Source organism: Suillus clintonianus, assembly GCF_016758775.1.
Source record: "Suillus clintonianus strain FC179 chromosome Unknown DEU56scaffold_32, whole genome shotgun sequence".
NCBI classification, from domain to species: Eukaryota; Fungi; Basidiomycota; class Agaricomycetes; order Boletales; family Suillaceae; genus Suillus; species Suillus clintonianus.
In genome coordinates, this window is record NW_024539256.1 from 4,758 (window position 1) to 71,134 (window position 66,377).

At 48.6% G+C, this 66,377-nt stretch overlaps 13 protein-coding genes across 13 annotated transcripts in view; 9 read left to right on the forward strand and 4 right to left on the reverse strand.

Moving 5' to 3' along the window:
- Positions 1 to 10,467: 10,467 nt before the first annotated feature.
- Positions 10,468 to 12,869, reverse strand: DEU56DRAFT_736223 (ferric reductase NAD binding domain-containing protein; the record flags this gene model as incomplete). Its single annotated transcript, XM_041348494.1, has 11 exons — positions 10,468 to 10,595; positions 10,653 to 10,970; positions 11,034 to 11,098; positions 11,149 to 11,197; positions 11,245 to 11,771; positions 11,822 to 11,863; positions 11,917 to 12,060; positions 12,112 to 12,197; positions 12,247 to 12,272; positions 12,323 to 12,442; positions 12,503 to 12,869. 11 exons carry the CDS (start codon positions 12,867 to 12,869, stop codon positions 10,468 to 10,470), a joined length of 1,872 nt encoding a protein of 623 aa, XP_041208777.1.
- A 1,607-nt stretch (positions 12,870 to 14,476) lies between these two features.
- On the forward strand, positions 14,477 to 16,215 carry DEU56DRAFT_944770 (uncharacterized protein; the record flags this gene model as incomplete). The annotated part of the gene is made up of 5 exons (XM_041358990.1): positions 14,477 to 14,581; positions 14,639 to 14,704; positions 14,756 to 15,004; positions 15,063 to 15,254; positions 15,307 to 16,215. 5 exons carry the CDS (start codon positions 14,477 to 14,479, stop codon positions 16,213 to 16,215), a joined length of 1,521 nt encoding a protein of 506 aa, XP_041208778.1.
- A 9,171-nt stretch (positions 16,216 to 25,386) lies between these two features.
- Positions 25,387 to 31,019, reverse strand: DEU56DRAFT_334388 (uncharacterized protein). Its single transcript, XM_041345722.1, has 12 exons — positions 30,521 to 31,019; positions 30,415 to 30,466; positions 30,327 to 30,367; positions 29,046 to 30,264; positions 27,834 to 28,999; positions 27,468 to 27,784; positions 27,179 to 27,412; positions 27,080 to 27,126; positions 26,943 to 27,028; positions 26,611 to 26,893; positions 26,367 to 26,557; positions 25,387 to 26,315 (listed from the first exon to the last, which is right to left on the reverse strand). The coding sequence occupies exons 1-12, from the start codon at positions 30,894 to 30,896 to the stop codon at positions 25,519 to 25,521; spliced, it is 4,809 nt and encodes a 1,602-aa protein (XP_041208779.1). The 5' UTR covers positions 30,897 to 31,019; the 3' UTR covers positions 25,387 to 25,518.
- Positions 31,020 to 33,649: 2,630 nt separating this feature from the next.
- Positions 33,650 to 35,287, forward strand: DEU56DRAFT_980465 (uncharacterized protein; the record flags this gene model as incomplete). Its single annotated transcript, XM_041359784.1, has 15 exons — positions 33,650 to 33,697; positions 33,752 to 33,761; positions 33,822 to 33,841; positions 33,900 to 33,932; positions 33,985 to 34,081; positions 34,134 to 34,156; positions 34,211 to 34,235; positions 34,307 to 34,324; positions 34,387 to 34,463; positions 34,517 to 34,577; positions 34,628 to 34,714; positions 34,773 to 34,883; positions 34,938 to 34,978; positions 35,043 to 35,068; positions 35,125 to 35,287. The coding sequence occupies 15 exons, from the start codon at positions 33,650 to 33,652 to the stop codon at positions 35,285 to 35,287; spliced, it is 840 nt and encodes a 279-aa protein (XP_041208780.1).
- A 500-nt stretch (positions 35,288 to 35,787) lies between these two features.
- DEU56DRAFT_736212 (uncharacterized protein) lies at positions 35,788 to 36,847 on the reverse strand (the record flags this gene model as incomplete). Its single annotated transcript, XM_041348493.1, has 3 exons — positions 35,788 to 36,075; positions 36,142 to 36,384; positions 36,587 to 36,847. The coding sequence occupies 3 exons, from the start codon at positions 36,845 to 36,847 to the stop codon at positions 35,788 to 35,790; spliced, it is 792 nt and encodes a 263-aa protein (XP_041208781.1).
- Positions 36,848 to 38,541: 1,694 nt separating this feature from the next.
- Positions 38,542 to 40,510, forward strand: DEU56DRAFT_334687 (uncharacterized protein). The gene is made up of 13 exons (XM_041345724.1): positions 38,542 to 38,782; positions 39,020 to 39,025; positions 39,078 to 39,174; positions 39,231 to 39,253; positions 39,307 to 39,331; positions 39,389 to 39,421; positions 39,483 to 39,559; positions 39,612 to 39,672; positions 39,718 to 39,804; positions 39,863 to 39,973; positions 40,028 to 40,068; positions 40,133 to 40,158; positions 40,218 to 40,510. Exons 1-13 carry the CDS (start codon positions 38,744 to 38,746, stop codon positions 40,393 to 40,395), a joined length of 804 nt encoding a protein of 267 aa, XP_041208782.1. The 5' UTR covers positions 38,542 to 38,743; the 3' UTR covers positions 40,396 to 40,510.
- A 475-nt stretch (positions 40,511 to 40,985) lies between these two features.
- Positions 40,986 to 43,115, forward strand: DEU56DRAFT_334634 (uncharacterized protein). The gene is made up of 15 exons (XM_041345723.1): positions 40,986 to 41,370; positions 41,425 to 41,434; positions 41,495 to 41,514; positions 41,573 to 41,605; positions 41,658 to 41,754; positions 41,811 to 41,833; positions 41,888 to 41,912; positions 41,970 to 42,002; positions 42,064 to 42,140; positions 42,194 to 42,254; positions 42,304 to 42,390; positions 42,449 to 42,559; positions 42,614 to 42,654; positions 42,719 to 42,744; positions 42,803 to 43,115. The coding sequence occupies exons 1-15, from the start codon at positions 41,323 to 41,325 to the stop codon at positions 42,978 to 42,980; spliced, it is 870 nt and encodes a 289-aa protein (XP_041208783.1). The 5' UTR covers positions 40,986 to 41,322; the 3' UTR covers positions 42,981 to 43,115.
- Positions 43,116 to 43,142: 27 nt separating this feature from the next.
- Positions 43,143 to 45,321, forward strand: DEU56DRAFT_980469 (uncharacterized protein). Its single transcript, XM_041359785.1, has 2 exons — positions 43,143 to 43,760; positions 43,812 to 45,321. Exons 1-2 carry the CDS (start codon positions 43,351 to 43,353, stop codon positions 45,190 to 45,192), a joined length of 1,791 nt encoding a protein of 596 aa, XP_041208784.1. The 5' UTR covers positions 43,143 to 43,350; the 3' UTR covers positions 45,193 to 45,321.
- Positions 45,322 to 47,774: 2,453 nt separating this feature from the next.
- On the forward strand, positions 47,775 to 51,078 carry DEU56DRAFT_334850 (fungal-specific transcription factor domain-containing protein). The gene is made up of 8 exons (XM_041345725.1): positions 47,775 to 47,953; positions 48,013 to 48,030; positions 48,086 to 48,196; positions 48,252 to 48,899; positions 48,954 to 49,023; positions 49,074 to 50,073; positions 50,127 to 50,330; positions 50,384 to 51,078. The coding sequence occupies exons 1-8, from the start codon at positions 47,880 to 47,882 to the stop codon at positions 50,890 to 50,892; spliced, it is 2,634 nt and encodes an 877-aa protein (XP_041208785.1). The 5' UTR covers positions 47,775 to 47,879; the 3' UTR covers positions 50,893 to 51,078.
- Positions 51,079 to 51,407: 329 nt separating this feature from the next.
- DEU56DRAFT_801802 (aspartic peptidase domain-containing protein) lies at positions 51,408 to 53,917 on the forward strand. Its single transcript, XM_041353163.1, has 10 exons — positions 51,408 to 51,430; positions 51,479 to 51,531; positions 51,588 to 51,882; positions 51,933 to 52,380; positions 52,438 to 52,551; positions 52,611 to 52,879; positions 53,086 to 53,234; positions 53,297 to 53,546; positions 53,631 to 53,805; positions 53,870 to 53,917. The coding sequence occupies exons 3-9, from the start codon at positions 51,623 to 51,625 to the stop codon at positions 53,641 to 53,643; spliced, it is 1,503 nt and encodes a 500-aa protein (XP_041208786.1). The 5' UTR covers positions 51,408 to 51,430; positions 51,479 to 51,531; positions 51,588 to 51,622; the 3' UTR covers positions 53,644 to 53,805; positions 53,870 to 53,917.
- A 1,256-nt stretch (positions 53,918 to 55,173) lies between these two features.
- DEU56DRAFT_801808 (mitochondrial carrier domain-containing protein) lies at positions 55,174 to 57,662 on the reverse strand. The gene is made up of 8 exons (XM_041353164.1): positions 57,112 to 57,662; positions 57,024 to 57,059; positions 56,954 to 56,964; positions 56,736 to 56,813; positions 55,957 to 56,048; positions 55,812 to 55,896; positions 55,678 to 55,758; positions 55,174 to 55,622 (listed from the first exon to the last, which is right to left on the reverse strand). Exons 1-8 carry the CDS (start codon positions 57,467 to 57,469, stop codon positions 55,458 to 55,460), a joined length of 906 nt encoding a protein of 301 aa, XP_041208787.1. The 5' UTR covers positions 57,470 to 57,662; the 3' UTR covers positions 55,174 to 55,457.
- A 2,444-nt stretch (positions 57,663 to 60,106) lies between these two features.
- Positions 60,107 to 61,022, forward strand: DEU56DRAFT_801816 (uncharacterized protein). Its single transcript, XM_041353165.1, has 3 exons — positions 60,107 to 60,185; positions 60,244 to 60,810; positions 60,858 to 61,022. The coding sequence occupies exon 2, from the start codon at positions 60,320 to 60,322 to the stop codon at positions 60,560 to 60,562; it is 243 nt and encodes an 80-aa protein (XP_041208788.1). The 5' UTR covers positions 60,107 to 60,185; positions 60,244 to 60,319; the 3' UTR covers positions 60,563 to 60,810; positions 60,858 to 61,022.
- Positions 61,023 to 65,598: 4,576 nt separating this feature from the next.
- The window catches only part of DEU56DRAFT_335169 (uncharacterized protein), a 1,143-nt gene continuing 364 nt past the window's right edge, over positions 65,599 to 66,377 (forward strand). The window contains exons 1-3 of the mRNA XM_041345726.1: positions 65,599 to 66,034; positions 66,092 to 66,137; positions 66,193 to 66,333. Coding sequence (XP_041208789.1) covers positions 65,756 to 66,034; positions 66,092 to 66,137; positions 66,193 to 66,333 — 466 coding nt within the window. The 5' untranslated portion in view covers positions 65,599 to 65,755. The remainder of the gene's footprint in view (positions 66,035 to 66,091; positions 66,138 to 66,192; positions 66,334 to 66,377) is intronic.

Genomic DNA, 66,377 nt, shown 5'->3' on the forward strand with positions numbered 1-66,377 from the left:
GGGGAATGGAGGCAAAATGAGGAATGTATTGGGATGCGCTGGCGGTTATCGTTATCAGGGATTTACTAGGTTTACCATGGTCCGTAGTCATATATCAATTCGCACTCTCGGGCAAGTCTTCCTCTCTTCGTCGGTCATACACAACGACTTTATGCCAACTCGACACGCTCCTGTTTCTTGTTCGTCTTCAGCGGGGCGATTTCGACAAGGGTAATTCCGTACCTCACGAACTGATGTACGTCATACCCGTTATATCAGTCGCCCCAAAATATTATCAAAGGTGACGAGACTCGGACCAGGGAACTAAGGACGGGAACGGACTCAGTCTTGGATCGAAAGACTGATGATTAACTATGAATCATACCTAAGGACGGGAACGGACTTAGTAGGGTAGTAGTTAGTAAGGGTAGAGTAGAGTCGTTAATAAGAAAGCTCACCTCAGTCTTGGATCGAAAGACTGAGGGAGATTATTCGACGAGAGGAAGAATTAATACGTTGATTGAGACGGAGAATCAATAGGGAACGTGTATGATGCATGGTAGGAGGAGTGATTGTGTATGTAAGAAGGAAAGGATAAGCACGTGTAAGAGTCATATCTTGATACTCCCACTCAGACGCAAATCGCTAGAGGTGCGTGTGTACCTATTCAGCTGATTCTTCGTTTGAAGGGGAACGGAGGGCAAGTGAGTGACGGTGGTTGCGGAAAAGTTTTCGTGGCAAGGATTTCGTGAAGATGTCGGCAATCATATCATGTGTGGGCACATATGGGATGATGATGGTCCCATCGCTAACTAGATCTCGAATGAAATGATAACGAACGCGAATGTGCTTTGCCCGGTCGTGAAATTGGGGGTTTTTCGTTAGCGCGCGACTTCCGTTATTATCGCCGTATAGCGTGGTGGGGGTGATGAGCGAGAGGTCAAGACCAAAATCACATAGTAGCTGACTGAGATGAATCTGCTCGCGGGCAGCATTGGAGAGGGAGATGTATTCTGCTTCAGTGGACGAGGTCGCGACGACGGATTGTTTTTGGGAACGCCAACTGATGGGAGAGCCGAAAAGGTAGTAGACATAGCCCCCAATCGAACGGCTGTCGTCTTTGTCAGATGCGAAGTCAGAATCCGAGTACCCAACGAGTCCTTGGTTGGATAAACCAAAAGTCAGCGAGTGATGCGTGGTTCCACGGAGGTAACGAAGGAGATGGTGGAGTTGGTGATAGTGCTCTATGCCAGGGTTGCTTAAAAATTTTGACAGCGTCGATACTGCGTATGCGATGTCTGGACGACTAACGCGCATAGCAAAGTTAAGCTCCCCAACGACACGAGCATACGGCATGTGAGCGAATTGTTGCACTTCGGTTTGAGTGAGAGGTACAGACGTCTTCGTCAAGGAGATGCCTGGGACCATGGGGGTAGACACTGGTCGACAATCCGACATCTGAGTTTCGCTGAGGATTTGTTCGAGGAAGGAGGATTGGTTAACGGTCAGAAGCTTCTTGGAGCGATCACGCGTGATATGCATCCCTAAAAAATGACGCGCTTCGCCAAGATCCTTCATCTCAAAACGTTTGCCCATCTCCAACTTAAAACCGTTAAGGAAATCACGACAATTTGACGCGAGCAACATGTCGTCGACATAAACAAGTAGCCAAATGGTCTTGTCATCCTTGCGCAGGACGTACAGACTATAGTCCGCTTCACTGCGAACGAAATCGAAGCCTCCTTTTCGTAAGAAATCGTCGAGCGTCTTGTTCCATTGACGACCAGCTTGCTTGAGTCCGTAAATGGCTTTGAGAAGTTTCCAGACCCAGTCTGGGTGTTCAGAATCTTCGAAACCTGGTGGTTGACGCATGTAGATTTCTTCGTCAAGGTCGCCGTTGAGGAAAGCGGTCTTGACGTCCATTTGATCAAGTTCAAGGTCGAACTTAGCAACCAAAGAGAGTAGCGCTCGTACCGTATCGTACTTTGCGACAGGGGCGAAGGTGTCGGTATAGTCTAGACCTTCGATCTGCGTGAAACCCTGTGCAACAAGACGGGCCTTATGACGGGCAATCTGACCATTCTCGTCATATTTGTGCGAGTATACCCACCGTGAGCCTACTGCTTTTCTCCCTGATGGGAGTGGTGTTAAGACACCCACTCCTTTTTCTCCCAACGAGGCTAACTCTTCGTTCATCGCACTTTCCCAATGACCTGAATCCGTTGACGATCGAGCTGCAGATATCGTTTTGGGGGGAAGCTTCCGACCGTCAATTTTATTGTCGTCCGTCAAGGATACGTGTCTTGCAGAGTGTTCGATGATGACATTGGAGGTCGCAGTGGTAACACAATCTTGTTCTTCATCAACTTCCTCCTCGACAGTGACGGGGACGTAGGTCCAACGCCGCTGTACTGGAATATGTTTGGTCGGAATGGCGACAGACTTTGGAACCGCTGGTCGTGCGTCGATGCGTTGACGTGTCGAACGTCGTGGCTCAGGAGGTGGTGCCGTTTCTATGGGAAGTTCAGTAGTGACGGGAACTGGCAGAACATTGTCGTTTGACTGCGGGAATGGCTGTGGGGGTTCGAGGGTAAGAGGAGTGGATAACGGAAGTGCTCCCACTGAAACGGTACTGGGTCCTGACAATGTGATCTCAGAGCCGTCTTCTCGAGGTCGTGTGATTTTGAAGCCGCTTTCTAGAGGTCCAGTTCGTGTGATTTTGAAGCCGTCTTCTGATATTGACAATGGTTGAGGCAATGCGCGAGTGGACTGCTGCATTAGTGTGCGCTGATTATATAGTTCGACAAGGGGGGAAACGACTGAGTTGGGTGTGCCGTAGAAGATGGTTTCATCAAAATGGACATTCCGGGAGCGTACCGTTTGTCGTGTCGCCGGGTCCCACAAAAGGTATCCAGCATCTTTGACGTGCCCTAGTAAGAAGCACCGTCTAGAGACAAATTCATATTTGCTGCGATTATCGTCTGGGATGTGAGCATAGGCGAGGCAGCCAAATGGACGTAAGTGCGAGACATTCGGTAGTTCACCATAGAAGAGTTCAAACGGTGTCCTATTGTCAGTGGCTGACGACGGAAGGAAGTTCTTGATGTAAGCTGAGTTGAGGATTGCATGACCCCAGAACGAACGAGGGTAACCGCTCTGGTGGTGAGCACTCAATGCTCGAGTAGCAACCGTCTGGTGTCCGCGCTCTGCAACGCCGTTTTGTTCTGCTGTGTATGGCATTGTAAGCTCATGTTCAATGCCCTTACTGCGCAGAAGCTCGATGGTAGCATGAGAGACATATTCACTGCCATTGTCGCTGCGGAGACGTTTGACCTGCTGACCTGACTGGTTCTCAATCCAAGCGATATATCGCATAAGATGAGAATGTACCTCGCTCTTGTGCTTAAGGAGGTAAATGGTCGAAAAGCGTGAAAAATCGTCTGTGAAGGCGACAAAATACGTTTCGCCAGATTGAGTTGCGGTGTTGACAGGTCCCCAAACATCAGTGTGAATGAGCTCGGCGATGTGCGTCGCACGGTGTCGAGCATGAGGCGGGAACGGTAAGCGTTTCTGCTTGCCCATTAGGCACGACGGGCAGTCAATATGGTCACCAGATCTTGCGGACTTGTCTGAGGAATCAAGAGACAATCCCACTACAGCCTTCTCTGCTTTTCGCAAGGTGGAATTCGCAGCATGGCCCATGCGCGCATGCCATACAGCCAGTGGTAAAGGCATAGCCGAGGTGGACCTGCTGGCAAAGGCCACATGGGTGTGCTTGGCCCGTAGATAGTATAAACCGGCAGAACACTCCACACGTGCGATCACGGTTTTATCAGCACGATGCATTTGTCCCCCTTCAGCATCCGTTTGAAAGAAAATGCCTTCCGACGCTAAAGCAGACACAGATATCAGTGTGCACCGTAGGTCAGGTACATGGAGGAAGGGGAGTTCGATGAACTCATGTTTCCCACTGTTGTCGAGCGCTAGCGTGATGAATCCCCATCCTGGGGCAAGAACGGTATCATTATTGGCAAGCTTCACGATTAGGGGAGGGTTATAGGTTCTGTAACGAGTGAAGAGGGAGTGTTTGGATTCCATATGTGCGGTGGCGGCTGAGTCTACATGGAACGGGAATGAAACAATGTTCGTATTAGAGTAACTGGCAGAATGCGCAGGGAGACGAAGGAAGAATGGGATGTTGTTAGGTTGTCCTGCCGTGAGGGTCGATATGTCAGTGCCCTGTGAGGGTGAGGAAGGGATGCATGCTGACGTATTGGGTGCGTCCGATTTTCCTAGGCGAGCACGACAGTTGTGCCAGATGTGGCCCGTGCGTTTGCAAGACCCACATGTTGAACGCCACGACAATTCCCATTTATCCCCCTTGGAGGCGTCAAAATCCTTCGGCTTGGCACGTTCGGTAGGTTTACCTGCTGCTTTCGTCACCCTAGCGGCCATGGCTGTGTGATGCGCATGCGGGTTTGCGGAGCCAAAACTTGCATAGTATTGTTCCGAGTTTCTGATCTGGCTGATTACTCCTTCCAGCGTTAGCTTCCCGGCATTGGCGTCAGCGCTATGGAGTATGAGCTGGGAAAGTGGCGCATAGAAATCGGGAAGGGCACGCAGTAGCGCTTGGACAATGGTATATTCGTTGCACTTCCATTCGATGGATTCGATGACCTTGAATTGGGCTTTGATGTCCGTGATCTCCTTAATGGTCTTGGTAAGGGAGTCGCTATCAGATGCTTTGGGGAGGTCAAAAATGCGACCCATAAGGCCCGTGAAGCGGATGCCGACAGACGCCTGGTATTTATCTTCCAGCGCCTTCCAGATGGCGGCCGGATCAGTGACACCCGTGAAGTGGATGAGGTCACTTGAGTGCACCGCCATACCAAGTAGTCCCTTGGTTATACTTTGTCGTTCCCGAAAGGAGATGACATCCGTGCTCGCGTCGTGCGTCGCAAGACGTTTGTTGAAATCATTGTCCGTCTCAGCAGAGCTCTTGGTCGGGCGCTGAGGACCCTTCTCGTCACCAGAAAGGAGACGCCAAAGATTGAAGAGCGAGAGCCAAAGGTCCATGGATGTTACCCACGAGGTGTAGTTGGAGCCATTGGCGTCCAGAGGAGCATGAGGAAAAGATGTTGGAATTCGAATGTTGGATGACGATATGGTGGACATTGCTGATGTAGAATGACGTGTCGGCGATGGCGACAGTAGAATGGGAAGAGTAAGTGGATTTGGTAACGAGCGAGCTGGTATGACGGGCGTCAATGGCGGCGATGGCGGCAAGGGGATGGATAAAATCCGCGGGTCAAGCGGGGATAGAGGGCGACCTTGTTCCAGTTCGGGAGAAGTCGGAGGAGCTCAGATAAGGTGAGTGGAAGCGAGAAACGAATGTAAACCTAGTCTGAGTCAGGGCTCATAACCTATCAAAGGTGACGAGACTCGGACCAGGGAACTAAGGACGGGAACGGACTCAGTCTTGGATCGAAAGACTAATGATTAACTATGAATCATACCTAAGGACGGGAACGGACTTAGTAGGGTAGTAGTTAGTAAGGGTAGAGTAGAGTCGTTAATAAGAAAGCTCACCTCAGTCTTGGATCGAAAGACTGAGGGAGATTATTCGACGAGAGGAAGAATTAATACGTTGATTGAGACGGAGAATCAATAGGGAACGTGTATGATGCATGGTAGGAGGAGTGATTGTGTATGTAAGAAGGAAAGGATAAGTACGTGTAAGAGTCATATCTTGATAGAATCTCACATCACGCTTTCCATCATCACCCCCTTTCTTCGTAAACGCCCGCCATATATCATTAACACCTTCATATCTTGTGCACTGCGAACCTGCTCGAAAGAAGTTAGAACATACATCTGGCACTACCACGCACCACAGTCAATTCTGTTATGGATATTTCTTCTGCTCGACGTGTCTTTCATTGTGCTTCGCCATGGGATCCAAAAGGTCCAGAATAATTGCTGGGCGCTACAGTCGTCGCACTTCTGATGCCAATTGGACGCCACATGTACCACATATGGTGAATGCACCAGAGCGGTGACTAAAGCATGTTACCGGTGTTCGCTGATTTACCCACTTGCCCACATGATAATGAATCGACGATCCATACCTGCTAAAAAAATTCAAAGGTCCACACCAACTGCGCTGATGCCAGATTTTGTCTTGGCAGTTTCCCAACGTCCAGATCCCTCATCGGCGAACACATTGGATGCCAACGCGCCTTCGGGGTATGTATAGAAATTGTCGACATCTCTTGAAGGTTCTTTACGCCATCATAGGTAGGGGTCTTGTTGCTTCGTCTCAGGTATACTGATTCATGCCGGCAAACATCTGCCTGATGAGTGGGTCAACATGTTCAAAGTCTTTGGCTTGGCATCGAAAAAATAGATACTTACTAAGGGCGATCTCAGAGCCAAATATTATGAACGCAAAATGTTATCCAAATAGCTGGGAAAGATAATCCATGTGAAATGCAGTAGAGCATCGGCAATGTAAGATGTGGACGGGTGAGAACGAGAGCAAGGTTGAATACAGTGTTCTCACTTATGATACATTGAAAGCCAAAACGATTTCATAGCACCCGCGGCCCGTCCCCATGGCAGTGAGGAGTCTGCCTGGTATTCTTGCTCGGATTCTTCTAGTTGATGCCAAAATTCGACAGGATCGTGATCATGACGTGGCTGACTGATCAAGCGGTTGTACACCAGGTACGCGGCGTGGAAGGACAGCACCACGCGCGAACATTGAAACCACTGGCGTCACTGGAATGGGTCCGATCATACAAGGGGTCGACAGATATCGCACAAACAGGCTGGTGCAGCTCGTATTAATCTGCTTTGATGGGAAAGTATGACATAGTGATCTATTTTAGGAACGGGAGTCTTAAGGCAATGTGAGGTTGGTGATACGGAAGGTTGCTTGGCTGTTTATTTCTCCTCATAGATATCGGTATAGCGAGAGTAGTACAGGTGAGGGCACAGATGCTGAGTACGAAGGATTGGGTGAGACACTATCCTCTGTGTCGTGGAGGTTGGGTAACCCAGCTTGGTGGTACCCTTGCCACTGATGTCAGAATCTGTGGGGGGTATTGCAGCCGTTTATTTAAAAATGCTGCAGAGCTAATTCTGCTGCTTGGAGAGCACGAGGTCCGTGGAAATCGGTGCAGTCTCAAGGTCAGCTACATATCTCGTGAATAAGTCATCATCCGAGCTGTGACTGGCAGAAATATGGCGAGGTGGGTATGTCTAAAAACCAGTACAGATAGATTAGTCAAGGAACGTGCCAAGGCACATGTATGAATAGATCTTACAATGTACCAGTTTCATAAACCCAGGCCAAATAAATGTGGTATCCACATACACTGACAGAGACCGACTTGGATCTTCGCACTTAGCGTTTTCCTATCCGATGCTGAGCATTCAAGTCAGCACTGAAACTTCGACAAAAAGCTCGACCACTTGTACCTCGGATAGCCTCCAAAAACATCATATCATAATGACCACAGACTCGGATGCAGGATTATGGATGGCCATTGGCCAGTCAGTGTTGGCGCCACCACGAACATTAGATGTTTCTGCCGGCTTGTGAGGAATTGGCAATGTCACGGTGACATGCGAATTGACTGTGAACACGAGGGGCGAGCTTGACAAGATAAAAAGTCGTTTCTGCAGTGATTGCCGAGTTGACGTGACTTGAACAACCTGTCTAGTATCTTTGAAAAATGCAACTACTCACTCATAATTCATACTCGCATCTTCCGCGTCGTCCTCTCACAGTACGGTACATAGTTGTTGCTGCATCAAACACCAAGTACTGCCAGTGCTGACTTTGCTGAGACATCGATGGTCATCAAGCGGTCACGGTAGCGTGGGAAGGATTCGTTGACCTCCGAGTCATCCTTCTCGGTGACATCGTGCTGCGCGCCAGTCAGTTCTGCAACCACATATTTTTAAGCCTTTTCCACTCTGCTCATATTTCATTCCACGTTGTAAAGTTTCATGCCTCGCCAGGACATCAAGAAGGCGACCTTCACTATTCCATTTGAGGGACCCTGGGCGTCATCTCCTGCTGTTGGGTAGCTGCTCGTGATGTCTTGAATCTTGATGGGGCTGCAACCGATTTGATTCTCATTGCTACCAAAGTACGCATCTTTTCGAACCCACGATGTGACGATCTGTGCTTTCAGCATGTTGAGATCTAGCGAGCAGAATCGGACGATCCATTGGACTCACTTTCGAAGAAAAGAACATCAATCACGGCCTATCCAAGTGATATCTCAAGGATGAAGCTCCACCCGCGTCTGTTGTCTCTACGACATGAAGGACGACAATTTTCAATGAGGACATTCGCCATTCTATTTTCAAAGGACCAACATGGCGTTGATAATCGCAGGGCCGTCGTCTCCTCCTGTTGGTTCGTGACGTAGCAGTTTGATTGCAGCTGATTTAGTTCTCATTGAGGTCAAGGGTCGCCTTTTTTCGAACCCATGATGTGTGCTTTAAGTAGTTGAGATCTAGTGAACAGAATCGGACGACTCAGAGCGAAACTCGAGAGTCATAGACTTGCTCCAGGATCACATAGAGAGGGTCTCAAGAGCGAAGTAAATTTGTCTCATCGCACCACGCCGCTACATTTTTGCTGGTTGGTTGGTGCTTTCCATGTGGCTGTGTCGAATGGCTCGATCACTGGGAAGCACTGACTCGTCACGTTGGCGTGGGACGACATCTTTGAATCACCATCGTCGACGTGGGTCTTATTTTCCATGTCATTTTCTCGCACCAATACCAATCTTCCGCAATCTCACTCAGATTACTGTTCTAAAGTATAAAGAACTCGTGCTTGCACCAGGCGTTATATGCTCCAAGGTGTGGACAAGATTGTTCGCACCTCCACGACTGGAGAACATGACGATTTCTAATCACGTATTTGAAACGCTACGAATAAGGAATTGGGCTTGAAGTGAACAGATGCGAGCAGTTCTGCTACTGGGATTGATCTACTTGAGACGCTTCTCAATTTGGAGGCGAGGGTGAGGAAGAGTTGCAGGACGTCTTAAAAATTATAATGTGCCAGCTTGTGGGCAGTGACTCGGACGTCCTCTTTGAGCCTCTCAAAGAACCATTGGACAAGGTAGGCTGTTGTCTCACTATAGAAAACGCACTGAATTTCCCTTCGCCATGTCTGCAGTCCCCGGACTATTTCAATATCGTCTGATGATAAGAAACACTACGATGCCAAGATGATCTGGTTACATTGGCGCTGAAGAAGACAGGACGAGAGCCAAAATTGTCGACCTCATACTCGGCGTGGCACTGATATCTCCGGGACAATCGCAGCGTCAAAAACAGGGTCTTTGATGTGCTAAAGATGTCAGATAACTGTGTTACCAGTTTAATGCATGTCAGCGACAGGAACGAGTAACATTGGTAAACGCAACTATCTGAGTTCCGAGCTACGTCAACATCGCTGATCTAGTTCCTGTCGTAGAATTCGTCATGCGCCCATAAACTGGAATCGGGCACCAGCTTTGTGTGCCCGTTGGCGCCTAGCTTGCTGTATCTGACATATCAAAAATGGCAGTGCTCGTAGACCTACTTGGCTCCTTGTCGGAGCAGGCGAGGAGTCTAATATATTCATGCGAAACAAGGTTCATGCCCCGGGCTACATCTCGTCGATCTCCATTGGATATATTTGCCCTCTTACTATGGCTTAGCAAGGGAATCGTGCTGTCAGAACTCATCCATAGCGCACGCCGCACATGGAGTCCTCCAATATCAATGTACGTGCGTGCGAAAAATACGGCGACCTCGCATGGGAGTCAAACTTTATATTTATGAAGTTGGGCGCTTCAACAATTGGACTTCGTTGAACTCTTTCGGGGGATTACTAACATCCTTGTGATTAGTGGTTGCAAGTACAAAACGGCTCCGAGGAACGTCTGGACTCTTGAGGCGATCAACACTTCTAGCACTTAATCTCTTCCTGCATAAACGATTTATCCATTGCAAGATGTCTGATTGGTCGCCGATCATTGCACGCATTGGTCAACATCAACCCCCTATCCCTCGCATCAGGCTGAGCTCTTTGTCCCTGTACTTCTCAACTTCTTCTTGCCCATGTTCCGTTCTCTCGGAATCAGACAGGGCGTCTGATTCCCCGAACGTGTGGTGATTAAGGTCTCCGGAACTTCCCAGGTGAGGGTTCCCCATTAGTGTCGGTCATTGCGCTCAAAATTTATTGCTGATCGGATCAGGGATGTGATGCCAAGGCAGAAGTTTAATCTATTATTGCTGTATTCGAATACCGCCCATATGTGCCTATTTCCACTTATTCAGCTAGGTTAGGGCATCCGATGTTTAAAATGATGCAATACGAGAGTCCTTAACAGCTACGGTGACAAATCGTGAGGGGATGTAAAGAAGACAGAGGTCATGCATAACGTGAATAAGACGTATCAGGAGAAGAGACTATCAGGCATATCCGAACGATTCGACGTGCAGGGTCACGCTTGGTCCCCCGCTGAGAATACTGGAAGGCCCAGAGACTGGGAAACGAAGGGCATGACGGACCGCGCGTGCTATGCCCTGCGATCCGCAAACTAATGTCATATCCGATAAGTTACACATTCTCGGAAACCGGCGGAATTAATACTTACCGCTCACCGACATACTCCCCGAGGCCACGCTGACCTCTTCTTTGAGCAGTGCATCAAGATCTGATCTTCCACTTTCCATCTTGACGCCGCGCAAGGAAAATAACGACGACGACGTGAAAGAGCCTTCCCTTGTCACAACTTGTTCGGGAGTGTCTTTCTTCTCTGTTGGATTTGAAAGGCTGGAATCCTCTTCCATGGGGAGGGCATTCTCTACCATTGATGGAGAACCAGTATTAAAGATGCGGATAGATACCGTCAGGGAAGGTGGTGCGAGCTGAACAGCCTTGATAAGGGCTTCTTCGATCCATCGAACATACCCTATAAAATATGACGTTAGTAAAGTCGTGAAAAAAGCTGCGGATGAGTCACGAATCCACGCACCAGCTCCGCGTATTGACCAAATGAACACCACTCGTTTGCAATTGCTTTTCCCTTTGCGTACGCGTCTATGGAAACAATAAGACATCAATTATAACAATCAAATTAATAGACGCACTCGATAACGCTCAGGAAGACCGGAAGAGTGTACGATATACCAGACCCTCCTGACTTCGATAAGTACTGTGTCATTACGAGATGACACACAGCTCACCTGCCACCAACACAGACGTGTCGTAAGAACCAAGGTCAGGTGACGGGCCATAAGGACCATCTACAAAAACCTTAACCTTGCCTTTCCTTGCGGCTACCTCCTTTAGCTTTTTCGTAAACCCTCCGTGCACGTTGACCAAAAACACTAGCTCCTTCCAGAATGGAGCGCTTGATCCCAGATCCTGTGTTTCATGGTTTTCATCACTTCCTGATTGATCCTCCGTTGTCACGGTTGACAGAAGACTGGAATCAAAACTCGCAATGGTAAAAGGGTGCGCTTCGAATGGCAGTGTCGAAACTGAGGGCATGATTAGATATGCCGTTTGTCCTGCGGACCAATGAAAATGAGGGGGTCGGCGTAGGCGTAATCGAACGACATCTTCAGAAAGCAATTCTGTTACTGCATCCATTGTGCCAGATCCTGACTTGAAGCCAAAGTAAGAGTGATTGAACACAACCAGCCGAACCACCCGGATGAAGCGATCCAGAGCCCAGAATACGAACGAGGGCCATATCCAGTACGACCCGCTGATTGCCGCTAATCAGAAACGAAGCTGTCTGTATTAATATGCACTTACAAAGCACCCTTGGTGTGGTAATATCCTCCCACTAGGAATATCCTGGGTTCTGTCGGTCAATAAAAATTACAAGAGTGTAGAAGTCCAACACCCACAGAGCGCCAAGGAAGTGAGTGTAGAAGAAGATCTCGTAGACTTCAGTGCGAATGGGACGCAGTGACACTATGATCAGAATAGAGAAAGCAACCATGGCAGTGATACCGACGCGGAGCCAGTCCTCGTTCAAAGTCTCCCGGAAGCTTTCGATGAACTGTATTAGAATGTCGCAACTATGAATTGAAGGTACTTACGAGGGAAAGCATACCACTTCACCCGCTGCATGGACCCAAAGTAGCATGAAGCATGTCCTAGCCATCATTCGATGGATATAGTTGAGCTTTCTGCCCATGAGTAAGTGCTACATGGGGAGTAATTGAGGGCCTTACACTATCATAACTGATGCCTGTGACCACTAATGCGAAAAACTCAGTGACACATCGGATTCGTAGCTTTTCCACCTACGAGACACGAGGTTGTTTTTTGTGCCAAGAGCCGTGATAATGGGAAATTGACTGGATGCCAGCATGCCCACGCGGTTGCTCCAGTAGACGATATCAAGCTTCTGACCCTCGACGGAGGTGGCTGCGTGATTTAGTGGTCAATGCAGTGTAAGTAGGACTACACATAATCATGTGGACTTACTATTAATGAAGCAGTAGATCAACATAAGGACGATGTATGCCACAGTCACAAAAACTTCTGCCATGTTGAGGGTATAGGATTGTCCTATTTCCAGGGTCCATCGGAAGGCAACAACACGATAGAAATTTATGATCGCCAGCGGGATCCGACGGAGAGAAACTTTGTATTGAATGGCATTGGTGGTAGCCGTTTCTTCATCGGACTCGTGGTGTCGGCGCCTGGCGAATTTGGAGTGAATGAGTGACCCCCACTGGAAGCAGCCAACTACAAAGAGAAATGCGGCGATAGTGTACCACACTTGTTCAGGGTAGGTGTCATTTTCGTGAACAAGCGCAGTTATGTCAGCATCAGAGAAATCGGAGGACATCCTAAGTTGCAAGGAAGGGATGAGCTGGCAGAAGAGGGGAGAAGGGAAGACTATATATGAGGAACATAGTGGAAGGAGTTTGAAAGCCGAAAAATAATCTTACCTCAGGCGTTTGGAGTTCATGTGGCAATTTTCAGTGTTACTAAATCACCGGGACATCCGAGTTCGCCTTCTCGAGAACACTGTAACGATCTGATCGCCAAGACTGGCATTGATCTCGCTTCAGCCTATCCGAAAAGGGTTTGCGGATCCGAAGCATTTCAGCAGAATGAATGAGTAAGATGTGACCATTAAAAATCTTATCTACAGTGTGCGCACGAATTCTCGAAGGCACTGCATGCAATAAAGGAAGCTCGCTGCACTGCGGCTGCCGTATAGCTTGACGCCCAGCGCTCAGCGTTTACTCACTTAGCGCGAGGCCTGCCATGCTGTTAAACGTATTAATACAATTGTAGAACACCGTGAAGAGTTATGCATACTTGTTTGGGACCACGGACACATGCGTGCTACTGGTGTCACGGTCAATGCTGAAGTGAGTGTTGTGGATCATGGAGTTGCAACATGAAATTGACCGTCATCAAGTACTATACCTTCGCGCCCATCACATAATATGCCCGGATCTGTTCAACCAAACACAAAAATATGCACACACAAAGGATTTACACACACAGAGTCGCATACAGTTGCCGAGATGTTGTCAGGATGCTTTGGGATTAGCGTGACTTCCCCGTTTTGGTAACACCGCGACGACAAAATGCTCGAGGAACTTTAGTTGGCTAAATCCTTCACCCTTTTCACTAGTTCTTTTGAGGGAAAAAAAGTCACGTAGCTGGTGGGTGAACCCTTTATGATAGGCTTTGCCAGGAGATCAAGAAGGCTTAGAACGATTGTTAGGCGCTAATGGCTTCAAACTTCCTGTATTGATAGGATCATTTGAATGTTTGCATATCGGGCATGCGTCTCAAGCCCACTGGTGCCCGACTGCATATCGACATGTTCACGTTCTGCTTCTCCTGATGGACTCTGATGACTCAACGATGCCATTTGTTGTAAATGAGATTTTAACATATTTCAAATATCTGACTCATAGAAAAGTGTTGCCGTAGTGGGTGACTTCCCGCAGTGTTCAGAACACTGTTCTAGTTCTAAACGTAGTTCTAAACCGCTCCTGCCGACGTGCCGCTGTCAAACGTCAGTGTTTTGCAAGTCCGCACGTCAAACTGACCCAGTTCTAGATTGATATGTAGAAGGGGGGGTAAGACCCCCTTTCTAGATTCAAATCGTGTTCTAAACGTGTTCTAAATCACATTCAAACTCCGTGGCGGTGTCGCAAACGTCTGGTACGATGGACACTTGCTTAGATCTTTGCACGAACATTAACGACGCGCAACCAATCTCACATTTCCAGGGCAAAATGCATGTCTGCTGCCATCTCAGCTGTCCAAAAGACAAATTTTCACTCGTGTAAGTTCCTGTTGCATATATGAGTAGGAAATTTTCGTTGATGATCCATATAATCCAGGGCACATCTTGTCGTCTCGATAACCATAAAGACAGACACATATCTGACCTTCTCGTGTGGTATTTCAGGTAACCGTTCCCGCGCTATGCGTGTCTATCACCCACCACCTCAACCTGCCCCTACAGACAATATTTTCACGTATCAGGCTGGTGAACCTCCGAACATGGGTCCGAACCATCCAAATAACCAGGTATATTCGGTTCTGTTCATTTTAATCAATGTCCTTATTGGTGTTTTCACTTCACAGCTTCCTGGCTTTAGTGCTGCCTTTGGCGGGCTTGATTCTCGCATGATACCCCAGGGTCCTGGCCAGGTATGTCTCCGAGTCCCGAATTCACATTTTGCAAACTGACGTGTCCTATAGAATCAATATACATATCCACCACCTCTCCCTCCTCCATCATACCCAACTCCTGCGAGGCAGCACATTGACCCTTCGTTAATGGACTACGACAACGAGGATGACGAGGATGAATTCCCACCTGTGTCCACCCTGCTTGAGCATGCTGCCAAGCCAGCGAAAAAGATCGCAGGGAGCCGTCGCACGAGCACTGTTATTACTACTGCCAAAGCTAAAGGCAAGGCACGTGCCATCGACAATACTGGACCGCTGGTAAATCGAAAGCGAAAAAACCCTGTCCGCACCTCCCACTGCCTCCGACTCATCTAAGAAACGTGGCCGTCAACAGGGAGCACCAAATTATAACGAAGATGACATTGATGCTCTACTCGATGCGTGCGAATCGTGTTTGCCTGTGGGTGCGAAGAGTTGGAATATTGTTGAAGCCACCTTTGCACGGTGGGCGAATGACAATGACCGTCCAGCTCGCTCGTCCAAGTCTCTCGAACTCAAATTCAAGCAAGTAAGTCTTCTTTCACACATTGTTGGCCATTGACCTAATGAATTATTTGAAGTTTGTTCGAACAACGAAGCCAACAGGGGATGCAGAATGTCCTCCTTACATTGACCGAGCACATTACATCGACACTTTGATTAACGAGAAAGCTGGGACTCGTGATCTTGATGACGAAGAACTTGCTGATGAAGTTGTTGAAATCTCGGATGACGACGACGACGACGACCCAACAGTGTCAGCCCTTTCGAAGACCAAGCCAACTCAAATCAAGCACGAGGCCCAAGAGCCTCGTCTTGGGCCTGCTGCTCGCCGTGCGACATCCCCTGTTATTTCCCGTCCCCCTCGCACATCACGAAGTGCAGGGGTTGACCTTCTGGCAACTATATCTGCTTCTCTCGACCCTCGCCTTCAGGCCGTCCGAGACGAAGATCGCTCAGCACGCGCCATTCAATCTACACAGGTCATGTCGCTGACCACTCAGCTCCGTGATGCACACGCCACCGTCAATAAACTTCATGGCCAGCTTGCACAAGTCGAACGTGAACGTGCTAATGCTGAACGTCGTGCAGACCGTCTCGAGATGCAGCTTGAAATGGCCAAGTTCATGCAGGACTCTCGTAGTGGGCACCAGCAGCAAGAACGTGTTCGTCGTGAGACAATCTATAGAGATGGAGGCCGCTCGACAATCTGGGTCACACCTGACGAGGCTGGAGATGACTTTGGCCTTGATGACCATGATGTGGTCTCACGACGTGACATTGTTGAGGACCAGCGTGTGGGTCGTTACACTCGTGCCATTGTTCCCCGAGTCCCGATGACCCCTCGTACATCTGCTACACCTCGTGCTTCAGCTACCCCTGCCAGTGGCCCATCCTCTGCACGTCTCGATGTCTCATTCACACCAACATCAATTACCATATCTCCCAGTCATGGTAGGGAATCCAAAGGTCCCAATGAGATAGATTAGTTACGAAATTTCGAAGTACATGTGCAAAATAAATCCCCACTTAGTTCTACTTGTCACATATGATGGAATCGTGCGACCCTATCATTTCGACGTTGTTCGGAGAACAACATGCTTTCAAAATGTGCCCATACTTCCTCCTGCTCATTTTGAACCCAGATAGGCATGTATACCGAATGAATTTGGCTTATGCCGACTTTCTGAGCACGAAGATTGTTCAGACGGACACATGCCTCGAGCAAGTCTTGTCGTTGCTCAGAATGATTGATATCGAGAGGGATTCGAAGTCGTCCAAATGAACCTTGAAGTGTGCGCATGCCCCATTCGGCCGTCTGACGAAATGACAGGAGTTGTCGATCGAAGGCTAGCAGGTTCCCCCTTTCAATTTCATTTGATGGGAGGCGCTGCCCTGCCTTGATGGGGGCTTTAATCCGACCGGCAATCTGATCAGTTCCACGAGGGAAGGCAGTATCTGCCACAAGGTAATATCCAGCTGGTGTCTCCTTGCGAAGTTTTTCGTAAATTGGCTGTGCAACACGTGAGTCATGCCAGCTCCCTGGGGCATTGAGTCGACATTGAATAATACTGCCTGCATTAACTAATGAGTAGGAACGAACTGATAACAACGAGGACTTGGACTGACCATCAGCTGCGAATGCAATGACAGAGCTTACAAAGTGATCATGCAGCCAACCATTATAGGTGGCATTCTCGATCTCTTGGTCACTCGAAGTCTGCACTGGTAAATTAAGTCCGTCGAGTGTTCCGAAAGCGCCGGTCAATAACGGGTGACGTGCAGTAACAAGATAATTCAGCTCTTGGAATTTGTCACCCGCAGGCCACTGGATGATGCCTTCGGGAATGTGTTTGAGTGTGCGAAGGAGTATCTGTGAGTGCAAAATTCAGATAGCGTGAGACTGTGCTTGGGATTAACGCGAAAATTTGCATCAGGCTGACTTCTCGCATGGTGGAATTAAGCCAGTGAAGGACAAGGCCCAAGGCCCCTGCAGAATCAAGTGAACGACGATGGGCTCGAGGAACAGCAGTAGTGGGGATGTCATCACGGGGAATGGGTGTGGTGTTCCAAATGGTTGTGAAGCCAGCTGAGAGGAGGTGATTGAATGTCGACACATCAACCCCCATGGTTGTGATGAAAGCTCGATCATTACGAGCCATGTATAGAGCTTGCCAGGGAGTATTGGCACGGGGATTGGGAAGTAGGTCACCTCGAATGAGGTACGTTCTTCTTGCTTGTCGGCGTGCGAGACGTTCACGTCGTGATTCTTCGGCTCCTGAAAAAATCACTGCACCAAGTACAGCTATCCTGTGCCTTCGGAATTCATCTTCATCATCTCTCTCATCCTCCATGAGCTCAATCATGTGATATAGCTGGTGCAGATCAGCTTCGTCGTCGTTCATGTGTAGGTTTAAAAATTATAATTATGTATCTAGAATCTAGATATGATTGGTCTGCGGTTTGGAATCAGTTCTAGATTATGTTGTACTGCGAGCCGAATCTCCGACGAATAAGATTTGAAACGATATCTAGATTTCTAAACACTGCGGGAAGTCATCCAGTATTCTTTCTTTGCCTCAAACGACTTCTCTATTTCCACCGTTCGCCATGTGCGTATGCTTCCGCATTTCTTGTCCTTGAGTATGTCTCTCACCGCCATTGCATACACATCAACGCGTTGTGCAGTCTCGTACTGAAACCCGAGTCTCAGATTTGCTCCTGGACCACGAATTCTGCGGGGAGACATCACCAATCAGTAAGTTTTATCGCACCATGTCGCTAAACACGCTGGTTTGTCGGTATTTGTCTTACCATCCTGGCCTTGGGCAACGTCTCCTTACAATCATGCCAAGGTGCATAGCGATCAGGTCCTCGACAGAGTGACCCGGCTGAATTAGAACATTTCTGCGTGAAGATGTGTTCATCCAGGGCTACGCTGGCGCCTTTTCCACCGATACCCTACCGGTAAGCCATGCGCGAAAAAATCCAGTTATCAGATGGTCGGTGATACCCAAGGGGTTACAATCATAGACTATACGTGTCACCTAATGTAAGCCATATCCAACAACGAGATGGAACTGAAATGTTTAAGCGCCATAGATTATTGGAGACAAAACAAGTCAAATTTGAGGTCTGTTGGCAATCTGCTGGCGTTGCAAATGCTATGTATCTGAAGGAGTATTTAAGGTGGATAGGTTCTGCACATGCCACTACTCGGGACATAAAACCAAGTAGCTGTCATCCTACCTTCCTACTTCAGATATCTTTTTGGGATTCTACATCACATCTCACAAATAATGCGTCTCGCCATCATCCTTGCCGCCCAATTTGCTGCTTTGGCAGCGTCTATGGCTATCAGTGCTGACAGCAGCTGTGCCATCTTTTGTGGCTCAAATGCAGATTGCTGCGCAGGCAGTGATTGCGAGAAAGTATACGACCACCAATATGAGGGAGGTGTAAGTAGTTTTCATCTAGGATTCAATCCCACAACTCACCGGCGTGGTAGTCTGTGTACGTGTTTATGTGTATAGCCCAGTGAGCTACAGTGAGTCATGTTTCTGCTTCACACCGGTGTATTGTAGTTGATGTTCATTGCAGAGAGCGCTTGCTTTTGAAAAAAATTCCACTGCTGTTCGAGCAATGAAGACCTTGGAAATAGAGGGACAGCTCAAACACTTAGAACATAACATATGACTGAAGCACTTACGACGCATTGTTTTTCTCCTCGTTGTAAGGCTATCCTTCCACAGTGTTTGTCAGGCAAGCCCCGAAAGGATTGCAGCCGTATGTGGTCCCTAATAAATGTCATATTTCAGTAAGATGTTAGTTTGTACACTACGCAGGGAGGGACTCGGAACCAAGTCCAAATTGTGGCACAAATTGTTGTTCATGTAAGGCTAGGTTCCACTCCATCACATATGGTATGATCATATGACTTACGAGCACTTCACTGGCAACCTGACTCAGACACGCCCGTGATTCTACACAGATTATTGTGAATTGACATGTATGAGTTGTTGGAACTTGGAAGTCAGTACAAAGTTCAAACAACGATAACCGTTATCGTATCACGTGACTATTTACCTCTATAATCACGCACCGTGAAAAACTACCTTTTTTTGACCAGTTTTGCGTATTTTTCGCCACGGTAATCCAAATGCCCACTAGGTCGATCCGCGCGTCCTTATTGCAAGCTGAACACTTAGATACAACTGGTGAGAGTATTCGAGAGTGAAAAGAAATTTACTAGGCCTAAGATAAAGCTCACCTTGACAACCTTGCTCAGAAGCGTATCTAAGTGTCTGCAGACGCGAAGGGGAAATATTGGGTCCAATCATGCCGCATTGCCATACGATACAACACAAATGCCTAAAGGAATCGTTCGGCGCCGTAAAGGTACGAGAGATCTTCGAGACTACAATATCTCCAACGTCCTGACGTCCATCATATCATGAACAGAAGCCACATCCCTGACTTGAGCAACGATATTGTGATCCGACGCGATTCTCTTGTATTCCCCACCGCCCTGCTGCTTCAGCAAGAATGCTCCAAAAGGCTGCCCAAGGCGAACAATCAACCTCAATGCTCGTGAATAACACTCCGGATCCGGATCGACCGGCTCATTTTCTCCAGAAAACTCGCTGGATGATTCGTCTGAAGGAGACCGGCTCTCTGACCAATTTTCTGACCAACTTTCCAGGCTCTGGATCTCATCTGCAAGGTCAAGCGACTCGAGGTCATGTCGACTCCACGGACGGACGATGAAGAATGGCTGTCGTGTAGACTTTGCCCGCGAGAAATGGGCCAGCTTGTCATCTGTTGTGATTAACACGTTTTGAAGCCCGTCTGCCTTGACTTCATATGTGAAATGTATCTCCGATGGGTCATGACTGCGCCTCCGTCTGATCTCTGTGACAGGAAATACGATGCAAGGCAGATGCAGTCTGGAGTTTGCGAAACGAGGAGCACTGAAGCTGTCAAGGAGGGCGTAGAGTTTTAATGCCAACTCCATAGTCACAGTATTTTGCAGCGTGGAGACGGATTCCTGCATTTCGTCTTCGGATAGAGATGGTAGTGTGCATGGTGGATGTTTGTACGATGTAATGTCAGCTGGGAGACAGCTGTTGAACTCGGAGGATTTTCCGACCCAGTCTAGGGCAGTGATGTCGCCCGTCCGACCGACGATCTCCTGCAAGAGCCGACCGAGTGCGTTTTGTTTCGTCTCTCCATAGATGACGGGTAGGTGGACGCCGAAAATGCCAAACAATGAGTATGCAATGTCTTCCTGCAATGTCGTGACACGCGTCGACGCCCAATGAAGTTTCTCTCGCGCACCTCTCATCCCCGGACTGAATGTGACGAGGGACCGTGCATCTATATCTGTAGAATCCTGTAATTCCTGCATGATAGTGACAGACTCTTTGTGGTTGGGAGAGCGGTCATTGAGATAGGGGGTCCAATCTGCTTGGTAGAAGCGAACGACTCTAGGAGCCAGGAATTCCTGCACAGTCCATCCTCGGGTGTTCCAAGCGCTCTCTGCCAGCGCGCCAGACTTCGACGAGGGCGGAACATCTGATAGGTAGACGATGGTGAGTGCTGACTGGCGATACCAACCAAACATGGAGTTGACCGATCGTTGGACCTCAACATTGTTACTCTGGTCGATGCAGCATGTATCGCTCCACGCCCAACGATACCCCGCATCGCGAGCAGTTTCGCAGAATGTCTGCAACTTCACCATGATTCCGTCTGGCTCAAAATCAAAATCATACACAGCCTTGTCCTGGATATCGTGCAGCGACGGCTCCGTGGGTTCCCACCTATGTGATAACATAACCCAATGGAAGTATGCCTCGACTACTTCTTCGATGGGCTCCAGTTCCAGGTGCGGATGATTCATCGATGAGGATAAAACCTCCTGGTACTCCGTGCTCCCCTGGAAGATATTTATCTGTACCTGTCGAGTGCATATGCGCCCAGTATAGGTGTCCAGTAGACGAAGTGGAGCGTTTTCCAGACGGGCGTGAATGGCTTTTCGAATAGCATCTTCTACGTCTGATTGACTGACATACTGATGACGCAGTTCTGTAAAGTGTTCATAACGTTCACTTTGTCGCATGAGTGGTTCGGAACTTACCTCGTATCTGCGGGTCGGATGAATCGTCTGATTTCAAAAGCATGGTTTTGAAGGCTTCGATTGCTTCATCATAGCGATGTGCGCCGTGAAGTGTTGCATACTTCAGTTCATACCCAACATGAGATGAGGAATTGAGTTCGATGACCTATGTATTGGCAGTATAAGCAAAACTGCTAGAGAAACGATGAATTTCGTCCATACCCTGTCCGCGTCGTGGAGGGCCTCTGCATAAAGATTTTGTGCTAAATTTGCCTTACTGCGGTGCGCAAAAAGGGATTCGCATGAGGAATCCAGCCCAATCCCGGCTGAATAAAGCTCGATAGCCCGATCATAATTTCCCGCAGCTGCAGCCTCGTCTCCCATTGCGACACAGCGCGCCGTGCAGTTTTTTATGAAGGCTAAATAATCCCAGTAAGTATCAGTGTTCAAGTTGACTAAGACCACAAAGCACTTGCCAGCAGACCATTCGATGCAACTGTCCTTAACATCCTCGCCAATGATGCGCATCATGTATTGGTACGATTGGACCGCTTCGGTCACTCTATCGGCGTGGAGACATGCGTCGCACCGTCTTTGGTTGACAGTTTGCCATAACGAATCCAAGTCCCAGCCGAAGAGCTGTGCAGCACACATCAATGAGTGAAAGTACGCCCTGCAGCTTCGTAGTGACGCACCACCGTGAATATCTTCAATCTAGGTTCAAAAAGTATTCCGCGAGAGAATAAGTCGGTTAGACTGGGAATACTCTCTTTGAATTTATCGGCGGCTTCGCTATACCGCCCGTTCTCGAAAGCAATCATTCCAAGCTGCACACGTAAATATCTCTGAGGATTATATTTGAGAATGAGAAAACACATAAGTGCTGACATAAAACTCACGTTGACAACGCTGCACGGAAGTGTATCTGAGTGTTGATAAGCGGTAGCGAGGTCTCCAACTCGCCGCATTGCATCATCGTGGCGACTGGAATTGAAAAGTGCAACAGCCTGTAAAAATGAGACGGAAGCCTCAGTATGACAGACAGACTACGAAAACAATGAAAAGAGTACCTTGATCAACAGTAAGAAATCGATGGTAATCTGATCATAATTCGAAAATGTGGAAGCAAGATCGAAAGCTTCCATCGCGTTCCAGTGCTGATGGGAACCGCAGAGGGCGATGCCCTTGGAAATGTAGCCTAATGGCGAGGGCTGGATGGCAATGGACTATGTAACCAAGCACAGTCAACAACAACAGCGTCATGATATGCAGAGCGTCTGACCTTGACTGCATCTCGAAGTGCATTGCCCCACTCGGAGTGTCGCGCCCTTACAACTGAGCGATTGGCATATGAGTTGTAGTTGTTGCCATCTGCATCGATCTCTTTGGTGAGCAGGTCTGCCGCTGTATCCAGATCCCCAGCAATGCATGCGTCGCGAATCGTCGAGTTTGTAGTGAGGATCTGCATGAAGCATGCTCACAATTCCGTGATAAGTATCGAAGCAAAACAACTTACGTCAAATGATGAGTTCGATGAATGAATGCTTGTCCTGTCGTGGTAGCCGGAATCGCTGCTGCTGTTGCCGCGTCTACGCATCTGTGTGTCACCGAGCAGCTAGGGGTGGATGAAGAGAAAGGCGAAACAATAAATTGAGAGCATACATATGTGTTACTGCGATGAAGTCGCCGTCGCTGCGCTTCTTCATCCTCGGTTATCCTTTTTTCCTCTTCCTTGCCTTGCTCGAGAATATCCTTGATCGACCGGAGCCAAACCCTCCCTTGGCCATCTCCACTGACAAGTAGCTCTCCATTAGGGGAAATTGCGACACAGTGAACCCCCGTAGCGTGTTCGAGTGCCTGTCCAATGTGCTGATGTGTTTTTGTGCTCCAAATCCGCACAGTCTTATCGTCCGATGAAGTGGCAATGTAGGAGCCATCAGAAGATATTGCAAGCGAGTTGACATATTGGGTATGACCCGTGCAAGGTTGACCGATCTGGGCTCCGTTTGACGAATTCCAGAACTTGACTGTTTGGTCATGTGATGCGGAGATAATTTGCTGACCGTCAGGAGACCACACAACGCTTCGAACCCAATGCTCGTGAGCCCGGATCTCGAGAAGTTGTTCAGCATCATCGGTGCACCAAATGCGGACGGCACAATCCACTGATCCGGAGGCTAATTTCTGGCCATCTGGGCTAAATGCGACACTCAACACCATATTGGGATGAGGAAGTGTTGCAAGGACAGTGCCAGTCTCCGCATCCCAGAATACAACCGTTCTATCACTCGAACCGCTTGCGAGTCTCTTGCCATCAGGGGAGAAGCACACAGAGTACACCCAATTTGTATGCTTCACTAGCGGTTCAAACACCTTCTGTCTGCTCTCGACGTCCCAGATGATGACGGTTTTATCACTTCCGCCGCTCGCGATTCGCTTGTTGTCTGGCGACACAGCGACTGATCGCACATAGTCGCTGTGCGCACCGAATGACCCTCCTACCGATTCTCCTTTCTGCACATCCCAGTGTCGCAGGGTGTGGTCCCTTGAACCCGTGACGACCTGTTGGCCGTCTTTGAAGAACGCTATTGCCCAAACTGTGTCCGCGTGCCCTCGCATCGTCCGTGTTGATGCCGGACCACCTTGTGTTGGCATCGGACCACTTTGTGTTGGCGCCGTACGACTTCGTGTTGGCGCCCGACGATTTCCTGGTGGCGCCGCACGACTTTGTGGTGTCTGCGGAGGCAGCGGCCCCCTCACTGTATGATACGCCTTTTTTGCTGCACCAAGCATCCCTGAGATATCACGTTCTCCTAGACAAAGCGATGTATGTTTAGTCACCGTAGCGTTTGTAGTTGGCGAGGAGCGCACTTTATGGATCTTGGATACGTGTTCGATCTTGTGAGTAGCGCTGGATTTCTGCCAGCTGATGGGTCACAACTCATGTATGCTGGGTCTGTATTAATACCAAGCTTCTATTAATACAGCATGAATCTCACGTCAAGAGGCTCTTCATAGAACATCCATCATACACCGGTAACCCCTTCATGCTGTGTGCAATGACTCCAGTCGACGGCCTTTTGGGAGCTCTTGTTTGACGGAATTTCCAGGTGATCATGATGGATTGAAGGACCCGGAACGGCTGCGCTTTCGAGCGAGTCTCCTCGCAGCAGTAATCGATGAGAGACCGTGCGGCGTGTGATGATTTTAATTGTCCAACGATGCAGAATCCGGGCCATACGACCACCTCCAAACCACCTCCGTGGTTCTATTGATATCAACCTCTTCATTCGGCATAAGGTGGGTCTCCTTGTTTTAAAGCGGAGTCTACATATATAACCCAGACTCACTGGCGCCCGCGGTGATGGCTGTTACCTTTTCCACACGTGGCTCAATTGACAAGGAGAAACGCTGGAGAACCCCTAGAACACCCAAGGGCCAAGAGGCAGATCATCATTGGACGCTAGTTTTGAGTCAGTCACAAAATCTGTCAATGGCAATTGAAGATCACCATCGCACAAAGGATTGTCGAGCACGGTACACCCAGTGAACCATCTCCCATGGGTCTTGATCTTCCTCGGGTTCTCTCCTTGTATTACTTCTAAAACGAGATTATTGCACCCAGTGACTAGAATACCCCTTGATTTGCATCTGCTCAAGCGGCGGTTCAAGCGCAGTCCAGTGCAATACTGGGGCAATGGGGCATACCTGTAATAGTTTCCCTGTCGAATCAGCACTGGAATGCAGAGTTGTAAACCGCAGTCAACTTGGTCTGACTCGGACTCCCAGTATCAACGTTCTGCGGAACTCGCACGAGGTGTTCGACGAATCGCAAAATGCACGCATGATGCGGTTGTGAAAGTGATTCCATAGCATCAGTAGTGTCTCCGAAATTCTTTGATGTTCCCATTAGAAAATCAATGTTATAAGTCTTTAGCTCGACATCGAAAAAGCATAGGACAATAGATAGGGATGGCCTTTCTCAGTACCGACTATGAGTCCACGTAAATGCAAAATGTTATCAAAAAAAAATCGGAAGATCCATGCGAAATGCACAATCTAGAGCGTTGCAATGCAAGATGTAGGTAGGTCAGAACGAAAGCAAGGGTCAGTACAACAGTTTCACAACGTCTCTCCTATGATACATCGACATCCAGCGGAAGGCAAAAAGACCTCATAACACCCGCGGTCCGTCCCATGCCAACGAGCTGTCTGCCTGGTCTTCTTGATCTGATTCTTCTGGTCGATACCGACCTTCGCCAGCATCGTGATCATGGGTTGCTTCTGATTGAAGCTGAACAAGGGGTTGTTGGCCGGGTGCCAAGGAACGAGGGTGTGGAGGAGTCTGCAGACGGGAAGGGGATTGGGACCAATCACGCGAGGGGGGCGACGGATGGCGCACTTGTAACTCGTATGACCCTGCGTTAGCAGAGGGTGAATATGCACGGCGTGAGTAATCTAGTTTAGGAACTGGAGATTCAGGGCTCAGGGAGTGTGAGGTCGATGCCGCCAAAGTTGGTGCTTGGCTACTTATTTCCCCGGATGGATACTGATATAGCGAGGGTGGTATGGGTGAGGGGATGGGGATGTCAGATGCTGAGTAGTAAGAAGGACCGGGGGAGACAGAATCCTCCGTGTCGTGGGGATTCGGTAACGCGGCCTGGGAAACCAGCTCGATAGCATCTGCGCCATTATCATCAGGAATCTTCCTACTGACGTCGGAACCTGCGGGGGATCTAGGAGCTGTCGGTTCGTAACCTTGCTGCAGAGCCAATTCCGACGCTGAGCGGGCGTGAGGTTCGCGGAACATGGGTGCAGTCTCAAGGTCAATACCACCCTTGTTTTTCGATTCCTTGCGATGCCGGATTCCCAGACGGTCTTTGAGATCTCCAGCAACCCACATCTCGCGAACAATGTCTTTATCCAAGGGCATATACGTCGATTTAAAGAACTTGATGAGGAACCGAGGCGCTAAACGATCGTCAATTAGGATGAGTCTCCGAGAACACCGTTTCGACTCACCGAGTGCCACTAAGACGGAGAAAACAACCGTCGTCCAGAACGTGACATTGGCGAAGAGAATTGCTACCTCGTTTACAAACCCATCTGTGGAAGAGAAGAAGGTGTTGACCGGAAGGAACGAGTAGATCACGACCCAAAGCATCATAACAAGGGACGATCCGACAACGACGACCCAAGTGATGGAGGTCCAGCTAAAATAATCAGCATTAAGCTTTATCAGAACAGCACGACAAAGCATACTCACTAGTGAGTGTTCATCCCAACGTAAGTGTTTGCCGCAAAGATGGCAGCAACCGCGACGGTCGTCCCGAAGTCCGATAAAGAATCGATCCCTTTGCCGTTGGAAGACACGGCCAGTCCAAGCTGCCAGACCAAGTAAGGGATGAAGAAGACGACCGCGGACTGGTAAAGACCATCGAGCATGTAGAACCAGAACTTTGTCCGCGTGTACTCTAGGCCTCTGATACCCCGAACATAGAGCTGAGGGAAAGCAAGGGCAGCTTTTGCATTGATATCCTGATCGAATGCTAATACGAAAAATTGAGAAAGACCCAGCAACTAATGAATAAAGCTCACCTCCGAGAACGATGACAGGCAGCGACGTAAAGATAAGGTTGTAAAACAAGATGAAGCTGTAGTCGTATAGATAGGTTGCGTCGAAGCTTTCAAAGGTATCGTCAGCCAACGAACACAAATCCAAGAACAAAACTCACTAGCAAAACGGCATAAACCAAAACATGGCCAACGTCCAGATGACATTCTGAAGCGACGAGTCAACGACAGGCACAATCGAACAATGTCGCACCACACACCTTGTAGAAGAAGTTACTGTGCATATCAGCAATACGCTGATACGACCACCTCCCATGGACGAGCAGCAGCTTCGTCAAAAACCTGAACTGACCAAACGCATAATCCGCAGACATAGCAGCTTGTGAACCTTCATGTCCAAGCAAGCCACAACCAACATTGGCCTCTTGAATCATGGCGACGTCGTTAGCACCATCTCCTATAGACAGTGTCATCGCCTTCCGGCCCTCCTTGACCTTGATACCGAACTCGAGGTTAACGGGATACCTCAGGTAATTACGGTATACTCACCAGCTTCACGGTCAGCGCCTTCTGGGCAGGGGAGACACGACAGCATACCACCGTTTCGCACTGAGTACCAAGGTTCAGGAACAGAGGCTTGATATCCGGCGTCAATGCGTGACGAAGGGTGTCTCCATCAATAACGACCGCAAAAGAAGCCCTAGCGCCAGGGACAAACCCACGTTCCAACGTTTTCGAAGTAGGCGGGCCCAATATCGACGCAATTTTGTTGAGACCCGCCTCTATCTGAGCAAGAGTGCCTTCAGGACTGTCAGCAGAAAGGATCATGACTTCCATATCTTGCTTCAAGAGGTTGCAGCTGAAACCTGTGGCACGATGAGATCCAGTCAACGCAACATCAAAAACGCCACTCACCAATTTCGATCGCCGTTTGTAGCTTGTCGCCGGTGAGAATCCAGAGCTTAATTCCAGCACGATGGAGCATTTCAATGGCTTCCGGAACTCCTTCTTGTAGCTTGTCCTCGAGAGCCGTAGCGCCCAGTATCTGCAACGAGTGTTCCACCTCAGCCGCTGCGTTTTCGATAGCCTCGTCCCGGTTGTCAATAGTGGACTGAGCAGCTTCATACGTCCGCAGCCACCCCAAAAACTCATCCTCCGGGAGCACTCTATAGCCAATGCAGAGCGTGCGCAAACCACCATTAGCGAAAAAATCCATGTCCTTGGTCGTCTTCTCCTTCAAGGCGGGGTCCACATCCGCAGCAAGCCGTTCATATATGACGCTGTCCGCCCCTTTGCAGTACAAGATTATGCGTCCGTCGGATGCACGGACGATGACGCTCATACGCTTGCGCGTACTATTGAACTCGAGCGTCTTGATATGCGTGAACCGCTCAGGTTGGCCAAGCACTTCAATGTCGATCGTGTCCTTGTGCTTGCCCACGAAAGGAAAGCCTACATCCCGCGCCGCACCGACCAGCGCCGCTTCATCAGGGGACTCGGCCTTATAATCCAAGTGGTAAGGTCGCTCCTGCGGCTCGGGCTTATCCGCCAATACCGAGTGACAAACAGCCAAGGCACGGAAAAATGCGACGATGTGAGAATATTGTTCTGTCGAGCGGTCCGCGAGGTCCTCTGCGAGCTTGGGTGACACGAGTGTGAGTTTGTTGGTCTGCATATAGCGATTCTTGAATAGCTTGGTCAGCTTGGCAACCATTGTGTCCTTGAGCTCTGCAAGCTTTTCTGCCAACTCTTCCGGTGCTACTGCATCAGCTCGGCCTTCTCTCGTTGCAGCCCCACGCTGCGCTTCGGTAACACCCTCTCCATATATGACCCCGCGCACCGAGCATTTTTGGAACTCCATCACGTTTTGTGTCAGCGTTCCGGTTTTGTCAGAGAATACATATTCGATTTGTCCGAGATCGTCAGATATACCCCAGTTCTTTGGGACACAGGCGGTGTTGAAGGGCTTGTAGTACATGTCCAAATCTTGAGCGATGAAGTAGGCTTGGATGGTCTTCACGATTTCGATCGAGATGAAAAGGGAGACTGGGACGATGTTTTGAAATGCGATGAGACACGAGCTGGAAGGGGATCAGCAAACGTTCAAGTGACGTTACAAGGACATACACAAAAGTAACGAGCGCGTTGAGCACATTGGAACTGGTGGGTTGGACGCCCTGCTCGTAGATGTACGTACTTGTGGCCGTTAGCCCATCCATGACGCCATTGATGGTCGCTGACACAGAACAGATGACGACCAAGAACAGGAAATTCACTATGACATTGAAGTTTGTCTCCTTCGCGATCTTGGATTGCTTGGATGGCGTCTGTCCACCATTCAAGTATATCTTGGTATCGGGGCCGGTGAAGACGACCAGTCCAATGATCCATGCGGTGTTCCGCACGGTGCAGCCGCGAAGGAGAAGCTCATTGATAGTGGCACCCTCTCTACGAGGTTCGCCCGTGGAAGCGTCTGTATATCGCAGGACCCCATTGTATATATACAAGTTCTGGTGTGGAGGTTCTGAATCGAGGATAAACGAGGATTTTTCGATGTCTTCTTCTGAGGCGAGGGATGATGTGGCCTGTACTGCCTTCCGTACCTTGAGGTTTGTTTCGCCGTCAAGGTTCTTGGTTTCGAGATAGCACAGTCCGTCTGGATCGGATGTCGACAACACAACGATATCAGCAGGAACCTGCTCGTCTTCGCGTAGCAGCACGATGTCGCCAACCTCTAGCTTCTTCCACAGCGTCCGCTCCCAGCGAGCTGTCCCGTTCGTGCGCTTGCTCCAATCTACCACGCCCAGAGATGACCGTGAAGGAGACGACTGCACATAGTTTGATAGGGACATACTGTGCTGACCCCATCCTCCAAGCTCATTTTCTGGGAGCCCTGGAGGGTAGGTATGTAAATCCACGCTGCCTATGCTGCCTTCAATGTCCTCAAGTTGCCGGCCACCTGCCCCTGTGGGAGGGTGAGATCCGCCCAAGGCTGTAGTGCCATCATTCATGTCTGCGGTGCTCATGCTGACCCTATCATCACCTCCCTTGCTCAGGATTGTCTGCTTTCCCTCGCCTGCTTCCTTCTCCCGTAATTTCTGCACTCCACGAGTGACTTTTCCAGGAGCATTTATATGTAGCAGCCGTTGATACCACGGTCGGGGATCAAGGGCCTGGTTTACGTTGCGCCACTGCCCTAGTCGCGTCACTGCAGAAGTGTTCACTTCTTCATCGAGTTGGGCTCGTCTAAAATCCTCGACACCATCCTTGACTGCTGTCACAACTAAAATGAACAACAGAGGGAGAGCCGCAGTCGACGCTGATGCGGCACCGAAGACGGGGAACACTGCCCAAGTCTCATCAGTAACTGCTCCACAAGGCACTACCCCAGTTATCCGCAGCACTCACATTGGAAAATGACAAGCGCCAAGAAGTAAATATTGGCAATTCTAAGGGCAATCAATGAGGTTACTGTTTCATAGACAGTGACACGTACCGGTGAAATTGTTCATAGAGATTCTTCGGCAGAAAGGTCAAGAGTGTGTACCCTGTGAGCAATATTGAAACTCAAAACGGGATTGAGGACGGGATGTGAGACATACTGCTTGTGCGAACTTTGTTCCGTGCATACCGGGCGAGTGGTTCGCCATACTGGTCAGCCTCCATAGCAGAGAGTGGGAGGTTCACGTATATGTTCCTCCGCGCGCCTGGAATGCGCGGTTGCGGGGCTGAGGGGGCCTCAGTTGATGGGACCGCTGATGGGGCTGATTCGGAAGTCTTTGGTTTCCTTGCATTCTTGCGGAAAAACAAGGACCTCTTCTGGGTGACACTCCGCCTCTTGTGCGCTCTAATTTCTGAGCGTATAGATTCTGCAATGGTGGAAGCTGCAGTGCGCACTGTGCGGAGACGGAGTTGTGGGTCTATGGTATCATTCTCGTCGATGTCGGATGGTGGTGGATGTCGCTTGAACAAAGACATTGAATTAGTGACCAGGGGTATCGTGAAAGGGTCCTGGGACCGAGAACCAGCACGGCAGGACAGAAATCGGGGAAAGAACGAAGAGTGGAAAGACGGTAGTGTTCGCAGCAAGCAGAGCCTATGCAGTGCCGCACCAATTTTGGCCTGCTATATTAGGACCCCAATCACCTTTCACTGCTATAAGAAACTTGGCAAGTGTAAAAGACTTGAATCGAACTCTTGGCGCTGTTGAGAACAGTGACGAAGTCGAAAGTTCAACTGGTCGTCGCCAACCTTCGCCAACGTGGACGATGAGCGATTCGATTATCTTGGCAAGTACGGTATGGTACTGTTATGACGGCCCTGCTGTCACATACCCACGCCAACAACTTAAACGCGCGTCCATTAGCGCCCTCTGCCGCTCGATATTCAAAATCCTTCAATTTGCCAGCACATTAATGGTCCATATCAAAGGTAGAGACCATCTGTTCCGGTACATTCGCAGATGGCCCCAGCACTCGCTCGGGTCTCGACCCTCGTTAACGTGTTAACCGCAAGGGTTTCCACTGGCAGCGGCAGTGGTTATTTTCAGCACACGTTTATACATGCAGGCAACCTGACACACCCCGCATACTGCGCACAGCTGCGGCCCGGGAATGTAATATTGTTTACCATTAAAATGGCATGCTGATGCAAAATTTGATACAGCTGGGTCCAGCCTGACTCCGAGCATGGCCAATGACTTGGTCAAAGAACTAGATGGCACCGCGTGTTGTCAATAACCAACATCTGCTAATGTTCCTTTATGGTTTACTGCCATCTTCATGTTGTACATGCAGTCAGTGGAACGTGCAGTAGAACCCTCCTTGCTTCATTGTCAATAGTGCGGACGACAGCAGGCTTCTTCGTGGGTGCATAGTCGCAACTTCACCCACATGCACCTGTCATCTCTCTATGAGACGTCCTCCGGTGTTATTTGAAACGGCGACGGCTGTTGGCGATTGCGTTGGTATTCGTAACATCCATGCTCGTCGGGATTCTCTCGTAAGAGTCTTTTCCAGGTCTACCTCGCCGCCCGGAACATATCCCCGCTCTGAGCGGGTGCTCAGTCCCCTGTGTATACCACCGTCAAGCCTTTTTCTCTCTGCGCCAGGGATAGCGAGTGTGCGTGTTCACAGGACGGTAGGTCTCACAATTTCCCTTCTGCAGCGGGTATTCAAGGAAAATCGGGCTATCATGGAGAAGGGAGCTCATTGGTTGATTATTTTCATACCAGGTAGACCTATTCTTTTCGCCTGTAGCATCATTGTCGACATGGAACTGGCTTTCTACAGAGGTGGACCAGCAATGGTAAGTATCCAGCTTACGTACAAGATCAATGGCCATAGCTGAAGATTTTGACATCCGTGTTACAGTTCTTCATATAGACTCCAGTAACTACCTCTGATTAAGCCTCGGAATGAGCCTGGGCTCTCTTCACCTATTTCATACTTATAGGACCTACTCCAACTGGAGTTAAGTTCAAGCCCCTTCTTTGAATGTAGATAACAAGATCCACTCAGTGCGCCCCTGCGAACATGGTATGGGATTGGTACTACATCATCCCAGTGGGTGGAACCATAATAGACAACCACTGTTGTGTATTCCCTCGACCAAGTTTAACCCATGGGAGGTTTTGGCCGGGCACAATGGTGCATTGGAACACAGCTGTTGACGGAGGACGTCAGAGACAGCTCCCGTGCGTGTATAGAGTCAGTTCAGAAGGTCTGTTCCTCAGCGCTGTCTTCAAAGATCAGAAATATACTCAAGGTCGAACCTCCAGTTTTAATTCATCCCCTTAACTTGATGCCTCCGCACCACATTGTTATTCACAAACATGCAACATCGCCACGTTGACGCTCGACTCAAACGCCAATATCTATCGATGATACGTACAATCATGTGACACTGTATTAATACAGTAGTTGTAAGTAATGCTGCCGATCAGTATCACAGGGTACATCTCACTTCGCTGGCTATTGGTCACAACAACGAACGATCATTCGAAGTTCGAAGCAACTTTTCGCCACTCCAGGCGATGCTTGTCATCGGACCAAGTCGGACCAGATTTCTGCTGACGGACTAACTGACCCATCTGATTATCAGTCTTTTGTATGTCCTGGCGGCCGCCAAGCTCCTTAGGAAATTTCAAAAGCATGATTAACAACACACCAAACATTGACGGACCAGCCGGTCCTCAGTATATATTTTCGACAATAATTGCAAAATCCTACAATTGCAATACGTGGCAGAGTACGGATAACTTGCTAGAATCCAAGCGGGTCAACACTGATACAATTTTAGCGTCAGGATAAACATAGGCCGGTACAAGGTCCTTGGGAAAACAATTCAAGGTACGGCCATCTATTAAGCTATGTGAATCCGATGAACTTCTTCACATCATCAGATATGATGTCGTTAATGCTATGCGTCGCTGACTGCACAGAGCCATTGAAGTACTATCAGGTACTACCAGAATATGCGTGTGGCGATCAAGAACACGGACGATCACCACATCGTGAGGCGTGTCGAATGAACTGCTATTTTTGCCCTCTTGCTACTATATTGATCCAAAGATGCTGCATTCAAGATCATCGCGAGTCCCCAGTCGAACCGTGGGGTGGGAAGATGAGTGTGTCGACAATCGTACTTAAGTGGGGTTCGCGGCGGCATTGGTCCTTTCAGCACTTGCGGGCAGGTCTAATAGAGGGCATAACGTTTTGATCTTTCTTTTGATGTCTTCTGCTGCAATTTCGGAGCTTACCGATGTGCAGGTATCTCAGGTATGCAAAGACCCCAGCTTGATAGACTCGACGCTAACACGATGTTTGATTCAGTACGCCAATAGTAAGTGCCCATGAATCGTCCATGAAGTAGACGCCGACACTGATTACGTCTTATCCTCAGTCGGTGCTTTGGCAATTCTTGTGAGTATGGAATCCATTTATCATGACACCAGCTCAACGGCTCTCTTCGGCGTCTCAGATATTCGATTTCTGCATAACATTCCAGGATGAGGTCAAGATGAATGGGATCCGTCCATGAGTATTGTTTTCATCAATCTCTACAGGTACAGTGGACCTGGAACAGGCCATGGGGCATAACTCGTGTCATCTTTGTTATATCTCGATATCTGCCTTTCGTAGGCTCTGGATTGACTGCATATGGTGAGTCACCAGCCTGATCCTTATATTTGCGTATTGTTGATGGCTATCTTAGCTGCACTGCGTGTCAGCGGTCCGGTAGGCACTCGGAAGAAGTGACTTCTAATGATAAGCTGATTAGATGGCGCAAAGTGTCCCCCTAGTCTGGCGGAAAACAGTGAGTCGTCGCGTCCAGTTTTTAATTTTCACTCAGTCTAACAACGCGATCTTCAGTTATTCATATTATAGGTATCGCTGCTGCGGAAGGTGCGAGTTGCACATATCACCGTCTTTGCCAAGAGCAGGGTAGATAATGCTTCCTTCGACAGGCTTGCTGGTTATACGGACATGGGCATTCTGGCAAAAGAGCAGAAAAGTGCTGATTGGATTAATCATAGGTAGCGTGGTGCGTCTCCCGCAGGGCTGGAATAAGGGCATGGATCTTTAATTTTACAATAGGTGACACTAATCGGCGCCACTTCTATCAACGTCATTCCAAACCACCAGTTGATTCCGGGAGGTGAGCTCGTTCGTATTTACCAATACATGTCGTTTTGATGTGGGTGTCAGGGAAGTCTGCTATAGTAATGGAATGCGGCTTCGAGTCGGGAAAAGATGCTGCACTGGTATATCTTTTCTTGGGACTTTTTGAATGTGGTCAGTGACTATGCAAGGCATACTGTCGGCCACTTGACTCGCAATCAAATCCTGGCAGTGATACTGTTCCTTACTGCGTATAAGAGGTTCAGAGACTACCGGGAAATTGACAGCTCGATTGTAGCTGCCGTCTACGGCGGTAGCATGTTTTACATGTTGTGCATCATCGGTGCGTGGAAATACTTGTCTCTAAAATAATTGTTGTATAACCCGTTTTGCAAAGCCATCACGCTCATCAATGTGATTGTTGATGCAGTAGTTCCGGTGCGTGTACATGTGTCTCAAACCCCAATCATTCAATAAATCACCTTCTGTTCCTTGGTTGCAGGTTGGCTTCACAAACTTATTTGATACGTATGTCACCGGTTGAACTGCGGCCACTGAATACGAACTCGATGCATTTAATATAGGCTACAACTTGTCATTCACAGCGTCCTAGCCTCACGGATTGTGTTCCACCTTAGAAGGAGCGACGACCATATCTATGAGGCGGACATGACAATTCCGGCGTTAGAAACCATTCAGTATGGACAACCTCAAATGCAGACGAATGAGAGAACGAGTCAAGTTTGAGGACATGCGATGGGGCTTAGCTTGTCATCGAAATTGCACACACTTTTTGTTAGATGAGGTGTTTATTGACAATCAGTTGACATACCCATAACATGATCTGTGGTAGGTAGCGAAGCTTCGGACTATCTAAATTTTGAAGGACATAAGTTGTATATAAGTATGTACTGTGGAAGAAGCCAAATAATTGTTCTCCTCCATAGTATTCCTCTCCCTCTATTTCTACATAAGTCATCTGTCATTTTTTGCTCATATCCCTCACAATGCATTTGTTAGAGCTAGGGCTACCCTTTGAGGCCCCCTGAAGCTCCCTATAAGGTCTGTCCGTCCAGAACCCCAAAATCAGCCCTAAAAAATGCAACTTTTTGACCGTCAAAAATGCTAAGTCGGATAGAGGTCAGTGGTCACACAGTGTGATGCGAGTGTGACCTCCGCCAAAAGTGTGACATTTTGCGGTGTGTACTGTGCGTACATAGACACGGTATGTTAGTACTTGGGGACATCTAATTTCTAACTGGCTTCTTAGACAATCCTTTCCCCACTGCTGGAAGCTTCAGTATCACCCGCTTCACCGAGGGACGTGCAAGGGCATTCCAACGAGCTGCTGTGACTCCGTCAAGGATGAAATGGGCACCGACTTGGCTTGCGAACGGTTTTTTCCCTACGTGGTAGAGAACCTGCTCCGTAAACGCGTGCGTGTGCAGTTCATATGTTTTGAATGTGCGTGAAAATATCGGGACAGCGGAATGCTCAGGAGACGAGTCTTCATCACTACTAGTAGTAGAGTCATCCTGTTGTAGAATTAGAATCCGAGTCTTGTTTCTTGGCGTACTATGATGAAGATAAAATTGACTTACATGAGCTGCATCCAAAGCACGATATACACGAAGGGACAGGTACGAAAGCTCGGCAATGTTGTTTGTCGAGAGAACTGAGCCGTGTCGATGGTTGCCCTTCTTGTATAAATCCAACACTTCACCTATATACATCCTCATGTTAGTACGAGCGATAACGAAAGACCCGAGCACCAATGGATGCAAGGCATTGACGTCTTTCGTGCTGATGTTGGGTAGACCTTTCGACACTCTGAGTAAGCGGCACTCCAAAAACATATGAAACACGCACTTGCTGCTGCTGTAGACTGAAATCCACCCATCCCAAGACCCAGTGTAGAGGATTACCTCCGCATAGTGGAAATCCCCAGCGGAAACGTGCAACGAGTTCATCCGCTGGAACACCAGTTGTTGTCTGAGAATCCAGTGAGTCTACCAGGTTGAATTGAACATCGAGAGTGTAACTCACCGCTTGTAGAATGTGTCCCTCGATAGATCCATGTCCAGGACTTGGTCTAACTTGGCCAGTAGCGAGAGGAGCGATCCATGAGCTGAATACGACGTAGTCACGGTTGTCGTCTCCATCCTGTAGTACCGCGCTGTATGCATTAATGAGTACTCCGGGAATCTTCTTGCGATCAGAGGACAATAGGGGTTCGAGATCAGAGTGTGTGAGTTCTATATTTCGAATTCGGCGTGTTTGCCGCACAAGATCTTCAGGAAGCTTCATTACGAGAACGGGGCTCACTGACCGTGACCTGCGCTGGCAAAGTCTATATTATCCATCTCGAAGTCACTACATGACCTGCCCTGAAGTCCACCTGAGACCGCCAAAAATGCAAACTTCGGACAGACATCGGCCCTCCAAAAGCCTCAAAAATGCTAAGTCCGGACAGAGATTTGGCCAAATTTCGGCCTCAAAAATGCTAAAATTCGGACAAGCCTATGGGGGAGCTTCAGGGGGCCTACCCTTTGTTAGGGCTCCGAATACGAAGTATATGGATGACTTCAAGTTCGTGTTGATATAGAATCTCACTTCAGCCAACCATGGTATGTCTGTTTTACTGATGTAAATTCTAGACTGGCGAGCAGGAGAACCCCGGGTCTCAACTGCAGGCGCAGCGGCACTAATAATATGTATGTATTCTGAGTTTTGAGTCTGCAACTCCTGAACAGTACATGTGTTGAGAGTAACGACGGACGGAGGACACGAGAGGCTGCGAGGGACAAACGAGAGACTCAGTCTTAGTGGAAAAGGACTCGATTAATCTAAGTACCTGCGAGGGACAAACGAGAGACTACGTAGTGAATGTTAGTAACGATCGAGTAGGGTAATGAATACTAGCGTCTCACCTCAGTCTTAGTGGAAAAGGACTGAGGTGAGAGGACGTGGATGCGAAAGCTATATACTGGCGCTGTAGGCGATGATGTAAATGATCAGTACGCGTTTGTACGTGTCCGCAGTAAGTGATAACGAGTGTAAAGTAAAAAGATAGACTTGCGTATTACGTCGATTATCCAACAACATGTAGTTGCACTTAATTCATGTAAAGTAGTCGGCTGCCGCGCCTCATGACCGTTACACCAAAAGGTAGAAATACTGAAGACTTAGTCTTCAGTACCCGCGACAGTATATGTATTGATTATGAGAACTCAAGTAAGCCAGCGTGCTTACAATTCAACGCATCTCTCTACAATCATGATCACACAAATTGCTTTCAATTGCTTTGAGGGGAAATATATTGGAGGGCAAGCAGGTGGCTGAGAATGCGTGGCAGAGGCGCGGCAAATGGGCGTTGCATCTCTGTAAAGCGCTCTTGGAGCTTGAAGCTTGAAGTGCGGGAACCGAGATTTACAGAGGGTGAGGTAAAAAGATTGGGATGCGCGATGTACATCACGTGACTTATAGCCTAATACCTATGCCATTTTCGATCGCCGGAATTTCGCCCAATTGGGACGCACGATCGAGATCACGTGAACTCTCAGAGAGCCGGCCGTGAAGTAATGCTGCTGATAGCGGCTGCCATTTATGGAGCTCTTTAAACATTTCAAAAGACCCAGGTCAGCTGACTCCAGTTGCATGCTTAACACCGTATCACAGACGTCGATGGACCAGTCGGTCCGTGTTTTCTGACGATATTGCAAAGTCCTTCAATTGAGGTACGTGGCAGAGTTCCGATAACCTGTTCAAATCCGAGCGAATCAAAACTGATACAATGTAGGCGTCAGGATATATCATAGAACCTGTACTAGAACTGTTTGAGAAAACGGTTCAGAGTATTGAATCCGATAATGAAAGTCCTCACATCATCAGACATGATGAAATCAATGCTATGCGTCGCTGGCTGCACAGAGCCAATGGAACACCAACAACAACCATACGTGTGGCGATCAGGATCACCATGTCGTGAGGCGGATCGAATGAATTTCTAGTTTTGCCCTCTTGCTGTATGCTATTTGATCCACAGGAAGGCGCTGCGTTTCAAGATGATGAGTTTCAAAGATGGGGTGGGAAGATGCGTGTTTCGACAACCGTACTTAAGTCGGGTTCGCGGCGGCATTGGTCCTTTCAGCACTTGCAGGCAGGTCTAATAGAGGGCATAACGTTTCCATTCTCGTTTCTGAGATGTCTTCTGCTTTTATTTCGGAGCTTGTGGATTTACAGGTATCCAAGGTATGCAAATATCCCAATTGATAGACTCGACCCTGACCTGATGTTTGTTTCAGTATGCCAATAGTAAGTACCCATGAATCGTCCATGAAGTAGGCGCCAACATTGATTACGTCCTATCCTCAGTTGGTGCTTTGGCAATTCTTGTGAGTATCGAACCCATTCATCCTGATACCAGCTTAACGGCTCTCTTCGGCGTCTCAGATATTCGATTTCTGCATAACATTTCAGGATGAGGTCAGGATCAATGGGATCCATTCATGAGTATTGTTTTCATCAATCTCTACAGGTACGGTGGACCTGGAACAGGCCATGGGGTATAACTCGTGTCATCTTCGTCATATCTCGATATCTGCCTTTCGTAGGCTCTGGATTGACTGCATATGGTGAGTAACCCACCCTGATAATCCTTATATTTGCATATTGCTGATGGCTATCTTAGCTGCACTGCGTGTCAGCGGTCCGGTAAGCATCAGGAAGAAGTGACTTCTAATGATAAGCTGATTTGATGGCGCAAGTGTCCCCCTAGTCTGGCAGAAAACAGTGAGTCGTCGCGCCCAGTTTTTAGTTTTCACTTAGCCTAATAATGCGATCTTCAAGTCATTCATATTATAGGTATCGCTGCTGCGGAAGGTGCGAGTTGCGCATATCGCCGTCTTTGCCATGGGCAGGGTAGATCATGTTTCTCCGACAGGCTTGCTGGTTATTCGGACCTGGGCATTTTGGCAAAAGAGCAGAAAAGTGCTGATTGCATTAATCATATGTAGCGTGGTGCGTCTCTCACGGGGCTGGAGTAAGGGCATGGATCTTAATTTTGCAATAGGTGACACTAATTAGTGCCACTTTTTTGAATGTCCTTCCAAATCACCAATTGATTTCAGCAGGTGAGCTCGTTAGTATTTACCAACATCGTTATGAATAACTATCAGATGTGAGTGCGATACCGGGACCGTGCGACTTCGAGTCATCAAGAAACGCTGCGCTGGTATATTCTGTTTTGGGACTTTTCGAATGCGGTCAGTGACTATGCAGCGCATACTGTCGGCCACCTGACTCACCAGCAAATCCTGGCAGTGATACTGTTCCTTACTGCGTACAAGAGGTTCAGCGACTACCGGAAAATTGACAGCTCGATCATAACCACCGTCTACGGCGGTAGCATGTTTTACATGTCGTGCATCATCAGTGCGTGGAAACGATTGTCTCTAAATTTATTGTTGTGTAACTGGTTTTGCAAAGCCATCACGGCCACCAATGTGATTGTCGACGCAGTACTTCCGGTGCGTGTACATGTCTGTCAAACCCTAATCATTAAACAACTTACCTTCTGTTCCTTGGTTGCAGATTGGCTTCACAAACGTGTTTGATACGTATGTCGCCGGTTGAACTGCGACTGCTGATGAATGCGAACTCACTGCATTCACCATAGGCTACAAATTGTCATTCACAGCGTCCTAGCCTCACGGATTGTATTCCACCTTCGAAGCACCCATGATTATGTCCCCGAGACGGACACGCCATTGCTGGTGTCAGAAGCCATTGAATATGGGCGACCTTCGCAAACGCAGCCGAACGAAAGAAGGAGTAAAGGCTATAGTGAAGTTTGAGGGCACGCGATGGTCGTCGAAATTGGACACACTTTTGTTAGAGCTAGCCCACTCTTTAGGCTTTTATTGTAGCTACGAATACGAAGTACATGAATAAGTTCATGCCATTGTCGATATAGGATTGCACGGAAGCAATCTGCCGGATGCGACCGAAACAATCAATGCTGCCGATCAGTGTCAGGTATCACCGTCACCCAGTACATCGCACTTCGCTGGTTAAGTACTGTCTCACCCACTCCAGGCGATGCTTGTCATCAGACTAGTCGGACCAGACTTTCTACTAACGGACTAGGAAGAATTTAAACCGACTGTATGTCCTGGCGGCCGCCATTGAAGCTCTTTGGGACATTTCAAAAGACTGTGGTCAGTTGACTCTAATTGCATGGTTTACACCGTATCAGACGTCGGCGGACCGGACGGTCCTCAGCATATGTTTTTGACAACATTGCAATACGTGGCAGAGTTCTGATAACCTGTTAGATTCCGAGCGAATCGAAACGGATACAATGTAGGCGTCAGGAATATATAAACATGTACAAGCACTGTTGAGAAAGCGGTTCAAGGTACGATCATCTATTAAGACATGTGAAGTTGGTAATGAACTTCCTCACACCATCAGACATGATGAAGTCAATGCTATGCGTCGCTCACTGCACAGAGCCAATGAAGTCCTACCAACGACCATACGTGTGGCAATCAGGAACACAGATGATCACCATATCGTGAGGAGCGTCGAATGGACTTCTAATTCTGTTCTCTTGCCGTGTACTTATGGATCCAAAGGTGCTGCATTGGTGCTCCAGGATGGGGTGGGAAGATGCGCGTTTCGACATTCGTATTTAAGTGGGGTTTGCAGCGGTGTTAGTCTTTCCAGGACTTGCAGGCAGGTCTCCCAGAGGGCATAACGTTTTCATTTTTGTTTCTGAGATGTCTTCTGCTTTTATTTCGGAGCTTGCGGATTTACAGGTATCCAAGGTATGCAAAGATCCCAGCTTGATGGACTCGACGCTAACCTGATGCTTGCTTTAGTACGCCAATAGTAAGTGCCCGTAGATTGTCCATCAATTAGATGCAGATATTGACTACAATATATCCCCAGTTGGTGCTTTGGCAATTCTCGTGAGTATGGAACCCATTCATTATGATACCAGCTCAATGACTCTTTTCGGCGTCTCAGATATTCGATTTCTGCATCACGTTCCAGGATGAGGTCAAGATTAATATTATCTGTCCATGACTGCTGTTTTCACCACTCTCTACAGGTACAGTGGACCTGGAACAGGCCATGGGGTATAACTCGTGTCATCTTCGTCATATCTCGATATCTGCCTTTCGTCGGCTCTGGATTGACTGCATATGGTGAGTTACCCACCTTGATCATCCTTATCTTTGCGTATTGTTGATGGCTATCTTAGCTGCACTGCGTGTCAGCGGCCCGGTAAGCTTTCAGAAGAAGTGGCTTCTAATGATAAGCTGATTGGATGGCGCAAAGTGTCCCCCTAGTCTGGAAGAAAACAGTAAGCTCGTCGCGCCCAGTTTTTAATTTTCACTTAGCCTAACAACACGATCTTCAGTCATTCATATTATAAGTATCGTTGCTGCGGAAGGTGCGAGTTGCACATATCATCGTCTATGCCAAGAGCAGAGTAGATTATGGTTCTTCGACAGGCTTGCTGGTTATTCGGACCTGGGCATTCTGGAAAAAGAGCAGAAGGATGTTGATTGGATTATCAATATATAGCGTGGTGCGTGTCTCGCAGGGCTGGATCAAGGCCATAGACCTTTAACTTTGCATTAGGTAACAATAATCGGCGCCGTTTCTATGAACGTCCTTCCAAATCACCAATTGATTTCAACAGGTGAGCCCGTTCGTATTTACCAACGCGGGTCGTTATCAATAACTATCAGATGCGAGTGCTATACCGGGACCGTGTGGCTTCGAGTCGTCAAGAAATGCTGCACTGGTATATTCTATCTTGGCACTTTTTGAATGCGGTCAGTGACTATACAGCGCGTACTGTCGGCTACCTAACTCACCAGCAAATCCTGGCAGTGATACTGTTCCTTACTGCATATAAGAAGTTCAGCGACTACCGGGAAATTGACAGCTCGATCATAACCACCGTCTACGGCGGTAGCATGTTTTACATGTTGGGCATCATCAGTGCGTGGAAACGATTGTCTCTAAATTAATTGTTGCGTAACTGGTTTTGCAAAGCCATCACGGTCACCAATGTGATTATTGACGCAGTACTTCCGGTGCGTGTACATGTCTGTCAAACCCCAATTATTCAATAACTTACCTTCTGTTCCTTGGTTTCAGGTTGGCTTCACAAACGTATTTGATACGTATGTCACCGGTTGAATTGCGGCTACTGACGAATACAAGCTGACTACATTCACCAAGGCTACAACTTGTCATTCACAGCGTCCTAGCCTCACGGATTGTATTCCACCTTCGAAGCAGCCACGATCGTGTCCACGAGATGGATACGCCATTGCTGGCGACAGAAGCTATTCATCATGGACGACCTTCGCAAATACAGACGAACGAGAAGAGGAGTAAAGGCTATAGTGAAGTTTGAGGCCATGCGATGGGGTTTAGCTTATCGTCGAAATTTGACACGCTTTTGTTGGAGCTAGCCCGCTAGATCTTCAGGCTTTTATTGTAGCTACGAATACGAAGTATATGAATAAACCCATACCATTGTCGATATAGGATTATCCAGCACGGAAGCAATTTGCCGGATGCGACCGAAACAATTACCCCGTTGTGTGATGTCGTACGGCACGCTCTCATGACTTCTCCCTTCTCTTTTGTCTTTCATGACAGCCGAGACAAAGGGAGTGAGACACTGCATCTTCTGTCCGCAGAATTGCGACCATGCTTAAGTAGGCTTAAGTATGATATGATCAGTCAAGTTGGCCGCAATCCTCTTCTTCTCTCAATCCACAATGAACTACCAGGCTCACCACCCGTGTCACATCAACGTCCTCCCAGTTGAAATACTATCATACATATTCACGCTGGCCACTCATGGCACCATATCCACCAGCAATGACCCCAAACGAAGATATGAGGTCCCATTCAGCCCTGAAAGTGTCACAATGCCAACTGTACTCGCATCTGTACACCGACACTGGAGACATATTGCGCTATCTACCTCGACACTATGGTCAAGCCTCGTAATGAGTCTTGGGCAGGTCGTTCGCGTCAAAGTTGGACCAGATGCGGATGAGGAACGCGCATACACTACTTTCCTTGACGTGCAGCGCTTGGCCGCTCATATCGCGCGGTCGCGAAACTCTCCAGTAGATATCCTTATCGACACTCGAGATCCAGAATGGGACTTTGAAGATGACGGGTAAGTGATGCCTTGTTTGAAGCTCATATTAGTTCAAATCTCTGCGTTCAGGGAAGAATGTTCAACTAATAATCCGACGTGCTTCCCATATGCCACCTTTGTTCCACAAATCCTCGACCTCCTGTTCCCGCAGATGCACAGGTGGCGTTCGCTGACAATACTCAGCGATACGTGGGCACCGCTTCGTGTCGCCCTTGAACGTCTCAGTGTACCCACTCTGACAAAGGGCCCGGGTGCTCCGCACCTTGAAACATTAATGCTCATGCGGTGCAACGAGTTCTTAGGTCACTTGGATACCTTCTCTCCACGCACCCAACAGATGTTCGAGGGGACACCATTCGCCGCTTTGACCGGCGCGCCCCATAATGATCTTTCTGCGCCATCTCACCCCCTTCCGAAACTACGAAACATAACTCTCGTCGGTGTTCACCTGAATTGGACACATTTCTCTCATCATACTCTTGGCGCAGCCCTCAATCAACCACGTTCGCTGGGTTCTGGCTGTATTCAGTCACTAGAACTTTCGCAGCACTGCCGTGAAGTTAGACCAACGTTTGATGAGTTTACAGGAATTCTCAAGGCTTGTCCTCTCCTGCGAAAACTCGTGATTAGGGTCTCTGGCCCGAGATTTGATGAAGGAGTCCAATGCAGCAATCATCCAGTATCGCTTCCCCTGCTTGAAGAGATTCTCTTAGGGTATACCAATGTCGAAGATGCTGCCATGCTGCTCAGTCACATCCATGCGCCTAACCTCGTCAAGCTTTCCCTCGAGGATGCCAATCACATCGCCAATCCTGATGATGCGGACTCTGGCCCTCTCTTAACGTACTGCGCAACTGGCTTACTCGACTTTTGCGACGTCTCCGTAGAATCTGGCTCCAATCATGGACCGTACAGCTACTACTCAGCCATGTCCAAAGATTCCGTTGCCAGGACGGTCAAGCCACCGTTTCCACAGCTGGAGCGATTATCGCTCAACAGTGTCATTGCATGCATAATTCCGTTCAGTCTCCTCATGGCAGCCATCCCGAAACTCCGTCACCTGTCGTTATGTCGCACACCAAATGCGCTCGCAGCTCTGTTGCCTATCCAGACGCCTTTTGCGGACGCGTGTACCCGCACCGTACCCTGTCGTGCCCTCGAGTCCATCGAAATATCTAGCGCTGAAGAACAGACGAAACACGTTCTCGATTTTGTGTTGAGGGAGCGCGAGCAGAGTGGTGCGCCACGTGTGCGTAACGTTGACATGCACCTTGAAATGCGCTTCGCCGACGTGGGTGAAGAGATCGGAGGGTATCAAATTGTTGAAGACGATGTGGTTGGGGACCAAACTAGATATGGGGAGTGGGCCTCAGATGAGGAAGATCCGTTTGCGCCCGGCGGTGCCTTCAATGATCCTGATTTTGACGAAAGATATCATTTTCTATCGTAGACATTGCTTCTGTGTACAATCTTGGATCTATAGTAGTACTTGCGGTGCGTGTAACTCGTCGTACAAAGCGCATAATTAGCTTTACCTTTGATGTGATTGGTTGGCGTCAACAATACATTCACGCGCGTCACAACAAACTCATAGTCATGATTGTTTGGGCGCAATTTGAATCAGAAATTACTACTTTCGGCTAACTTCGGATTGCACGCGAAGTCTCACCATGAAGTACAAGATTGGATTTACTGGATAAGTTAGAGTTTGAGAGAAAGTGGCTGGATGGGCAGGAAATCTAGACTTGTGACCATTCTGCCGGCGCGCGCTTGTTGAGATCTTGAGATCTTGAGATTTTGCCGTAGGCAGGGAATGAATGGGAGGAGAAGCAAAAACCTGATTAAAAGTATATGTCCGTCACCACTTGTTGGTCGACGAGGAAACCAAGAAACATTGTTGCACCAGCACGAGCATGCTGCAAGTTGACGTCGGGTACCTTGTCCGATGACATCGTAATACTGTGCAGCACGTCCACATGGTGCACAATTACAGCCGCACGTCACACATGACCAGCTGAATATGTATCACTTCCATGAATTGAATGTCGAACTTTGGATGCGTTGGCTTTGATTCAGGGTCCAATCCCAACTTGCAGTCAGTCAACGTCATCCACCAGCGCGTCACAATACGCAAGGACGATTGGTTAATTATATGTTTTGAAGGAAAAGACGAGCCGGACTTACGAGGACTTAGGATGGCCGGAACGTCGAAATTGGATGTCGAAAGAATTGCGTGATAAGTAGGACTGAGGCTGACAGATGCAATCGGACAAAAACTCCGTAGATCATCGTCCGTCTAGCAGTGCGACAATTCGCGATCCAATAAGATGACTTGAATATGGCAACCAAAGTGATCATATGACTTTTCTCCTTGCGCCTTTCTAGCCGCGGCTTGTAAGTTGACATGCGCCGACTCGGAGGCAAAATCGAATGGATTGAAAAGTCCGCGATTTGTGCTTTTGTCCCGCTCAAATATAGGCCTGAGGCACTGAACAAGCGGCGCGCAAAACTAAATGAGGACTCCGCGTCTGATAGGCTATTTGGTGACATGATCTCGCACCATGAATAGAAAGCCGACTAAATCCAGGTGCCCAGAGCACCAAGGTTACCATGCAGTAGTAGGTTCGTACTCCGTCCGAGTTTGAGAATGTTACGAGGGACTACATGGATGTCTTCAAGAAGGGGCTGCAGACCGAAGGCGCAGAAGCATTGTCCCAACGCATAGGACGGTTCAACCGATGGGCTAGTGAAAAGAAAAGTCAATTTTTATGACAACGCAGATTTATCCTGCAGGTCCCGACATTCACGACGTGTTGTTTTGAACCCTTTGGATCCGTAGGGCTAGGCTTGATTGAGGGGAATCGGGCCATCTATCGCATTGACGTGTCCATCACTTCGATAACCCCTTTGCTGTTACATCGTGTGTTACTTTTGACGGCATTGGAGGCTCGTGGCGTCCATCCTGTGACGTTGCAATGCCTTGCCTCTGGATGCTGTGGGCCTCCATCGATTGAAAAGTCGCAGGATGGGCATGATTCGGTCCATCATCCGGGAATGTGCTGATCTTCGCATTTCCCTGCTGACATTGCTTTCTTTAGTTCTGCAAAGATCGGTCTATTGTTGGGACCCCGCGCTGTCTACGACGGGTTTATGTTCAACCTGGTGTCGTCAGCGTTAATTTCATTGTAACCATTCACCCCAGATTTACGTTATACGACACGTCGAGGGCTGTCGAAGGATGTGTTAATGGTTCAGGTTCATAAGACATTTATTGAGCGCTTTTGGCCTGGCGGGTCAAGGATGACGCTGTATCAGCCAATCAACGCTAGCGGTTGTGTCCCACCGACGTAACGTTATGGAAGAGCTTTATAATGATGTGTTATCTCTTGAGAGATGCATGCTTGAGTTGAGTTATGCTGTGCGCTAGAAGCCATGAGTATCTCGAACACCCTGACGCAAAGTTCAAATCGGGAAACATTATAACTTCCCTTAGCTCGGTTGCTAGCTCTTGTGCAGGGTACTTTGGCGATTTCTGGCGATCACGTCAAAGGGGATACCTTAGAACAGAAATGTGAGGATCTCACAACACCTTGACAGCACCTGCTTGAACTCTAGGCAGAACACATGTCCGCGGAGTAATCCAGTAGCGCTGAGTTGCTCGCTTGAAGTTCTTGGGGTGCCTCAGACTTGTCAGGTGTTCCTCGTAGTTGTTTTGGATGTTGTAGCATATGGTTTGCCTTGTCAATTTGCCCTGTTGGTCAGTGTCAGGATGAAGATTGAACCTTGTACCTCCAGGATGAATTTTGTCGATCTTCTTCAGTTCATGATGCGATCTGTGGAAGCATCGAGACCCTGACCCTGCTCGGTCCGGATGAGCAACAAATGTACAAGAGTGATTGGGCGACCAGCCAAGTACTCAGGAACATCATGGGGGGAAGTGACCATGATGTCCCGATATGGTAGGTACAGTTAACACCCGGGGGCTCCCGGTACGGGCCGCCGGCCACCAGCCATGGGAGGATTGATGGGGCTCCACCATTCTTGTCAGACAAAGTCCGTTGACCTGCTTTGATACTTATTCCAGGCCGTCAATTCATTGACTCCACTTTTTTCAACTCTCATCTTTAAAAATACAGCATGTCCCCAGCTCAGGAGGAGCAAGACAAGGCTTCAACATCCATCCTGAAGGAGAGACGTTTCAAGCTGAGTAGGTCAGTCGTGCTCTCCGTCTCCTCGTGTGCCGATTTGCTCACTTCGGGCCATCTCTCAGAGCGTGTGATCGCTGTCGGTGAGTGCTTGCTGTATCTCTTATCTGTGACCAGCCATCGCTGACCATACTTCAGTCGAAGAAGGATAAAATGTGACGAGGGCCATCCGTGTCAGGCTTGTCTCACTGCCAATTCACCATGCACGTTTGAGGAACCAGGAAAGCGAACGCATCCTCATAAGTCAAAGTTTGTGGTGAATGCATTTTGTCGCTTAATACAGATACTCATGATCGGCTTGCAGAAGGACTGCAACCCTTGAAGACAGGATGCATCAACTCGAGACTCTCATTCAAGCAATTCCTCCTGCCGTTTTCGCTGCCGGAGGTGCGGGCCCATCTGCCCTTACCTCCTCCCAGTTACTATCTTCAGATAACATCGCTAGCCCTTTGGCGTCCTTCGCTTCAGCAAACCACAACTTTCCCGCGGGCGTTCCACCTCCATCCTTGCACGTTTTCCCACTTACAAATCCGTCTACCCACTTCAGGGCATCTCCACCCATGAGCTCTCCAAGAACTCAAAGTCCAAATACTGCATTTTCCTCGATGCTTGGGCAGTCCTCTCATACCCCAAATGCATCAAACTCCGAACAACCCGAAGAGACGTCACGCATGTCTATATCTGCTTCCTATCTGTACTTCGATGATGAAGGCTACACCCGTTGGCAAGGAGAGACTTCTGGCCTTCCTCTCTTAGACCTTTTGGTCGAAAATCACACTCCAGTCAAGTCCGAACCCGAAAAGGGCTCTCCAGGTCCGACATGGGCAAACCCATCTCCTCATACCGCTGGCCCAACTTGGTTTCCAAATAGGACGCCAAGACGTACCGACGTCAACCCTGAAACATTATGGCGCCTTATCACTTCTTATATTGTCCCGGAGCTTATGGACAGGTAGGTTTCTATCTGTTCCTTTTAATCTCGCTTGCACTGATCTTACATCAATAGTCTAGTCCAATGCTATTTGTGTACTTCTTACTACCTGCTGCCGTTCCTACATGTTCCGACATTTTTGGCAGTGCGTGACATTCTCATGGTGTGCTTCTCTTGCTCACACAACAACTCCAGGACTATGGCAATCCCAGAAAGTGGGGTGAGCCTGGGTTTGCGGCCTTCATTGTAGCTGTATGCTGCCTTGCATCCCGTCACATCGATGATCCGAGAGTACGATCAGATCCCAGTGATGGCATCTCTGCCGGCACACAATGGTTTGAATTATTTGGGCGGCTACGGACCCTTCCAATTGCGGACCATCCTACATTGTACACCATCCAGGCAGATCTAATCGCCGCGGTCTACGCAGTAGGGCTGGGAAAACTCTCCAAAGCAGCTGCACTCTTATCAGAGGCTATCACTGTCTCGATAGATACTGGCCTGCATCGATCGGCCGATACATATGACCTCTTTAATCCCATCGAGGACGAAGTCCGCAAGCGCACATTCTGGTGCGTTTACCTCTGGGATAAACAACTATCTGCGCACTTTGGCCGTCCCCCGATGATTCGCCTTCGGGACACAGACATTGGAGAGCCTACCGTTGTAGATGACGAGTTCATCACACATGATGGGATGCTCTCGCAGCCCGCAGGAACGGAGAGTCGTATGAGTGCGTTTATCGCTTCCGTGAGGATCATGGTCGTAATGGAATCGGTGTTGGACATACCGCCTCCGCGCGACCGGACGGGTGACTCTTCTCCGTTCTTGCTACGCGCTGCAGGCGTGCTGTCCGGTCATGTACGTCCGAAGGACCTACGCGAAGAGGAGGCATTGCTGGACGAAATCCGTCGATCGATACCTCCGTATTGGGCGCATACGTCGGAGACACTTGCGAGTGATGACGTGATCAGGGTCACGCAGGCCGTGCGTTTACACTGCGCCGAGCAGTATGTCAGGATGTTGATTCATCGACATCGCTTCTCGAATTTTGTGGCGGAAAGGGCATACAGTGCGTCGATGGAGGAGGATCCCCTGGATATGGAGAAGGAGGAGATGAGTGCAGCGCAGTTGTGTGCGCTGCAGATTATCTCGTCACACATGCAGGTAGCAGGGAAGGGGCTGATGACGTATTGTGAGTGTGCTCATTATGGATTTTGTCATTCGTTGGTTGATCATTCGTGTCAGATGGCGTGCATGTGATTCACCAGCTCACGCAAGCCGGCAGAACGCTCATCACCATATTGATTAACTGCAAGAGCGAGAAACTTCAACGCTTGATCCAACCTGCGCTTGAAGCGCTTCGATCGTGTGTTGGTTTGTTGAGGCGGTTCAGTGGGCGGTACGTGTGTGGACAGAGGTCAGGAGACCTCATGGAAGAATTTTGTCGCTGTGAGTTCCTTGTTCCTGATGGCCCAGTGGCTCGGCTAATGCATGTGAATAAGTGACACAAATTCCTCTTGAACCTTCTCGCCCAGAAGGTCAGGAACAGCCAAATTCGCGTCCCCCCTGGATAAGACCCATCCGCAAGAAGACGCCCAGCGTCGCTACCAAGGGCGCAGGTAGCGATGGTGGGTCGCAACATAGCAGCCCCGAGGCTTTCTCACCCTCTGAATTTTTCGTCGACCCTACCCTTGGGGGCACGAGCCCCCAATCGGTACCGCAGAGTGCCTTTTCGCCTGCACCTGTGCCCTCATCATCACGATATCCACGGCGGTTGTCACTTTCGGCGCCAAGTTTTATGGACCCAGGCGGTATGGACATGGATGCGTCTGCGGGGATGTATTTGTCTTCGCCGGCAGATATGATGAATATGTTTGGGGATGGGTCGGTGGATGTTGCGACGCTGTTCTCGGGCGCGTCTGATTTCAATATGGGGCAACATCTTGCTGAACCGCATGAACCGTTATACGGACACATGAATGGAGGGAATAATCTAATCGCGACCCCTTGAAGTGGTCTCGTATGTTTACATTGTGTTGCGTAGTGGAGCTGTATGATTTATTGCAGGCTTTTCTATTACTAGGTCTGTATTCCCATTAACACATTACTGTATAACTCTTAGGCTTTCGCGATATCGATATGGTTCCCTGCTTGATGCCTTGGGAAAGTTGGAAGATCCAAGAGACGCGATCACGTGCTGTACTAGAAAGAACCAAGAGTCGAAACAAAATATGATATTTATTACTCACCGGTGCACCCCTCAACTAATTCCTTCTTTCTGAATCTTTGGCTAAAATCCGCTGTGGCCAACTCTACTGGCGATCTGGTTATTCGTGCCCGGGAATGCACAAACCTGTACGGTCCATTCTTGCAGCGTTCAATCTCTTGTGCTCCGCCACCGCTCAACTTACTTCAAGGAATTCCACTCCGAATGGTGCGAAACGAATGCAGGGCGGTCTGCACTTGCCCTTGAGCCGGAGTATTATTCCTAAACGCCTCACCCTCACCGCGGACACCGGCGTAGCGGGACTTGGAGATTTTTTCGACGTGTGAGTCTGTACAGGCGAGACTCTCCTTCTTGACCGACACTCTACCAGAACGTATAGCGTCCTTATAGACATCGGCGGCACACCCTTGCCTGTTGTGCTAGGTGAGTTTTCAAAACTACAGCGGGAACACTGCATCTCAGACTGAAAAGCGCACAAGACACGGGTTCCTCAGACCTCTGGGTACTATCAACCATGTGCCAGGGAACATGCTCCTCTGAAAATACGGCTCTTTACCCACCGAACACGTTTCACGATATGGGCCTGGATGCCACCCTGGTGTATGGCGATTCGCAGACTGGTACGTATGCGAGAGGCGTCATTGGATATGACGCGGTGTCGCTCGCGGGCTTGACTTTGCAAGACCAGTATTTCGCGGCGATCAATGATACCAATACTTCTGTGGTGCAGAGCAGGTGTTCTGGGATCTTCGGACTGGGGTTTCCTCTCAACAGGTAGGTAACTGCCCTGAGAGATGATTGCGCTGTGCTGATTTCTTGTGGAGTGTTATCTGGACCGATCTGTTCCTGAATCAACATCGGGTTTCGAGACGACGAAGTCTTAAACGTGAGGTAGTCCCGCGTATCGCTGTCGCGTGGAGAAATTACGCAAGTCGCTGGTTTGAGAAGTCCACCCTCGGAATTTCCTCGTCTCGACATATCGATACTCCCTTTAATCAATCTATGCATCAACAGAAACGTCAGACATCCACCATCATTTCTTCTTTTGGAGAATCCGCTCCATTCATCCCTCGACTTGTTTCGCTCGGAGCGCTTGCCTTGCCCATGTTTGCGATTGCGCTGCAGCGAGATACAATCGAAATCGGAGGGAATGAAGGCATGCTCTCCATAGGCGGACTGCCACTTGGGGTCCAGAACGAGAGCCTGACGTGGGTTCCTGTGCGTAAATATACACTTCAACAAGGCGGCTTGATCCAAGATGCTCCTCTCGAGGTACGTTTTTCCAATCTGGGAGTGTTACGCATCAAGCAGTTAATTCGCCTGCCCAAGGCATATCCCATTGCTTGGGAGATCCCAGTGGACGATGTCTTCCTTGACGGCGTGAAACTTCCGCGGTCACAGTTATCTTCCCCTAATATATCACTCTCAGCACTAATAGACACAGTTCGTCATCCACGTTCCAGTGATCCGTACCTCAATTCGTCTCTGACACCTATTTGTAGGGCAATTCCCTGATTCGCGGTCCGCCTGACGTCATTTCGCACATCCAGAACATGCTGGGGGGACCTCACTTCGCCTGTTCATCTCCTCATACACTGACATTCCAGATCGGTGGCCGCCTGTTCCCCGTCGACCCAAGGGACTTCGTCAGCCAGGTGCGCTTGGGAAACGTAGAGGTGTGCGCGGCGAATCTTGCACAGACTGATGTGCCTGTTCTCGGTGGGGGTGGATATCTCTACAGCTGGAGTCTAGGGGATCCGTTTCTGAAAGGGTGAGCGATGGTCATATATATAAATGTCTGTGGAGCTGTGGATATAGAGCGGACACATCCATGCGGAGTTCCGAGCGTATTCCAAGCGAGTTGTCTCTGGAGCTCCGGCTCACCGTAACGAGCCGCTGACAATATGGGGAAAGGCCTCGTCTTTTGATTTCTCGCTCTTTTAGGTGTGTTGTTGCAGACCACTGATCTCTTGCTAGCGTGCTCGCAGCGTTCTACTATGGCTCTTTCGCAGGACCTTCGCAAGACCCTCCACGCATTGGGTTCCTATCTACCGTTCCTTCTGATGCTGGCGAACAGTTAGAGGACACTGTATCGGCTGCGGCTATGGAACAGGACGATCTTCCCGGTGAGTTCTCGCTACTTTTCATTTTCCTGGTATTGGTAGATGATCTTATCATTTTCTTGTAGGGACAAAGGCATCACCGCCATCCTCCCTTTCTTCTCCATGGAGCACCGGCATCGGGGGAATCCCTCTGGCATCTCCACTCAGCACTGGTACCGGAGACATCCCTGTGGTATCTCCTCTCACTGGCTCTGCTCATGATGATAGAGGCGGGAGCAGCCAACCTGGGCAGGCCAATGGTGCACGAGAGGGCATAAAGGTGGGCTCTGCCACCGCTTTGTGGAGTACATTTGTTACTTTAGCGATGTGGACATTCTGGATAACGCTCGCATGAATATCATGTTTAATATGTATGAGCATTTTGTGTTTCCGTGTCTTTTTAGCATTTGTATCACGTACCTTGCATTTTTGACATTTTGTAGCCTATCACATGCGATCCTCGATTTTTTTTGGTCTGGCATTGGATCCCAAGACGCCATCGATTGACGATTGTCAACAATTGCATGACAGATTGATGAATCTGTTTCATTAGGCCTCCTCGTCATCTCAGTGCAAGTATGGATCCTTTTCTGCGGCTCTATTGAGTGCACTCATTAGCTCTGGTTTCGAGAATAAGCAAATATGTTTTCATGACACAGTACTTAGAATGGGAGACTGGAAAATATTGCAAGGGGTCCTCCAGAACCCAGAAAGAGGTGCACATAGCTTAGTCAGCTCTTTAGCTGACACTTATCGCACTCTGCAAGGTGCATGAGAATTTTCCTTTGTTCCACCCCACAACTTGCTTCACGATACAAGTCGTTCAACAACAGTGGTGTCTTCTTTCCTGCATCATGGCATTTAACACTATCTACGGATTTACGACCTAGTCATCCCTCGGCTGAGCGCTCCTCTAATAGATCAATAGAAGGATTCCACGGCTGTCTTCCTTCTATTAGTCCACCCAACTGGGACTGGACTGGTTCCAGGCTCGCTTCATCAGAGCCTCAGACTGTCACGAGTTCAAGGAAACGCTACATGCTCCACATTTGCCATTCGTGCAAACTCGAGTACGTACTCGTCTCCAGCAACTATTTATCTCTCACGACTACTTAATACAGTCGGTCACATCCATACCCCTGAAGCGATGCTCAAGCTTCTTGAAGAACTATGTACATCACCGCCAAAACTATTCCGTTACCGGCAGCAAATTCTGGCAGGTTTTTATCCGTACATGCGCGTCCGTTATTTCTCCCCGTAGATATTGGAAATGCATGTATTGATCAAAACAGATCGTCGAGGAACCGATCAACCTCCGTTTTCCATGTGGTTTTGAATTCTATTGAAGCTGTGAATAATAATAATTTGGCAGGGTCGCAGTCAAAGCGTTCCTGTTACACGGCGCTTCCATTCAATGGCCGAATGAGAAGAAGACTCCAAAGCGAGTGCCTCGATGCAGGGTCACATTTACTAGTGGAGAGGTAGCATTTTCACAGGGGATGCGGCGTTGACATGGGCAAGACTCGGGTATGAAAGTAATCTAGCGTCAAGTCCCTGAATAAAGAATGGAAATATGATAATTCACACCGCTGGGCCTTTGTTCCCTATTTACCTTGCACGGATGCAGATAAAAAGAATGTCTGGGCACGCAAATAGTAAGGAGCAGGGCGCGGAGAGGCTCCCCAAGGCCTGATCATTGCGAGTGGGAGGCAGAATGGCTATAACATTGTGGATGGCACGGTACGGTGTGCAGTCCTGGTGGGTGCTCGAAATTTGAAAATGATTCATACCATTTTGCCAAATCTTTCTCCTGTGTCGGGTCTAAGCAGCCTCCACTGAGTCCCCGTTGTCGTGACAAATGATTGATCTGTCTGACTGAATAACACGACTGAGCAGCGAATGATCTCCCTCTTCTCATCGTCATGCTAACGCGTAGATCGCGCTGCAACGACGACAACAGAACCGCCTCTGACAAACTTGACAATGCGCGTTAAGCAAGTAAGTGAAATACAAAATCACAGCGTAGCAAAAAAAGCCATGCAACGATATAAACGAGCGAGCGAGCGAGTGAAAAAAAACTCAGGGATCTCATATCAACAAACAATAGTACCAAGGGTACTTCCCCTCCGTGATATCTCCAGGATAGATCTATGCGTGGTATCGCACACATGGTCCCTCCAAGCAACAAATCCAAATCCACATCCAAATCTTTTTGATCACAAACGAAATCATGTGCCGCGTTCTAGTTTACAACGACCCACGCTTCCAGTCGACGGCGTTTTTCAGTTGCTCAAGAGTTAGGAAGATGAGGATTGTGGTGGGCTGGAGACGCGACCATGCGGGGAGCCAGCCTTTGAACATGAACATTGGGCCTTCGCTTGCTAAAGAAGCGCGGATCACTCCGATTGTTGACTTGAAGGCGTCAGTGTCACGCATGATCGATTCATCGCAAAAAAACGGGACTCACGCTCGATCCGGGCCCAGAAGCGTTCATGATACGGCTCTTAAGCACGTCTGCGGGTGAGCAGACGGTTGTGGCAACAGTTCCCTAAAAGAGAATTTGAGGTGAAATTGTGGGAGATGAGAATAAGTAAAACATACTGCCGCGAAACTGGCTGTGAAATGACAACCGATGTTGTCATCGAAGTACTTTGTCTTCAGGAGCTCAGCCTTGAAGAAGTCGTACCTGAATACACATTAGACATGTGGCATGGTAATGGATGAAACGGAGAGGAGGGTGACTTACGATGCCAGTTGACTGGAGTTCATCAAGATGCTCCGGAAGACATTTGGGCCTACACCTCGCAAAAGCGATGATGGGCCCTCCTCGCGGACCATCTGTGATCATGACGTCAGTACCTCAGTCTCAGAATGGACTCGACCGGATATCAAAAAGTAAATCGACGCAGTTGGGGAATGATAAAAGCGGATACGAAGATGTAGAGAAGTAGCTGCCCATCACTGCAGTGGTGTGGTGGCGGTTCCAACCTGGTATCCGATTCCCTTTCGAGTCAATGCATCGGCAAATTGACGACGTCGGAAGGCTGACACGTCATATAGACCCATTAGTCCATAAGTGCATCCGTAATGCATTAACAATGGCTCCGTCAATGGATGGTACATTTCTGTACACATGGCGCAGGGTCGTCACGTATTGGTCAGAGCGAAAGGTTGACAAGCAAGCGTGCGAACACGCAGGTATCCTCGGGACAGCGATAACACCACAAGGATGGACGGAGAAAATGACGGAGTAGGCGGGGTAGGAGATAGAGCGGTGCATGGGAGTATAAAGGATGAGCAAGCGAGGATCATTACACTCTTTCGCCCACCCTCCGTCCCGTCGCTCCTATGCGCCCAGTTTTAATCTCATAGCCATGTGTATCAGCGACTTGCGGTGACGCCCCACGATAATACTGTCCTTGGGACAAAGTCGACACTTGCACAAACACTGAAAACCAAGAGGGAAGAAACGAGAAACACAAAACCGCGCAAGGCACGTCTGTATCACTGAGGCACGACACTTACTCTGAATAATGCGTCAAAGCAATGCTTATAATTAAACCGCTTTTCGGGTGGTTTTGCGAAGTCTCCTTGCAGACGGACCTGATAGATATGGCGCGATTTGAATAAGTTGGGGCGAAGAGGTTCCGGCGGGAGCGTAAATCATGGTTCGATGGTGGAATAGTCACGTAATGGGGGGTAAAAGTGAGCAGAAGGCAAGGTAGTGGAGCAATGACACACACCATAACGACCTCTGATCAGGCAAATTGCTGCTCAGCGCACGGAGGTCACAACTATGACATCGACACGTACCTCCAGGATTACCCACCACACCCGCGATGGAGCCAGCTAACTCGGGTGTCAATATTATCGATCGTACGACATGGGATTTCGTACTCACCCATGACACCTGCTGTGGCGAGAACCCACGCAGGGCTTTGGGGTGTTGCTCCCAAGAGCTTTTTGCTCTCATCATAAGCCCAAAAGCGACACAAGCTGTAGCTCATCTGGCGCATCCATGTACCAGTGATACCATCGAAGAGACCCCTGGCGCCTGCAGTGCGGACGGTCTTCTTTATGGACTCTATCATACGCTTGTCACCCGACGCCTGAAGGCGGACCTTGGTAAGGTCAAGAGGGTGGGTAATGGAAGCAGCAATTGTTGCTGCAAGACCACCGAGATAGAAGGGGTAGGGCTGCTTCTTGGGCTTCGAGGCCACAAGAGGTGGCGGAGAAGGTGCTGCAGCTTGTGTGGACATGGCTAGTGGTGGTCTGTGAGAGAGGATGTTTCGTGGTTCAACTGGAGTGAACCGGGCGTAACTAATTCGTCCGATGAAGACCTAATGAAGGCGCCTTGACTTATCTATAGGGGATTTGACATCGTACACACACGCTGACTAAGCTTCAGTCTCAGAGTCACATGTCATTCTTTCACATCCCTCGTCGTCGTTGTCCACAACGAACTTCACCCTCCTCATAGCCTAGACGTTATGTTTTACAGCGAGCTTCATAGTCTGCCCACCATATGTGGTCTGTTGTCACTACGGAACCCCGCAGTTCACAATCATCTGCAATAGACAGGTGTTTAATTGCCGCATTGCAAGTCGTGTGATTGTTCTTCCCTTCTATACCCTCCCGTCATCACCCGACTCGTGATTCGACTAATAACTACGGATCTCCGCATCTTCCTGCAGATCTTCGTCTGTCGACCACATCGATTGCCCAAAATCACCATTTCCCTACATTTCTTCATATCTTTCTTGCACCCTCATCTATCCAGACGACCTCCATATAATCACATTTGTCCTAATACTTCCTATCTTTCATCCAGCTGGCCTCATGAAATTGAATTGTGGGTCCAACGGCGCGCGACGAGGCACCAGCGGGCGTGCGATTAGTTGCAACGCTCACGCACACTGTTGCGTGGATGGTGCGCTGGAAAATTTATCGCGGCCCACGACGCGTGCGATCCCTTGGCGGGTGCACATAGCAAATGAGGGAAGGTCATTCGGTATATTTTACAAGTGGTATGAGACAATTCACTGGATCGTATCGATTTCACCTCACCATTGATCTTGGATATGTTCGGTGGGCAATTGACGGCGGGCGGGTGTGAAATCTACCCACGTTCTCAACATCGGCTTCAAACCTTGTTGCGAGTGCTATTGTGGCCATTCTGGACTCTTGAACTTCCACATATCGAGCTATACTACAACTTGAAGTTCATTCCCTGTGCTTACTTACCCTTGGCATCCCGTTTAAGAATTTCATCCCAGCTTTTTTTGTGGGCATTTCCCAACTCACGTTTAGTGGATGTCCGTTTCCCTCATTCTGAGCAAACCGTTGCTGTGCAAGGGTGCTCGGAATGACGTTAATGGTGCATCATCCAGTGATCTTTGTATTCAGGCGAATTATTGTACTCTGTTTTGGTCAATCCTGGGAAGAAGGAAACATCTTCTGTTGACATATACTTCTCAATATTGACCCCGCCGACTGATCATGCGAGCGACGCACCGATTCACTGCACCAATTCTCAGCGCACATACCTAGCTACAACATTCGCACTTGACATTACGCGACCTCGTACCTCTGTCAGTGCAAAACCATCTAGTACGACTGCGAAGTAATGTCCCACGCCAAACTCATGGGTTGACATTAATTTATCCACGACAGGTAGTAATTGCTCGAGCAATTCACTACTTCTCCACCACGCCGGATACATATGTCGGGCGCCATTTATTATGAGGGAAATCAGCCGGAAATTGCGATACAAGCACTCGGATACTGACACTAAAGAAGGGGGACAGTACCCACAGCACGGTGCTCCCACTCGAATTTCAACAGAGTTTGCCATATCTTTTGGCTGCACTTTGTCCTAACACCCGCTACTGTTCAAGATGGTGAGAGAGCGAGACCAATTAAGCACGAGGGCAATATCGACATCAAAGTACCTGAGCCCGTTCATCCATGGCATGGCTTTGAAGTTCAAAGGCCGAGTCTACGACTTGACCAGCCTAATTCAAATGTCAATTCCTTTGCCTGTTCCGAAACCAATGAGCGTACGAAAAATTAAGGGTTTAAGGCTCCAATCACCACACCACAAAGGCAATTGCAAGGCGAAACCTACTAAGTTTGTTTTGTGTCCAATCGACTGAAGTTCATTAGTTGAAATTTCTGGAAGTGATATGAGAGTAAGTCATGGGGCCTGCTACGTGGCGAAGCTCACTTCGGTGTCCGAACGTTACTGCGCTGCGCAGCGTTCACTGCCAACAATTGACTAATGTTGGTCATTCCGAATTCGTGGGTGTCATCAACTTGGATAGTCTGTGCCAGCACTACACTCGCTAAGTTGGCAAACCCGTTAACGTCCAGTGTTGTAGCAATCACTGGCAGCAATTGACTAATGTTGGTCACCCCGAATTTCTGAGTGTCATCAACCTGGATAGTCTGTGCCAGCACTGCACTCTCGCCAAGACGGCAGACCCGTCAATAAGCCCCACAGCAATATCCAGCGCACTAACTTGAACCCGTGGTGCTGATGGATTTGACATGGAGTAGCCTGGAGTAGCGAGGGAAGCACCGCTGCCAGTCAAATCGCACGTCGACAGCAACCTGGCACAAACTCTGCCTAAACCTGTCATACTTGAAGTGGTCACCAGTTTTACTCGAAAAAAAGAAAATTTCAAAAAGGAAGTCCACTTAGAGATCTGAATCTGAATCTGCATCTTTGACGGGAAAGTGAGAAAGTTTTAACCCACTTCCTGATCACGGTGGATGCCCATAGATGAAGCTTAAGTTCCAATTGCGGGGTTCGATTTGCCGCATCCAGTATAATATTAATGTTCAAAGTCCGCGTTATTTATCGTCATCACACCAAAACAAATGTCACGCGGTCACACAACTTACTTCTCAAAGTTTGCGTCTGATCCTTATTCACAGAATAGACATTCTTCTCGCCCACAAGGAGCAGATCTGGTAGGTGCTACATTAGGCTGACTCCGATTGATGGAGGGGAGACTGAAGGATTTTGCAGGTCCTCAATTCACTATTCCGAACTTCTGTGAAGCCCAGCATTAGCAATTCCGCCAATATTAAGTACTACGCACGAAATGTGTACAGAGCCAGTTCGATGGGCCTATCATTTATTGATTTTTCTGTTTGAGAGTACAGGATCATGCATATCATTTCCTCAATTTCTGAGACACTCGATCATGATTCTAGCTCACTTGTCCTCGATGAAACCACCGTGGCTACTTGTCGTGTACTTCGGCCACACACCCCTGGTGTCACCCTTACATTTTACGGGACCACCGTGCTCACGCTCCTGGACAAGCCGTCAACAAGCAAGGTGATTACTGCAGTAGCGCTATGAGCCTGTGTTTAGTATATCGGACTATGAACGATAACTACTAATTAGTGCAGCAAACGTAGCAGTCTCGGTTGTCGTCCCAGACAACTCCCCAGCCTGTCTTGCAGTAACTGTAATTTCCACTAGGCAGGCAAGTATGCTTGCATGTGCTAGTAGTGCGAGCGACAGCTGCCTGCACCCCAGCGACAGCAGCGAGGATTGTGAGGTAGGCGAACTGGATCTTCATGGTATCTATTATATGTGTCAGTGATGACCGTCAGTGCCGGGAAACCACCCACCGTCAGAGTTTGGTTGTGTGGTGTACGCGAAGGTGTTGATAGTGGCACGTCCAGGAAAATCTAGACCTAAGATGGATACAATGTTCAAGTTGCGTAGTCTTTACGTCTAAGGAGTGCTCACTGTAGACGGAGCGATTGTTTTTGAGAATTTAGGACTCTCCGCATTCAATTTATATCGACTCTGCGCGCTACATGTGGGCAGATCCAGCACTATTCTGCCTGAAATATAGGCACGCGCGGTACAATTGCGTCCAGAAAGCGGACCTAGGGTCGACAAAGACATGTTGCTAACAACAACTACGTTGAAACATTTATGCGGGGCAATGATTTCTGAAAAGTTTGATCATTTTAGCGGCTAATGACACCATTGGAGTCCAGCTACATTCCCTTAAGCACCGTGCTCACGCTCCTGGACAAGCCGTCAACAAGAAAGGTAATATATATTGTCCTTATTGTAACTTCTAAAAGCTGTTGATGACATCTGTTGTTTTCCTTTCGAACGAGGTGATGGAGCAGGATTTAACGGGAGATAGCTACAACCGAGAGTCTCAACGATTGCGGCGCTCGCTGTTGTTTTAGTTGTGACACACTAACTAATTTTTTGCCAAGGTTTCTTATGAGCGATATATTCCGCACTAAAGAGGACCTGCGTGGCAATAATCTTGACACAAAATTGGGTGAATAACTGAAGCGTGCGCATGGAGCAAGGCGAGGGCACAAATGCCGTCGAGTCCTTTTATACACATAGGTAACTAGATACAATTTATCATTTTTACAAACTTCGGTTGCTACTAATTACTGCAGCAGATGTAGCAGTCTTGGCTTCTGTCCCAGACGGGTCCCCAGCCCGACCCACAGGAATCGTAATTGCCACTATCCAGGCAAGTATCATTGCATGTATCACTAGTACGAGCGACAGCTGCCTGCACCCCAGCGACAGCGGCGAGGATGGTGAGGTAGGCGAACTGGATCTTCATGGTATCTAGTATATGTGTCAGTGATGACCGTCAGTGCCAAGAAACCACCTACCGTCAGAGTTTGGTTGTGTGGTGTACGCGAAGGTGTTGATAGTGGCACGTCCAGGAAAATCTAAACGCAAAATGAATACAATGTTCAAGTTCCCCAAGTCTTCGCGTCTCAGGATTACTCACTGTATGCGGGGCGATTGTTTCTGAGGATTTGGGACACTCCGCGTTCAATTTATATCGACTGCGCGCCCTACTTGTGGGCAGATCTAGTACTATTCTGCCTGAAATATAGGCACTCGCGGTACAATCGCGTTCAGAAAGCGGACCAAGGGTCGACAAAGACATGTCGTCAACAACTACATTGAAACATTTATGCGGGGGTAATGATTTCAAGTTTGCCCATTTGAGCAGCCAATATGACACCAGTAGAGCCCAACTACATTCCCTTAAGACCACTTATATGTCTTGTTGAGTCATGGTGAGTAGCGATCTCAATTCTGTATGACCCGCAGATACATTGCAAAAGCCACTAGACGAAGTGGGGACATACTACAGTAGTGCTACTACGAGCCTGTGTTTGGTATATCGGACTATGAACGATAACTACTAATCAGGGCAGCAGACGTAGCAGTCTTGGATGTCGTTCCAGACAACTCTCCAGCCTTTGCAGGCACTGTAATCTTCACCATCCAGGCAAGTATCACCGCATCTGTACGTAGTAGTGCGAGCGACAGCTGCCTGCACCCCAGCAACAGCAGCAAGAATGGTGAGGTAGGCGAATTGGATCTTCATGGTATCTAGTATTTGTGTCAGTGATGGCCGCCAGTGCCGGGAACCACCCACAGTCAGTGATGTACGTGAAGGTGCCAGGATTGGCACGTTCAGGAAGATCTAAATGCGAACTGAATACAATGTTCAATTGAGTTGCTTCAGTCTGTATGTAAGTCTCAGGGTTACTCACTGTAGAAGGGGCAATTGTTTTTGAGGATTTTGGGCTCGGCGCATTCGATTTATATCAACTCGGCACCAATCGTAGACAGAACTTGTTTTGCCTGAAAGTTAACCACGCGCATAATACACGCAGAATAATTGCACCAAGAAAGCGGACCCAGGGGCGTGAAAACATGTCGCCGACAAGAATCGCGATGAAACATTTATGCGGGGGCAATTATTTCACGTTTGCCCATTTTCGTGGAGCCCAGTTGCTACATTCCCTTTAGACTGCTTATATGTCCTCAAATCACGGTGAGTAGCTAGCTACCTCAATTCCACATGGCCCGCAGCTACATCAAAAAAACGATTAGACAAAGTGGACACAGGAAAGGAGATCCCGACAGTCACACAATGTATCATACTATCTGAAGTTCAGGACAGCACGATGGCACTGAAGGAAACTCACCTCAATCCCACACATGTGAGCGGAAGTGGGAAGCATTTTACCAGTATTCATAGATGTCAGTGACATCTAGTGACATGATGTCACTCTTCCAACAGAATTCACAACCACTGTAAAAGAGAAGCAAATAATAATAAAATTCGTGCAAAACATAGAAGAACCCTCACACCACTGGTATCCGCCAGGACAGACAAGACACAACGAGTCTAACGCTCTCCACCTCACCTATTCGCACAAAAGAAAATAAAGACTACGAAAGAACGAAAGGAGTAGTACGACCGCAGACGCGCCGGAAACACGAGCGTATGGAACGAAAGGACCGAAATCGGTCAGCACTAGTGAGCGAAACGTGTCAAATGCGTCTAGAACAAAATCATGTGTCGACCGGCATACGAACGTGAGTCGTTTCTCGGAATCAGGTGACTACATCAGTGGCGTAGGTACCAGCCCTTTTCGTTGCACGTTCTCAAACTGACATTGGAGTTAAGAAATAAGCGCAGAGGGCGCGCATCTTGAGCATTTTCTCTCCGACCTCTGATGCGAGCGTGCGTTTGGTATATCTGACTATGAACGATAGTAACTACTAATTAGTGCAGCAGACGTAGCAGTCTTGGTTGTCGTCCCAGACAAGTCCCCAGCCTGTCTTGCAGGAACTGTAGTAATTGCTACCATCTATGCAAGTATGCTTGCATGTTGTAGTAGTGCGAGCGACAGCTGCCTGCACCCCAGCAACAGCAGCAAGAATGGTGAGGTAGGCGAATTGGATCTTCATGGTATCTAGTATTTGTGTCAGCGGTGGCCGTCAGTGCCGGGAACCACCCACCGTCAGTGATGTACGTGAAGGTGCTAGTATTGGCACGTTCAGGAAGATCTAAATGCGAACTGAATACAATGTTCAATTGAGTTGCCTCAGTCTTTCCGTAAGTTTCAGGGTTACTCACTGTAGAAGAGGCAATTGTTTTTGAGGATTTTGGGCTCGACGCATTCGATTTATATCAACTCGGCACCAATCGTGGACAGAACTAGTTCTGCCTGAACGTTAACCACGCGCACAACACGCGCAGAATAATTGCACCAAGAAAGCGGACCCAAGGGCCGTGAAATCATGTCGCCGACAAGAATCGCGATGAAACATTTATGCGGGGGAAATTATTTCAACTGTGCCCATTTCCATGGAGCCCAGTTGCTACACTCCCTTAAGACCGCTTATATGTCATCGAGTCACGGTGAGTAGCTACCTCAATTCCACATGACCCGCAGCTACATTAAAAAAACTATTAGACAAAGTGGACACAGGAAAGGAGATCCTGACAGTCGCACAATGTATCATGCTATCTGAAGTTCAGGACAGCACGATGGCACTGAAGGAAACTCACCTGCATATATCAGGCAGCAATCCCACACATGCGAGCGGAAGGGGGAAGCACTCTACCGGTATGCATAGATGTCACTCTTCCAACAGGATTCACAACCACTGTAAAAGAGAAGCAAATAATAATAAAATTCGTGCAAAACATAGAAGAACGATGCACAGCACTGGTACCCGCCAGGACAGACAAGACACAACGAGAAGGCTCTCCCCCTCACCCATTCGCGCAAAAGAAAACAAAGACCACGAAAGAACGAAAGGATACGACCGCAGATGCGCTGGAAACACGAGCGTTTGGAACGAAAGGACCGAAATCGGTCAGCACTAGTGAGCGAAACGTGTCAAATGCGTCTAGAACAAAATCATGTGTCGATCGGTACACGAACGTGAGTCGTTTTTCGAAATCAGGTGACTACATCAGTGGCGTAGTACCAACCCTTTTCGTTGCACGTACTCAAACTTGACATTGGAGTTAAGAAATAATTGCAGAGGGCGCACGTCTTGAGCATTTTCTCTCCGACCTCTGAGGAGCGCTGACGTGAGCTTCATAACGTCTGTTTTCGACCGGAGACTAAGGGAGGCCCTTCTGATGCCAAATAGAAGCCAGGGCTGGAACCTTGTACTCCGCTACGGGATGACTTTATCGACGGGGTGCAGCAAAGCATCGGGTTGTACTGCTAGTTTATATCTTCTATCGATTATTTCTAGCAATATTAGAGTAAATTTTGGAAGTGATCTCGCGAGAACTTAATCCTAGCTTGGTGAGAAGTCTCGGCGACGCTTGAAGTTTAGCGGATGTTGGATTTGTCACATGCTTGGTGTGAATAGATGCTATTTTCTGCATATCCATATATAAGTTAAGATTCGGTCTTGTCAGAATGAAGATGATGATGGGGCGAATAAGACGATTACATGACCTGATGGAATGAGTAATGAAGCGATAGTGTCGTAGATCGTAACGCGAACAGGGTGTAGAACGAGAAGTATCTCCGTGAGCTTAAGCTTCCGATGAAGCTTTAGTTACTCATGCATCGTTAGATGTGGCGTTTTCGATAAATCGAGACGTTGGCGCTAACAGACTTCCTGGGTACAAAAGGCCCAGCGCCGTCGTGAGAGATAGTAAGAAAGCTTCGCTTCACCATACCATACACCAGGTCGAAGAAAGATGGCGTCCACACAATCCAAGTCCAAAGGAGTCGCAGTCGTCACCGGATCTGCGCAAGGAATTGGACGCAGCATCGCAATACGGCTTGCAGGAGATGGCTATGACGTTGTTATCAACGATTTGGAAAGAAACAAAGAGAATTTGGAGGAAGTCAAGAAGGAAATCGCTGCAGATTTCCCGGATCGCAGAGTGTTGACTGTGATTGGGAATGTCAGTGTCGAGGAGGATGTCAAAGGACTGGTTGACAGCACTGTGAAAGAGTTTGGTAAGCTGAATGTTGTGAGTTGTTTACATGGTTTACGAGTTCAATTACCCCACTTAATCATCTTTTCATAGTTTGTTGCAAACGCAGGCATTTGCAAAACAAAACCACTCTTAGAAAGTAACTTACAGCCCAAGTCGACGTACCGCCGGACCTTACTGAAATACTGCCGCAGCGACATCCGATGACTTTGAGTCTGTGCTTTCTGTCAATGTCAAAGGCACCTTCTACAGCTATAAATACGCAGCGCAGCAGATGGTAGCTCAAGGTGAGGGTGGGCGAATTATCGGTGCAAGCTCACTTGCAGGAAAGAAAGGCAGGTCCCTCCATGCGGCTGTTCCTTCGTGTATGCTAACATAT

Excerpts from the sequence above, each read along its gene's own strand:
- DEU56DRAFT_801816 (XM_041353165.1), top strand. The coding sequence starts at position 60,320 with ATGTGTACAGAGCCAGTTCGATGGGCCTATCATTTATTGATTTTTCTG.
- DEU56DRAFT_801808 (XM_041353164.1), bottom strand. The coding sequence starts at position 57,469 with ATGTCCACACAAGCTGCAGCACCTTCTCCGCCACCTCTTGTGGCCTCG. Across the intron at positions 55,897-55,956 it reads AACTCCAGTCAACTGGCATC|GTACGACTTCTTCAAGGCTG; the intron begins GTAAGTCACCCT and ends ATGTGTATTCAG. Across the intron at positions 55,623-55,677 it reads CTTCTGGGCCCGGATCGAGC|TCAACAATCGGAGTGATCCG; the intron begins GTGAGTCCCGTT and ends GACGCCTTCAAG.
- DEU56DRAFT_334634 (XM_041345723.1), top strand. The coding sequence starts at position 41,323 with ATGTCTTCTGCTTTTATTTCGGAGCTTGCGGATTTACAGGTATCCAAG. Across the intron at positions 42,003-42,063 it reads AAGTATCGTTGCTGCGGAAG|GCTTGCTGGTTATTCGGACC; the intron begins GTGCGAGTTGCA and ends GTTCTTCGACAG. Across the intron at positions 42,560-42,613 it reads TTACATGTTGGGCATCATCA|CCATCACGGTCACCAATGTG; the intron begins GTGCGTGGAAAC and ends GGTTTTGCAAAG.
- DEU56DRAFT_334687 (XM_041345724.1), top strand. The coding sequence starts at position 38,744 with ATGTCTTCTGCTTTTATTTCGGAGCTTGTGGATTTACAG. Across the intron at positions 39,175-39,230 it reads CTCTGGATTGACTGCATATG|CTGCACTGCGTGTCAGCGGT; the intron begins GTGAGTAACCCA and ends TGGCTATCTTAG. Across the intron at positions 39,422-39,482 it reads AGGTATCGCTGCTGCGGAAG|GCTTGCTGGTTATTCGGACC; the intron begins GTGCGAGTTGCG and ends TTTCTCCGACAG.
- DEU56DRAFT_334850 (XM_041345725.1), top strand. The coding sequence starts at position 47,880 with ATGTCCCCAGCTCAGGAGGAGCAAGACAAGGCTTCAACATCCATCCTG. Across the intron at positions 50,074-50,126 it reads GAAGGGGCTGATGACGTATT|ATGGCGTGCATGTGATTCAC; the intron begins GTGAGTGTGCTC and ends CATTCGTGTCAG. Across the intron at positions 50,331-50,383 it reads CATGGAAGAATTTTGTCGCT|TGACACAAATTCCTCTTGAA; the intron begins GTGAGTTCCTTG and ends CATGTGAATAAG.
- DEU56DRAFT_334388 (XM_041345722.1), bottom strand. The coding sequence starts at position 30,896 with ATGTCTTTGTTCAAGCGACATCCACCACCATCCGACATCGACGAGAAT. Across the intron at positions 30,368-30,414 it reads CTCTATGAACAATTTCACCG|AATTGCCAATATTTACTTCT; the intron begins GTACGTGTCACT and ends GATTGCCCTTAG. Across the intron at positions 30,265-30,326 it reads GGCGCTTGTCATTTTCCAAT|TGTTCCCCGTCTTCGGTGCC; the intron begins GTGAGTGCTGCG and ends AGACTTGGGCAG.
- DEU56DRAFT_980469 (XM_041359785.1), top strand. The coding sequence starts at position 43,351 with ATGAACTACCAGGCTCACCACCCGTGTCACATCAACGTCCTCCCAGTT. Across the intron at positions 43,761-43,811 it reads TGGGACTTTGAAGATGACGG|GGAAGAATGTTCAACTAATA; the intron begins GTAAGTGATGCC and ends CTCTGCGTTCAG.
- DEU56DRAFT_801802 (XM_041353163.1), top strand. The coding sequence starts at position 51,623 with ATGTGCCAGGGAACATGCTCCTCTGAAAATACGGCTCTTTACCCACCG. Across the intron at positions 52,552-52,610 it reads TCTCAGCACTAATAGACACA|GGCAATTCCCTGATTCGCGG; the intron begins GTTCGTCATCCA and ends ACCTATTTGTAG. Across the intron at positions 52,880-53,085 it reads GGGGATCCGTTTCTGAAAGG|CGTGCTCGCAGCGTTCTACT; the intron begins GTGAGCGATGGT and ends ATCTCTTGCTAG.